At 41.9% G+C, this 72,089-nt stretch overlaps 1 long non-coding RNA gene across 1 annotated transcript; it reads right to left on the reverse strand.

The window, feature by feature from the left end:
• Nucleotides 1-35,924: 35,924 nt before the first annotated feature.
• On the reverse strand, nucleotides 35,925-58,196 carry LOC306918181. The gene is made up of 2 exons (XR_013789295.1): nucleotides 58,079-58,196; nucleotides 35,925-37,841 (listed from the first exon to the last, which is right to left on the reverse strand). It is a non-coding gene; the product is annotated as an uncharacterized lncRNA (long non-coding RNA).
• Between the last annotated feature and the right edge of the window lie 13,893 nt (nucleotides 58,197-72,089).

The following is a 72,089-nucleotide window of genomic DNA, read 5'->3' on the forward strand; positions in this document are numbered from 1 at the left end:
GTCTTTTTTGAAAAAAAGACGAAAATCACTCCGAGACCATGGGCTATAGCCCATCGTCTCAGAGTCATTTTCGTCTTTTTTTCAAATCCTCGTTTTTCATAATTTATGACCATGGCGATGGGCTATAGCCCATTGTCTCGAACGGCATACTATAGCATGCCGTTTTCCATCATTTTTGAGGATTTGAAAAAAAGACGAAAATGACTCCGAGACGATGGGCTATAGCCCATGGTCTCGGAGTGATTTTCGTCTTTTTTTCAAATCCTTGTTTTCCATCATTTATGACCATGGCAATGGGCTATAGTCCATGGTCTCGAACGGCATACTATAGCATGCCGTTTTGCATCATTTTTGAGGATTTGAAAAAAAGACGAAAATCACCCTGAGACCATGGGCTATAGCCCATCGTCTCGGAGTCATTTTCGTCTTTTTTTCAAATCCTCGTTTTTCATCATTTATGACCATGGCGATGGGCTATATAGCCCATGGTCTCGAACAGCATACTATAGCATGCCGTTTTCCATCATTTTTGAGGATTTGAAAAAAAGACGAAAATGACTCCGAGACGATGGGCTATGTCCCATGGTCTCGGAGTCATTTTCGTCTTTTTTTCAAATCCTCGTTTTTCATCATTTATGACCATGGCGATGGGCTATAGCCCATGGTCTCGAACGGCATACTATAGCATGCCGTTTTCCATCATTTTTGGTCTTTTTTGAAAAAAAGACGAAAATCACTCCGAGACCATGGGCTATAGCCCATCGTCTCGGAGTCATTTTCGTCTTTTTTTCAAATCCTCGTTTTTCATAATTTATGACCATGGCGATGGGCTATAGCCCATTGTCTCGAACGGCATACTATAGCATGCCGTTTTCCATAATTTTTGAGGATTTGAAAAAAAGACGAAAATGACTCCGAGACGATGGGCTATAGCCCATGGTCTCGGAGTGATTTTCGTCTTTTTTTCAAATCCTTGTTTTCCATCATTTATGACCATGGCAATGGGCTATAGTCCATGGTCTCGAACGGCATACTATAGCATGCCGTTTTCCATCATTTTTGGTCTTTTTTGAAAAAAAGACGAAAATCACTCCGAGACCATGGGCTATAGCCCATCGTCTCGGAGTCATTTTCGTCTTTTTTTCAAATCCTCGTTTTTCATCATTTATGACCATGGCGATGGGCTATAGCCCATGGTCTCGAACGGCATACTATACCATGCCGTTTTCCATAAATTTTGGTCTTTTTTGAAAAAAAGACGAAAATCACTCCGAAACCATGGGCTATAGCCCATCGTCTCGGAGTCATTTTCGTCTTTTTTTCAAATCCTCGTTTTTCATCATTTATGACCATGGCGATGGGCTATAGCCCATGGTCTCGAACGGCATACTATAGCATGCCGTTTTCCATCATTTTTGAGGATTTGAAAAAAAGACGAAAATCACCCCGAGACCATGGGCTATAGCCCATCGTCTCGGAGTCATTTTCGTCTTTTTTTCAAATCCTTGTTTTTCATAATTTATGACCATGGCGATGGGCTATAGCCCATGGTCTCGAACGGCATACTATACCATGCCGTTTTCCATAATTTTTGGTCTTTTTTGAAAAAAAGACGAAAATCACTCCGAGACCATGGGCTATAGCCCATCGTCTCGGAGTCATTTTCGTCTTTTTTTCAAATCCTCGTTTTTCATCATTTATGACCATGGCGATGGGCTATAGCCCATGGTCTCGAACGGCATACTATACCATGCCGTTTTCCATAAATTTTGGTCTTTTTTGAAAAAAAGACGAAAATCACTCCGAAACCATGGGCTATAGCCCATCGTCTCGGAGTCATTTTCGTCTTTTTTTCAAATCCTCGTTTTTCATCATTTATGACCATGGCGATGGGCTATAGCCCATGGTCTCGAACAGCATACTATAGCATGCCGTTTTCCATCATTTTTGAGGATTTGAAAAAAAGACGAAAATCACCCGAGACGATGGGCTATAGCCCATCGTCTCAGAGTCATTTTCGTCTTTTTTTCAAATCCTCGTTTTTCATCATTTATGACCATGGCGATGGGCTATAGCCCATGGTCTCGAACGGCATACTATACCATGCCGTTTTCCATAATTTTTGGTATTTTTTTGAAAGAAAGACGAAAATCACTCCGAGACCATGGGATATAGCCCATCGTCTCGGAGTCATTTTCGTCTTTTTTTCAAATCCTCGTTTTTCATCATTTATGACCATGGCGATGGGCTATAGCCCATGGTCTCGAACGGCATACTATACCATGCCGTTTTCCATCATTTTTGAGGATTTGAAAAAAAGACGAAAATCATTTTCGTCTTTTTTTCAAATCCGTGTTTTTCATAATTTATGACCATGGTGATGGGCTATAGCCCATGGTCTCGAACGGCATACTATACCATGCCGTTTTCCATCATTTTTGAGGATTTGAAAAAAAGACGAAAATCACTCCGAGACCATGGGCTATAGCCCATCGTCTCGGAGTCATTTTCGTCTTTTTTTCAAATCCTCGTTTTTCATCATTTATGACCATGGCGATGGGCTATAGCCCATGGTCTCGAACAGCATACTATAGCATCCCGTATTCCATCATTTTTGAGGATTTAAAAAAGAGACGAAAATCACCCCGAGACCATGGGCTATAGCCCATCGTCTCGGAGTCATTTTCGTCTTTTTTTCAAATCCTCGTTTTTCATCATTTATGACCATGGCGATGGGCTATAGCCCATGGTCTCGAACGGCATACTATACCATGCCGTTTTCCATAATTTTTGGTATTTTTTTGAAAGAAAGACGAAAATCACTCCGAGACCATGGGATATAGCCCATCGTCTCGGAGTCATTTTCGTCTTTTTTTCAAATCCTCGTTTTTCATCATTTATGACCATGGCGATGGGCTATAGCCCATGGTCTCGAACGGCATACTATACCATGCCGTTTTCCATCATTTTTGAGGATTTGAAAAAAAGACGAAAATCATTTTCGTCTTTTTTTCAAATCCGTGTTTTTCATAATTTATGACCATGGTGATGGGCTATAGCCCATGGTCTCGAACGGCATACTATACCATGCCGTTTTCCATCATTTTTGAGGATTTGAAAAAAAGACGAAAATCACTCCGAGACCATGGGCTATAGCCCATCGTCTCGGAGTCATTTTCGTCTTTTTTTCAAATCCTCGTTTTTCATCATTTATGACCATGGCGATGGGCTATAGCCCATGGTCTCGAACAGCATACTATAGCATCCCGTTTTCCATCATTTTTGAGGATTTAAAAAAGAGACGAAAATCACCCCGAGACCATGGGCTATAGCCCATCGTCTCGGAGTCATTTTCGTCTTTTTTTCAAATCCTCGTTTTTCATCATTTATGACCATGGCGATGGGCTATAGCCCATGGTCTCGAACGGCATACTATACCATGCCGTTTTCCATCATTTTTGAGGATTTGAAAAAAAGACGAAAATCACCCCGAGACCATGGGCTATAGCCCATCGTCTCGGAGTCATTTTCGTCTTTTTTTCAAATCCTTGTTTTTCATAATTTATGACCATGGCGATGGGCTATAGCCCATGGTCTCGAACGGCATACTATAGCATGCCGTTTTGCATAATTTTTGAGGATTTGAAAAAAAGACGAAAATCACTCCGAGACCATGGGCTATAGCCCATGGTCTCGGAGTCATTTTCGTCTTTTTTTCAAATCCTTGTTTTTCATCATTCATGACCATGGCGATGGGCTATAGCCCATGGTCTCGAACGGCATACTATAGCATGCCGTTTTGCATCATTTTTGAGGATTTGAAAAAAAGACGAAAATCACTCCGAGACCATGGGCTATAGCCCATGGTCTCGGAGTGATTTTCGTCGTTTTTTCAAATCCTCGTTTTTCATCATTTATGACCATGGCGATGGGCTATATAGCCCATGGTCTCGAACAGCATACTATAGCATGCCGTTTTCCATCATTTTTGAGGATTTGAAAAAAAGACGAAAATGACTCCGAGACGATGGGCTATGTCCCATGGTCTCGGAGTCATTTTCGTCTTTTTTTCAAATCCTCGTTTTTCATAATTTATGACCATGGCGATGGGCTATAGCCCATGGTCTCGAACGGCATACTATAGCATGCCGTTTTCCATCATTTTTGGTCTTTTTTGAAAAAAAGACGAAAATCACTCCGAGACCATGGGCTATAGCCCATCGTCTCGGAGTCATTTTCGTCTTTTTTTCAAATCCTCGTTTTTCATAATTTATGACCATGGCGATGGGCTATAGCCCATGGTCTCGAACGGCATACTATAGCATGCCGTTTTCCATCATTTTTGAGGATTTGAAAAAAAGACGAAAATGACTCCGAGACGATGGGCTATAGCCCATGGTCTCGGAGTGATTTTCGTCTTTTTTTCAAATCCTTGTTTTCCATCATTTATGACCATGGCAATGGGCTATAGTCCATGGTCTCGAACGGCATACTATAGCATGCCGTTTTCCATCATTTTTGGTCTTTTTTGAAAAAAAGACGAAAATCACTCCGAGACCATGGGCTATAGCCCATCGTCTCAGAGTCATTTTCGTCTTTTTTTCAAATCCTAGTTTTTCATCATTTATGACCATGGCGATGGGCTATAGCCCATGGTCTCGAACGGCATACTATACCATGCCGTTTTCCATAAATTTTGGTCTTTTTTGAAAAAAAGACGAAAATCACTCCGAAACCATGGGCTATAGCCCATCGTCTCGGAGTCATTTTCGTCTTTTTTTCAAATCCTCGTTTTTCATCATTTATGACCATGGCGATGGGCTATAGCCCATGGTCTCGAACGGCATACTATACCATGCCGTTTTCCATAATTTTTGGTATTTTTTTGAAAGAAAGACGAAAATCACTCCGAGACCATGGGATATAGCCCATCGTCTCGGAGTCATTTTCGTCTTTTTTTCAAATCCTCGTTTTTCATCATTTATGACCATGGCGATGGGCTATAGCCCATGGTCTCGAACGGCATACTATACCATGCCGTTTTCCATCATTTTTGAGGATTTGAAAAAAAGACGAAAATCATTTTCGTCTTTTTTTCAAATCCGTGTTTTTCATAATTTATGACCATGGTGATGGGCTATAGCCCATGGTCTCGAACGGCATACTATACCATGCCGTTTTCCATCATTTTTGAGGATTTGAAAAAAAGACGAAAATCACTCCGAGACCATGGGCTATAGCCCATCGTCTCGGAGTCATTTTCGTCTTTTTTTCAAATCCTCGTTTTTCATCATTTATGACCATGGCGATGGGCTATAGCCCATGGTCTCGAACAGCATACTATAGCATCCCGTTTTCCATCATTTTTGAGGATTTAAAAAAGAGACGAAAATCTCCCGAGACGATGGGCTATAGCCCATCGTCTCGGAGTCATTTTCGTCTTTTTTTCAAATCCTCGTTTTTCATCATTTATGACCATGGCGATGGGCTATAGCCCATGGTCTCGAACGGCATACTATACCATGCCGTTTTCCATCATTTTTGAGGATTTGAAAAAAAGACGAAAATCACCCCGAGACCATGGGCTATAGCCCATCGTCTCGGAGTCATTTTCGTCTTTTTTTCAAATCCTTGTTTTTCATAATTTATGACCATGGCGATGGGCTATAGCCCATGGTCTCGAACGGCATACTATAGCATGCCGTTTTGCATCATTTTTGAGGATTTGAAAAAAAGACGAAAATCACTCCGAGACCATGGGCTATAGCCCATGGTCTCGGAGTCATTTTCGTCTTTTTTTCAAATCCTTGTTTTTCATCATTCATGACCATGGCGATGGGCTATAGCCCATGGTCTCGAACGGCATACTATAGCATGCCGTTTTGCATCATTTTTGAGGATTTGAAAAAAAGACGAAAATCACTCCGAGACCATGGGCTATAGCCCATGGTCTCGGAGTGATTTTCGTCGTTTTTTCAAATCCTCGTTTTTCATCATTTATGACCATGGCGATGGGCTATATAGCCCATGGTCTCGAACAGCATACTATAGCATGCCGTTTTCCATCATTTTTGAGGATTTGAAAAAAAGACGAAAATGACTCCGAGACGATGGGCTATAGCCCATGGTCTCGGAGTGATTTTCGTCTTTTTTTCAAATCCTTGTTTTCCATCATTTATGACCATGGCAATGGGCTATAGTCCATGGTCTCGAACGGCATACTATAGCATGCCGTTTTCCATCATTTTTGGTCTTTTTTGAAAAAAAGACGAAAATCACTCCGAGACCATGGGCTATAGCCCATCGTCTCAGAGTCATTTTCGTCTTTTTTTCAAATCCTCGTTTTTCATCATTTATGACCATGGCGATGGGCTATAGCCCATGGTCTCGAAGGGCATACTATAGCATGCCGTTTTGCATCATTTTTGAGGATTTGAAAAAAAGACGAAAATTACTCCGAGACCATGGGCTATAGCCCATCGTCTCGGAGTCATTTTCGTCTTTTTTTCAAATCCTTGTTTTTCATCATTTATGACCATGGCAATGGGCTATAGCCCATGGTCTCGAACGGCATACTATAGCATGCCGTTTTGCATCATTTTTGAGGATTTGAAAAAAAGACGAAAATCACCCTGAGACCATGGGCTATAGCCCATCGTCTCGGAGTCATTTTCGTCTTTTTTTCAAATCCTCGTTTTTCATCATTTATGACCATGGCGATGGGCTATATAGCCCATGGTCTCGAACAGCATACTATAGCATGCCGTTTTCCATCATTTTTGAGGATTTGAAAAAAAGACGAAAATGACTCCGAGACGATGGGCTATGTCCCATGGTCTCGGAGTCATTTTCGTCTTTTTTTCAAATCCTCGTTTTTCATCATTTATGACCATGGCGATGGGCTATAGCCCATGGTCTCGAACGGCATACTATAGCATGCCGTTTTCCATCATTTTTGGTCTTTTTTGAAAAAAAGACGAAAATCACTCCGAGACCATGGGCTATAGCCCATCGTCTCGGAGTCATTTTCGTCCTTTTTTCAAATCCTCGTTTTTCATAATTTATGACCATGGCGATGGGCTATAGCCCATGGTCTCGAACGGCATACTATAGCATGCCGTTTTGCATCATTTTTGAGGATTTGAAAAAAAGACGAAAATAACTCCGAGACCATGGGCTATAGCCCATCGTCTCGGAGTCATTTTCGTCTTTTTTTCAAATCCTCGTTTTTCATCATTTATGACCATGGCGATGGGCTATAGCCCATGGTCTCGAACGGCATACTATAGCATGCCGTTTTGCATCATTTTTGGTCTTTTTTGAAAAAAAGACGAAAGTCACTCCGAGACCATGGGCTATAGCCCATCGTCTCGGAGTCATTTTCGTCTTTTTTTCAAATCCTTGTTTTTCATAATTTATGACCATGGCGATGGGCTATAGCCCATGGTCTCGAAGGGCATACTATAGCATGCCGTTTTGCATCATTTTTGAGGATTTGAAAAAAAGACGAAAATCACTCCGAGACCATGGGCTATAGCCCATCGTCTCGGAGTCATTTTCGTCTTTTTTTCAAATCCTTGTTTTTCATCATTTATGACCATGGCAATGGGCTATAGCCCATGGTCTCGAACGGCATACTATAGCATGCCGTTTTGCATCATTTTTGAGGATTTGAAAAAAAGACGGAAATCACCCCGAGACCATGGGCTATAGCCCATCGTCTCGGAGTCATTTTCGTCTTTTTTTCAAATCCTCGTTTTTCATCATTTATGACCATGGCGATGGGCTATAGCCCATGGTCTCGAACGGCATACTATACCATGCCGTTTTCCATCATTTTTGAGGATTTGAAAAAAAGACGAAAATGACTCCGAGACGATGGGCTATAGCCCATGGTCTCGGAGTGATTTTCGTCTTTTTTTCAAATCCTTGTTTTCCATCTTTTATGACCATGGCAATGGGCTATAGTCCATGGTCTCGAACGGCATACTATAGCATGCCGTTTTCCATCATTTTTGGTCTTTTTTTAAAAAAAAGACGAAAATCACTCCGAGACCATGGGCTATAGCCCATCGTCTCGGAGTCATTTCCGTCTTTTTTTCAAATCCTCGTTTTTCATCATTTATGACCATGGCGATGGGCTATAGCCCATGGTCTCGAAGGGCATACTATAGCATGCCGTTTTGCATCATTTTTGAGGATTTGAAAAAAAGACGAAAATTACTCCGAGACCATGGGCTATAGCCCATCGTCTCGGAGTCATTTTCGTCTTTTTTTCAAATCCTTGTTTTTCATAATTTATGACCATGGCAATGGGCTATAGCCCATGGTCTCGAACGGCATACTATAGCATGCCGTTTTGCATCATTTTTGAGGATTTGAAAAAAATACGAAAATCACTCCGAGACCATGGGCTATAGCCCATCGTCTCGGAGTCATTTTCGTCTTTTTTTCAAATCCTCGTTTTTCATCATTTATGACCATGGCGATGGGCTATAGCCCATGGTCTCGAACGGCATACTATAGCATGCCGTTTTGCCACATTTTTGGTCTTTTTTGAAAAAAAGACGAAAATCACTCCGAGACCATGGGCTATAGCCCATCGTCTGAGTCATTTTCGTCTTTTTTTCAAATCCTCGTTTTTCATCATTTATGACCATGGCGATGGGCTATAGCCCATGGTCTCGAACGGCATACTATAGCATGCCGTTTTCCATCATTTCGGAGTCATTTTCGTCTTTTTTTCAAATCCTCGTTTTTCATCATTTATGACCATGGCGATGGGCTATAGCCCATGGTCTCGAACGGCATACTATAGCATGCCGTTTTCCATCATTTTTGAGGATTTGAAAAAAAGACGAAAATCACCCCGAGACCATGGGCTATAGCCCATCGTCTCGGAGTCATTTTCGTCTTTTTTTCAAATCCTTGTTTTTCATAATTTATGACCATGGCGATGGGCTATAGCCCATGGTCTCGAACGGCATACTATAGCATGCCGTTTTCCATAATTTTTGGTCTTTTTTGAAAAAAAGACGAAAATCACTCCGAGACCATGGGCTATAGCCCATCGTCTCGGAGTCATTTTCGTCTTTTTTTCAAATCCTCGTTTTTCATCATTTATGACCATGGCGATGGGCTATAGCCCATGGTCTCGAACGGCATACTATACCATGCCGTTTTCCATCATTTTTGAGGATTTGAAAAAAAGACGAAAATCATTTTCGTCTTTTTTTCAAATCCTTGTTTTTCATAATTTATGACCATGGCGATGGGCTATAGCCCATGGTCTCGAACGGCATACTATAGCATGCCGTTTTGCATCATTTTTGAGGATTTGAAAAAAAGACGAAAATCACTCCGAGACCATGGGCTATAGCCCATCGTCTCGGAGTCATTTTTGTCTTTTTTTCAAATCCTCGTTTTTCATAATTTATGACTATGGCGATGGGCTATAGCCCATGGTCTCGAACGGCATACTATAGCATGCCGTTTTCCATCATTTTTGGTCTTTTTTGAAAAAAAGACGAAAATCACTCCGAGACCATGGGCTATAGCCCATCGTCTCGGAGTCATTTTCGTCCTTTTTTCAAATCCTCGTTTTTCATCATTTATGACCATGGCGATGGGCTATAGCCCATGGTCTCGAACGGCATACTATAGCATGCCGTTTTGCATCATTTTTGGTCTTTTTTGAAAAAAAGACGAAAGTCACTCCGAGACCATGGGCTATAGCCCATCGTCTCGGAGTCATTTTCGTCTTTTTTTCAAATCCTTGTTTTTCATAATTTATGACCATGGCGATGGGCTATAGCCCATGGTCTCGAAGGGCATACTATAGCATGCCGTTTTGCATCATTTTTGAGGATTTGAAAAAAAGACGAAAATCACTCCGAGACCATGGGCTATAGCCCATCGTCTCGGAGTCATTTTCGTCTTTTTTTCAAATCCTTGTTTTTCATCATTTATGACCATGGCAATGGGCTATAGCCCATGGTCTCGAACGGCATACTATACCATGCCGTTTTCCATCATTTTTGAGGATTTGAAAAAAAGACGAAAATGACTCCGAGACGATGGGCTATAGCCCATGGTCTCGGAGTGATTTTCGTCTTTTTTTCAAATCCTTGTTTTCCATCTTTTATGACCATGGCAATGGGCTATAGTCCATGGTCTCGAACGGCATACTATAGCATGCCGTTTTCCATCATTTTTGGTCTTTTTTAAAAAAAAAGACGAAAATCACTCCGAGACCATGGGCTATAGCCCATCGTCTCGGAGTCATTTTCGTCTTTTTTTCAAATCCTCGTTTTTCATCATTTATGACCATGGCGATGGGCTATAGCCCATGGTCTCGAAGGGCATACTATAGCATGCCGTTTTGCATCATTTTTGAGGATTTGAAAAAAAGACGAAAATTACTCCGAGACCATGGGCTATAGCCCATCGTCTCGGAGTCATTTTCGTCTTTTTTTCAAATCCTTGTTTTTCATAATTTATGACCATGGCAATGGGCTATAGCCCATGGTCTCGAACGGCATACTATAGCATGCCGTTTTGCATCATTTTTGAGGATTTGAAAAAAATACGAAAATCACTCCGAGACCATGGGCTATAGCCCATCGTCTCGGAGTCATTTTCGTCTTTTTTTCAAATCCTCGTTTTTCATCATTTATGACCATGTCGATGGGCTATAGCCCATGGTCTCGAACGGCATACTATAGCATGCCGTTTTGCCACATTTTTGGTCTTTTTTGAAAAAAAGACGAAAATCACTCCGAGACCATGGGCTATAGCCCATCGTCTGAGTCATTTTCGTCTTTTTTTCAAATCCTCGTTTTTCATCATTTATGACCATGGCGATGGGCTATAGCCCATGGTCTCGAACGGCATACTATAGCATGCCGTTTTCCATCATTTCGGAGTCATTTTCGTCTTTTTTTCAAATCCTCGTTTTTCATCATTTATGACCATGGCGATGGGCTATAGCCCATGGTCTCGAACGGCATACTATAGCATGCCGTTTTCCATCATTTTTGAGGATTTGAAAAAAAGACGAAAATCACCCCGAGACCATGGGCTATAGCCCATCGTCTCGGAGTCATTTTCGTCTTTTTTTCAAATCCTTGTTTTTCATAATTTATGACCATGGCGATGGGCTATAGCCCATGGTCTCGAACGGCATACTATACCATGCCGTTTTCCATAATTTTTGGTCTTTTTTGAAAAAAAGACGAAAATCACTCCGAGACCATGGGCTATAGCCCATCGTCTCGGAGTCATTTTCGTCTTTTTTTCAAATCCTCGTTTTTCATCATTTATGACCATGGCGATGGGCTATAGCCCATGGTCTCGAACGGCATACTATACCATGCCGTTTTCCATAAATTTTGGTCTTCTTTGAAAAAAAGACGAAAATCACTCCGAAACCATGGGCTATAGCCCATCGTCTCGGAGTCATTTTCGTCTTTTTTTCAAATCCTCGTTTTTCATCATTTATGACCATGGCGATGGGCTATAGCCCATGGTCTCGAACAGCATACTATAGCATGCCGTTTTCCATCATTTTTGAGGATTTGAAAAAAAGACGAAAATCACCCGAGACGATGGGCTATAGCCCATCGTCTCGGAGTCATTTTCGTCTTTTTTTCAAATCCTCGTTTTTCATCATTTATGACCATGGCGATGGGCTATAGCCCATGGTCTCGAACGGCATACTATACCATGCCGTTTTCCATAATTTTTGGTATTTTTTTGAAAGAAAGACGAAAATCACTCCGAGACCATGGGATATAGCCCATCGTCTCGGAGTCATTTTCGTCTTTTTTTCAAATCCTCGTTTTTCATCATTTATGACCATGGCGATGGGCTATAGCCCATGGTCTCGAACGGCATACTATACCATGCCGTTTTCCATCATTTTTGAGGATTTGAAAAAAAGACGAAAATAATTTTCGTCTTTTTTTCAAATCCGTGTTTTTCATAATTTATGACCATGGTGATGGGCTATAGCCCATGGTCTCGAACGGCATACTATACCATGCCGTTTTCCATCATTTTTGAGGATTTGAAAAAAAGACGAAAATCACTCCGAGACCATGGGCTATAGCCCATCGTCTCGGAGTCATTTTCGTCTTTTTTTTAAATCCTTGTTTTTCATAATTTATGACCATGGCGATGGGCTATAGCCCATGGTCTCGAACGGCATACTATAGCATGCCGTTTTCCATCATTTTTGGTCTTTTTTGAAAAAAAGACGAAAATCACTCCGAGACCATGGGCTATAGCCCATCGTCTCGGAGTCATTTTCGTCTTTTTTTCAAATCCTCGTTTTTCATCATTTATGACCATGGCGATGGGCTATAGCCCATGGTCTCGAACGGCATACTATACCATGCCGTTTTCCATCATTTTTGAGGATTTGAAAAAAAGACGAAAATCACCCCGAGACCATGGGCTATAGCCCATCGTCTCGGAGTCATTTTCGTCTTTTTTTCAAATCCTTGTTTTTCATAATTTATGACCATGGCGATGGGCTATAGCCCATGGTCTCGAACGGCATACTATAGCATGCCGTTTTGCATCATTTTTGAGGATTTGAAAAAAAGACGAAAATCACTCCGAGACCATGGGCTATAGCCCATCGTCTCGGAGTCATTTTCGTCTTTTTTTCAAATCCTTGTTTTCCATAATTTATGACCATGGCAATGGGCTATAGCCCATGGTCTCGAACGGCATAATATAGCATGCCGTTTTCCATCATTTTTGGTCTTTTTTGAAAAAAAGACGAAAATCACTCCGAGACCATGGGCTATAGCCCATGGTCTCGGAGTCATTTTCGTCTTTTTTTCAAATCCTCGTTTTTCATCATTTATGACCATGGCGATGGGCTATAGCCCATGGTCTCGAACGGCATACTATACCATGCCGTTTTCCATCATTTTTGAGGATTTGAAAAAAAGACGAAAATCATTTTCGTCTTTTTTTCAAATCCTTGTTTTTCATAATTTATGACCATGGCGATGGGCTATAGCCCATGGTCTCGAACGGCATACTATAGCATGCCGTTTTGCATCATTTTTGAGGATTTGAAAAAAAGACGAAAATCACTCCGAGACCATGGGCTATAGCCCATCGTCTCGGAGTCATTTTCGTCTTTTTTTCAAATCCTCGTTTTTCATAATTTATGACTATGGCGATGGGCTATAGCCCATGGTCTCGAACGGCATACTATAGCATGCCGTTTTCCATCATTTTTGGTCTTTTTTGAAAAAAAGACGAAAATCACTCCGAGACCATGGGCTATAGCCCATCGTCTCGGAGTCATTTTCGTCTTTTTTTCAAATCCTCGTTTTTCATCATTTATGACCATGGCGATGGGCTATAGCCCATGGTCTCGAACAGCATACTATAGCATGCCGTTTTGCATCATTTTTGAGGATTTGAAAAAAAGACGAAAATCACTCCGAGACCATGGGCTATAGCCCATCGTCTCGGAGTCATTTTCGTCTTTTTTTCAAATCCTCGTTTTTCATCATTTATGACCATGGTGATGGGCTATAGCCCATGGTCTCGAACAGCATACTATAGCATCCCGTTTTCCATCATTTTTGAGGATTTAAAAAAGAGACGAAAATCTCCCGAGACGATGGGCTATAGCCCATCGTCTCGGAGTCATTTTCGTCTTTTTTTCAAATCCTCGTTTTTCATCATTTATGACCATGGCGATGGGCTATAGCCCATGGTCTCGAACGGCATACTATACCATGCCGTTTTCCATCATTTTTGAGGATTTGAAAAAAAGACGAAAATCACCCCGAGACCATGGGCTATAGCCCATCGTCTCGGAGTCATTTTCGTATTTTTTTCAAATCCTTGTTTTTCATAATTTATGACCATGGCGATGGGCTATAGCCCATGGTCTCGAACGGCATACTATAGCATGCCGTTTTGCATCATTTTTGAGGATTTGAAAAAAATACGAAAATCACTCCGAGACCATGGGCTATAGCCCATCGTCTCGGAGTCATTTTCGTCTTTTTTTCAAATCCTCGTTTTTCATCATTTATGACCATGGCGATGGGCTATAGCCCATGGTCTCGAACGGCATACTATACCATGCCGTTTTCCATCATTTTTGAGGATTTGAAAAAAAGACGAAAATCATTTTCGTCTTTTTTTCAAATCCTTGTTTTTCATAATTTATGACCATGGCGATGGGCTATAGCCCATGGTCTCGAACGGCATACTATAGCATGCCGTTTTGCATCATTTTTGAGGATTTGAAAAAAAGACGAAAATCACTCCGAGACCATGGGCTATAGCCCATCGTCTCGGAGTCATTTTCGTCTTTTTTTCAAATCCTCGTTTTTCATAATTTATGACCATGGCGATGGGCTATAGCCCATGGTCTCGAACGGCATACTATACCATGCCGTTTTCCATCATTTTTGAGGATTTGAAAAAAAGACGAAAATCACCCCGAGACCATGGGCTATAGCCCATCGTCTCGGAGTCATTTTCGTATTTTTTTCAAATCCTTGTTTTTCATAATTTATGACCATGGCGATGGGCTATAGCCCATGGTCTCGAACGGCATACTATAGCATGCCGTTTTGCATCATTTTTGAGGATTTGAAAAAAATACGAAAATCACTCCGAGACCATGGGCTATAGCCCATCGTCTCGGAGTCATTTTCGTCTTTTTTTCAAATCCTTGTTTTTCATCATTCATGACCATGGCGATGGGCTATAGCCCATGGTCTCGAACGGCATACTATAGCATGCCGTTTTGCATCATTTTTGAGGATTTGAAAAAAAGACGAAAATCACTCCGAGACCATGGGCTATAGCCCATCGTCTCGGAGTCATTTTCGTCTTTTTTTCAAATCCTCGTTTTTCATCATTTATGACCATGGCGATGGGCTATAGCCCATGGTCTCGAACGGCATACTATACCATGCCGTTTTCCATCATTTTTGAGGATTTGAAAAAAAGACGAAAATCATTTTCGTCTTTTTTTCAAATCCTTGTTTTTCATAATTTATGACCATGGCGATGGGCTATAGCCCATGGTCTCGAACGGCATACTATAGCATGCCGTTTTGCATCATTTTTGAGGATTTGAAAAAAAGACGAAAATCACCCCGAGACCATGGGCTATAGCCCATCGTCTCGGAGTCATTTTCGTCTTTTTTTCAAATCCTCGTTTTTCATAATTTATGACTATGGCGATGGGCTATAGCCCATGGTCTCGAACGGCATACTATACCATGCCGTTTTCCATCATTTTTGAGGATTTGAAAAAAAGACGAAAATCACCCCGAGACCATGGGCTATAGCCCATCGTCTCGGAGTCATTTTCGTCTTTTTTTCAAATCCTTGTTTTTCATAATTTATGACCATGGCGATGGGCTATAGCCCATGGTCTCGAACGGCATACTATAGCATGCCGTTTTGCATCATTTTTGAGGATTTGAAAAAAAGACGAAAATCACTCCGAGACCATGGGCTATAGCCCATGGTCTCGGAGTCATTTTCGTCTTTTTTTCAAATCCTTGTTTTTCATCATTCATGACCATGGCGATGGGCTATAGCCTATGGTCTCGAACGGCATACTATAGCATGCCGTTTTGCATCATTTTTGAGGATTTGAAAAAAAGACGAAAATCACTCCGAGACCATGGGCTATAGCCCATCGTCTCGGAGTCATTTTCGTCTTTTTTTCAAATCCTTGTTTTCCATCATTTATGACCATGGCAATGGGCTATAGCCCATGGTCTCGAACGGCATACTATAGCATGCCGTTTTCCATCATTTTTGGTCTTTTTGAAAAAAAGACGAAAATCACTCCGAGACCATGGGCTATAGCCCATGGTCTCGGAGTCATTTTCGTCTTTTTTTCAAATCCTCGTTTTTCATCATTTATGACCATGGCGATGGGCTATAGCCCATGGTCTCGAACGGCAAACTATACCATGCCGTTTTCCATCATTTTTGAGGATTTGAAAAAAAGACGAAAATCATTTTCGTCTTTTTTTCAAATCCTTGTTTTTCATAATTTATGACCATGGCGATGGGCTATAGCCCATGGTCTCGAACGGCATACTATAGCATGCCGTTTTGCATCATTTTTGAGGATTTGAAAAAAAGACGAAAATCACTCCGAGACCATGGGCTATAGCCCATCGTCTCGGAGTCATTTTCGTCTTTTTTTCAAATCCTCGTTTTTCATAATTTATGACTATGGCGATGGGCTATAGCCCATGGTCTCGAACGGCATACTATAGCATGCCGTTTTCCATCATTTTTGGTCTTTTTTGAAAAAAAGACGAAAATCACTCCGAGACCATGGGCTATAGCCCATCGTCTCGGAGTCATTTTCGTCTCTTTTTTCAAATCCTCGTTTTTCATCATTTATGACCATGGCGATGGGCTATAGCCCATGGTCTCGAACAGCATACTATAGCATGCCGTTTTGCATCATTTTTGAGGATTTGAAAAAAAGACGAAAATCACTCCGAGACCATGGGCTATAGCCCATCGTCTCGGAGTCATTTTCGTCTTTTTTTCAAATCCTCGTTTTTCATCATTTATGACCATGGTGATGGGCTATAGCCCATGGTCTCAAACAGCATACTATAGCATCCCGTTTTCCATCATTTTTGAGGATTTAAAAAAGAGACGAAAATCTCCCGAGACGATGGGCTATAGCCCATCGTCTCAGAGTCATTTTCGTCTTTTTTTCAAATCCTTGTTTTTCATCATTCATGACCATGGCGATGGGCTATAGCCCATGGTCTCGAACGGCATACTATAGCATGCCGTTTTGCATCATTTTTGAGGATTTGAAAAAAAGACGAAAATCACTCCGAGACCATGGGCTATAGCCCATCGTCTCGGAGTCATTTTCGTCTTTTTTTCAAATCCTTGTTTTCCATCATTTATGACCATGGCAATGGGCTATAGCCCATGGTCTCGAACGGCATACTATAGCATGCCGTTTTCCATCATTTTTGGTCTTTTTTGAAAAAAAGACGAAAATCACTCCGAGACCATGGGCTATAGCCCATGGTCTCGGAGTCATTTTCGTCTTTTTTTCAAATCCTCGTTTTTCATCATTTATGACCATGGCGATGGGCTATAGCCCATGGTCTCGAACGGCATACTATACCATGCCGTTTTCCATCATTTTTGAGGATTTGAAAAAAAGACGAAAATCATTTTCGTCTTTTTTTCAAATCCTTGTTTTTCATAATTTATGACCATGGCGATGGGCTATAGCCCATGGTCTCGAACGGCATACTATAGCATGCCGTTTTGCATCATTTTTGAGGATTTGAAAAAAAGACGAAAATCACCCCGAGACCATGGGCTATAGCCCATCGTCTCGGAGTCATTTTCGTCTTTTTTTCAAATCCTCGTTTTTCATAATTTATGACTATGGCGATGGGCTATAGCCCATGGTCTCGAACGGCATACTATAGCATGCCGTTTTCCATCATTTTTGGTCTTTTTTGAAAAAAAGACGAAAATCACTCCGAGACCATGGGCTATAGCCCATCGTCTCGGAGTCATTTTCGTCTTTTTTTCAAATCCTCGTTTTTCATCATTTATGACCATGGCGATGGGCTATAGCCCATGGTCTCGAACAGCATACTATACCATGCCGTTTTCCATCATTTTTGAGGATTTAAAAAAAAGACGAAAATCACTCCGAGACCATGGGCTATAGCCCATGGTCTCGGAGTCATTTTCGTCTTTTTTTCAAATCCTCGTTTTTCATCATTTATGACCATGGCGATGGGCTATAGCCCATGGTCTCGAACGGCATACTATACCATGCCGTTTTCCATCATTTTTGAGGATTTGAAAAAAAGACGAAAATCATTTTCGTCTTTTTTTCAAATCCTTGTTTTTCATAATTTATGACCATGGCGATGGGCTATAGCCCATGGTCTCGAACGGCATACTATAGCATGCCGTTTTGCATCATTTTTGAGGATTTGAAAAAAAGACGAAAATCACCCCGAGACCATGGGCTATAGCCCATCGTCTCGGAGTCATTTTCGTCTTTTTTTCAAATCCTCGTTTTTCATAATTTATGACTATGGCGATGGGCTATAGCCCATGGTCTCGAACGGCATACTATAGCATGCCGTTTTCCATCATTTTTGGTCTTTTTTGAAAAAAAGACGAAAATCACTCCGAGACCATGGGCTATAGCCCATCGTCTCGGAGTCATTTTCGTCTTTTTTTCAAATCCTCGTTTTTCATCATTTATGACCATGGCGATGGGCTATAGCCCATGGTCTCGAACAGCATACTATACCATGCCGTTTTCCATCATTTTTGAGGATTTAAAAAAAAGACGAAAATCACTCCGAGACCATGGGCTATAGCCCATCGTCTCGGAGTCATTTTCGTCTTTTTTTCAAATCCTCGTTTTTCATCATTTATGACCATGGCGATGGGCTATAGCCCATGGTCTCGAACGGCATACTATACCATGCCGTTTTCCATCATTTTTGCCGTTTTTCAAAATTTTGAGGATTTGAAAAAAAGACGAAAATCACTCCGAGACCATGGGCTATAGTCCATTGTCTCGAGTGATTTTCGTCTTTTTCTCAAATTCTCAAAAATGATGAAAAACGGCATGCTATAGTATGCAGTCTGAGATGGGCTACATCCCATGGTCAAAAATGATGTAAATGAGGATTTGAGAAAAAGACGAAAATCACTCCGAGACCATGGGCTTATAGTCCATTGTCGCGAGTGATTTTCGTCTTTTTTTCAATTCCTCAAAAATGATGAAAAACGGCATGCTATAGTATGCCGTCTGAGATGGGCTACAGCCCATGGTCAAAAATGAAAAACGAGGATTTGAAAAAAAAAGACGAAAATCACTCCGAGACCATGGGCTATAGTCCATTGTCTCGAGTGATTTTCGTCTTTTTTTCAAATTCTCAAAAATGATGAAAAACGGCATGCTATAGTATGCCGTCTGAGATGGGCTACAGCCCATGGTCAAAAATGATGAAAAACAACGATTTGAGAAAAGACGAAAATCACTCCGAGACCATGGGCTATAGTCCATTGTCTCGAGTGATTTTCGTCTTTTTTTCAAATTCTCAAAAATGATGAAAAACGGCATGCTATAGTATGCCGTCTGAGATGGGCTACATCCCATGGTCAAAAATGATGTAAATGAGGATTTGAGAAAAAGACGAAAATCACTCCGCGACCATGGGCTTATAGTCCATTGTCGCGAGTGATTTTCGTCTTTTTTTCAAATCCTCAAAAATGATGAAAAACGGCATGCTATAGTATGCCGTCTGAGATGGGCTACAGCCCATGGTCAAAAATGAAAAACGAGGATTTGAAAAAAAGACGAAAATCACTCCGAGACCATGGGCTATAGTCCATTGTCTCGAGTGATTTTCGTCTTTTTTTTCAAATCCTCAAAAATGATGAAAAACGGCATGCTATAGTATGCCGTCTGAGATGGGCTACAGCCCATGGTCAAAAATGATGTAAATGAGGATTTGAGAAAAAGACGAAAATCACTCCGAGACCATGGGCTATAGTCCATTGTCTCGAGTGATTTCCGTATTTTTTTCAAATCCTCAAAAATGATGAAAAACGGCATGCTATAGTATGCCGTCTGAGATGGGCTACAGCCCATGGTCAAAAATGATGAAAAACAACGATTTGAGAAAAAGACGAAAATCACTCCGAGACCATGGGCTATAGTCCATTGTCTCGAGTGATTTTCGTCTTTTTTTTCAAATCCTCAAAAATGATGAAAAACGGCATGCTATAGTATGCCGTCTGAGATGGGCTACAGCCCATGGTCAAAAATGATGAAAAACAACGATTTGAGAAAAGACGAAAATCACTCCGAGACCATGGGCTATAGTCCATTGTCTCGAGTGATTTTCGTCTTTTTTTTCAAATCCTCAAAAATGATGAAAAACGGCATGCTATAGTATGCCGTCTGAGATGGGCTACAGCCCATGGTCAAAAATGATGTAAATGAGGATTTGAGAAAAAGACGAAAATCACTCCGAGACCATGGGCTATAGTCCATTGTCTCGAGTGATTTCCGTATTTTTTTCAAATCCTCAAAAATGATGAAAAACGGCATGCTATAGTATGCCGTCTGAGATGGGCTACAGCCCATGGTCAAAAATGATGAAAAACAACGATTTGAGAAAAAGACGAAAATCACTCCGAGACCATGGGCTATAGTCCATTGTCTCGAGTGATTTTCGTCTTTTTTTCAAATCCTCAAAAATGATGAAAAACGGCATGCTATAGTATGCCGTCTGAGATGGGCTACAGCCCATGGTCAAAAATGATGAAAAACAACGATTTGAGAAAAGACGAAAATCACTCCGAGACCATGGGCGAGATGGGCTACATCCCATGGTCAAAAATGATGTAAATGAGGATTTGAGAAAAAGACGAAAATCACTCCGAGACCATGGGCTATAGTCCATTGTCTCGAGTGATTTCCGTCTTTTTTTCAAATCCTCAAAAATGATGAAAAACGGCATGCTATAGTATGCCGTCTGAGATGGGCTACAGCCCATGGTCAAAAATGATGAAAAACAACGATTTGAGAAAAGACGAAAATCACTCCGTGACCATGGGCTATAGTCCATTGTCTCGAGTGATTTTCGTCTTTTTTTCAAATTCTCAAAAATGATGAAAAACGACATGCTATAGTATGCCGTCTGAGATGGGCTACATCCCATGGTCAAAAATGATGAAAAACAAGGATTTGAGAAAAAGACGAAAATCACTCCGAGACCATGGGCTATAGTCCATTGTCTCGAGTGATTTTCGTCTTTTTTTCAAATCCTCAAAAATGAGGAAAAACGGCATGCTATAGTATGCCGTCTGAGATGGGCTACTGCCCATGGTCAAAAATTATGTAAATGAGGATTTGAGAAAAAGACGAAAATCACTCCGAGACCATGGGCTATAGTCCATTGTCTCGAGTGATTTTCAAACCCCTTTCAAGACCGATTTCAGAAGAAGAAAACCAACAAAAAAGCAGTGTGAATTGTCTGGAACCAGTGGCTCAGTGTGTTAGGACACTGCCACATGATCGGGAGATGGTGAGTTCAAACCCCACTTAAGTCTTTACTTTCAAGACCGATTTCAGAAGAAGAAAACCAACAAAAAAGCAGTGTGAATTGTCTGGACCCAGTGGCTCAGTGTAATAGGACGCTGCCACATGATCGGGAGATGGTGAGTTCAAACCCCACTCAAGTTCAAACCAAAAAATAAAGGTCCAGGGTGCAATCCCACCCCAGTCTTGATGATGAAAAACGGCACGGTATAGTATGCCGTCTGAGATGGGCTACAGCCCATGGTCAAAAATGATGAAAAACCAGGATTTGAGAAAAAGACGAAAATCACTCCGAGACCATGGGCTATAGTCCATTGTCTCGAGTGATTTCCGTATTTTTTTTCAAATCCTCAAAAATGATGAAAAACGGCATGCTATAGTATGCCGTCTGAGATGGGCTACAGCCCATGGTCAAAAATGATGAAAAACAACGATTTGAGAAAAAGACGAGACCATGGGCTATAGTCCATTGTCTCGAGTGATTTTCGTCTTTTTTTCAAATCCTCAAATTTAAAAGCACTATATTTCTAAAACTATGAAACATTTCAAAGATTCCTTTTCAGGCAAACATGTCCACCGTAAGATGAACCTAAATAGGTTTGAATGGGGTTTCTAGGTGTAAGTATGTAGGACTAGTAGCATGCCAACGTTTGTGCTATTGCCATTGAGAATGCATTGGGCGTTTAAGTTAAATAACTCAGAAACTACAAAACATTTCAAAGTAAAAAGTTCCAGCATGTGTCTCCACAGTAAGCTGAATTATAAAACGTGTGAATGGGGAGTCACGTGGGGTTGCTGAGGAACATGGCCGCTTGAAACGAAGCTCCTAACAGAACAACCCAAATACCTCAAAATGTGACAGATTAAGTTTACTCTACAACGTTAAAAAGTGTTTTACGAACTTCTCAATGGTACAGTGTAACAAATATTGGTGTTTAGATGGCAACTGGGCAGGAACAGACTAAGCAGAGCCACCGACGGACAACGCGGAGCAAAGCCAACATGGCGGACATGCAGGTGGAGGACGACATATTTACTTCCAAGCCTACTACAGGTGCCGGTGAAACACAAAGTGTGGAGACAGATGTCCTATCTGCTATGCATAAATCACTTGGAAAGGCTATGAAAGAGCTTGGACATGTTAGTAAGTTATTGTTGGCCCTGCAAGCTGATATTGACAAAGTGAAGAAGGACAATGCGGGGCTCCGCGTGGATGTAAATGGCGTCATACAGCGTCTAGAAGCAGCCGAAAGCAGGATATCTGACCTCGAAGATGAAAACACTAGCCTCCGGCCTATAGTGGAGGGGAATGCTAAGAAATGCGCAATGCTTGAGGCTGCTGTGCAAGAGGCAAATTGGCGTGACAGGCGTCAGAACCTGGTTTTGGTCGGTTTGAAAGAAAAGATGGAGGATGGGAAACCCGAGATATGTGTAAGGAAAATCATTGATGAAGCGCTGGGCATACAACTGGACCAAGCGCAGTTGCAGAGGGTGCACCGAGTCCCTGGCGGTCTAGTATGGGATGAAAAACGTCCACCGAGACCTATTGTTATGCGCTTCTTGTGCTTTCTGGAGAAGGAGAAAGTGGTTAATGCCGCAAAACGCAAATACAGGGAGGGGCAGGGAGTCGAGTGGAAAGGATGCAAGTTGTCTTTCTTCCAGGACCTGCCACGGGAATGGACGGAGAAGAGGAAAAAGTTTTCCGAAGTGAGGGAAAAGTTGCACTCTCTGGATGTAAGGTTTACGGTGGCGCCGCCTGCACAAATGCGCTTCACATGGAACGGGAAGAGGATGAGGTTTGACGATCACCGCAGCGCAATGACGTTCCTGAATAGAGAATCTACCAGGGGCTCCGGCGAGGCTGGTGGTGGTGGTGCTACCGACATGACCGAGGAAGACGCCGTTACGACGGGGGACGCTGCTGACGCGAATGGGGACACTGCCGTCGTTCGTGCTGAAGAAGGACCAGATCACCAGAATGAATAAGCGTAAAATGGCTGATGGACTGCTGAGAGAATAACCCAGAAACGGTACCGGTCTTTGTTTTGTTTTATTTTATGAACGAAGAGAATGGTCTTATTTGAAATTATGACGGAATAAGTATTTTAGAAAGAATGGTTTTGTTTTACGTTTTATTGGTCAGATGATTTATTGGAGATGATGACTCTTTTGTTTGATACTACAAGGGGTAAGTAGAACTCACGTAGTGGGCTTCAGTTAAAAGTGACGCTCTTTTTTCTTTTACGTTATTTTATTGGAAATGGGAGAGGAGAGTCCCATGTTTAAGATTGTTTACAGTATAAGAATACGCTTGAAATGGTAAAACGAAGGGTATACGTTTTATTGGGGGAGTTTTAGTTTAAGTATGTGCATTATTATTTAAAGGAAGTCGTCAATGACTGGGGGATTTCTCTGGTGGTTCCATGCTGCCACCGTGTGGGAAGCATTGATATTAGCATAGGAGGTTTGAGTGAGACGTTATGAGGGGGTTGTTTGGGGACGGGGTTTTGTGGGCTGGGTATCTCTGAACGCATCTCACGGAATAGTTGGGGTAGTTTTGTATCATTTAGGACAACAAAAAGGTTTTGGTGCATATATGGTTTGTGGGTGGGGTTTTTCCCCCCATTTATGGATGTCTTTTTTGTGTTTGTGTTTGTATATGTGTCAGTATTCAAAACGGGGGTCACAATGCATATCTTTGTTGTTGTTTTTTTGTTTGGTAGGTTTAGCAGTCGGACAACACCCTAAATGGTTATTATTAAGTGATGTGGTTGATTGTAATGTATATACTTTGATCAACAATTCAATATCCGGGAATAGAAATGGGGTTAAGATATGGCTAATTTAAATTTGGTAAGGTTTATCAGTTGGAACATAAATGGATCACATAACCCTGCTAAAAGGAAAAAATGTTTATCCTATCTTAGGTCTCAACAAGCAGATGTAGCCCTGTTACAGGAGACACATCTGGTGGACACAGAAGTAGTAAAATTTAAAACAGGATGGGTTGGACAGTTATTTCATAGTTCTTATTCTAGCAATAAACGTGGGGTTGCAATACTTGTGCATAAAAATTTAAACTTTGTCATGTTGAAGCAACACAAAGATAATGAAGGAAGGATAATATGTGTCGAGGCTAAGATAAATGAAGTTAAAGTTAATATATGCAATATTTATGCCCCAAATAAGGAAGAACCTGATTTTTTTCATAGGATTAATAAAATGATGGGGGAGATAGTAGATGGTCAGACAATAATATGTGGTGATTATAATCAAGTACAGGATGGGATTTTGGACAAAACATCTTCCACGATTAGTACACCAAGAGACAGAAGGGCTATACATTTAATGATGAGAGATCTAGGTCTGGTGGATATTTGGAGATTAGTACACCCCAGAGATAGAGAATATACCTTTTACTCTAATATGCACAAATGTCATAGCCGTTTAGATTACTTTCTGATATCTAAAGACCTTGTAGAGGGGACAGTGGACTGTACAATTGGACCCATTGCCTTGACGGATCATGCTACTGTACAAATGGGGTTAAAATTAGGGGCAGGTGTTATTAAGTCCAACAGATGGAGGATGAATGTGTCGTTACTTCAGGATGAAACCTTTTCAAATGCATTAGGGGAGGATCTTAAAATGTTTCTTGATACGAACATAGGATCAGTAGAGAGAATAGGTACGGTTTGGGAGGCCTCCAAGGCATATATTAGAGGTAAATTAATAGCCCGTGCAAGTAAGAAAAAAAGAGACAGTAAGGCAGAATTACTAAGATTAGAAACCCAGCTCAAGGATGCAGAAAAAGACTTGGTGAATAATCACAATGAGGCTCACTTAAGAAAAGTATGTGAATTGAAATTACAATTAAATGACTTATATAATAAAAAGGTAGAATATGCTATGTTTAGATTGAAAAGTAACTTCTATGAAAGTGGCGAGAAGGCTAGTAAACTATTGGCTAGGCAATTAAAAAAGCAAGATGCTAGTTTTTTAATACCAGCAGTCAAAAACACAAATGGGGATCTAGTGACGAGCACCAAAGACATTAATGAAGTATTTAAAGACTTCTATATGAAACTCTATAGATCTGAAGTAGATCCGTCAGAAGGACAATATGAGGCCTTTTTCGCAAACCTAAATATCCCAAAATTGTCAGAGGGACAAGTAGCACAGATGGAAGGAGTTGTTACTGAAGGGGAAGTTAGAAAAGCAATTTTATCACTGAAAATGGGTAAATCACCAGGGTTAGACGGATTGCCTGTTGAATATTATAGAAAATATATTGACATAGTGGCGCCTATACTGACACAAGTTTACAAAGAATCTTTCGATCTGGGGCAATTACCAGATACGTTTAATGAGGCAATTATAACTCTAATCCTGAAGAAAGACAGAGACTCTACGGATCCGGGGAGCTATAGACCTATAAGTCTGATAGATGTTGACAGCAAGATTCTCACGAAAGTACTGGCGACAAGAATAGAGCATTCGCTGCCATCTGTGGTGCATTCGGATCAGGTTGGTTTTGTGCAAGGACGCACATCATCAGACAATGTCAGGCGGTTATTACACCTTATGTGGGCTAGTCGTGGCGTGGACACGCCCACTGCGGCGTTCTCATTGGACGCAGAGAAGGCCTATGACCGATGTGAATTGGCCTATCTTCTCTATACGTTGAGGGTGTTTGGATTTGGAGAGGGTTTCATAAAGTGGATAAAGATTATATACTTGTCCCCTAAGGCATCTGTCTTGACGAATGGTATGAAATCCCCTCTCTTTGGGCTCACGAGAGGCCAGAAACAGGGGGATCCATTGAGTCCGCTACTCTTCACCATATTTCTCGAACCGTTGGCTGTGGCTTTAAGAGCAGATGCAGGTATTAAAGGTGTGTGGGGTGGGGGTGCGGAACATAAGCTATTTTTATATGCGGATGACATCTTGGTACTGGTGTCGGATCCTGCTACCTCTATTCCCATAATTCTTAATAAGATTGAAATGTTCTCTCAAATATCTGGGTATAAAATCAATTGGCAGAAGTCAGAGGTGATGCCTGTGTCTAGGTCGTGTGCCCGGTCAGAGGTTTCCAGTTTTCCATTTAGATGGATACCAGTGGGAATGAAGTATTTGGGTCTAAAGCTAAGTGCTGAGTTGACAGATATAATAGAAATGAATCTTGCACCACTACTTCAAGAGATGAAAAACAATTTGGAAAGGTGGAAAATAATTAATCTTACTTTATGGGGCAAAGTTAATACTATTAAGATGGTTATAGCGCCACAATTTAATTATGTATCAATGATGCTACCACTGACTATTCCTAGTGGGATATACAAACAATATAATCAGATGGTGAGAGATTATTTGTGGAATGGGAAAAAGCCAAGGATTAATATTAAAAAAATGTGTTCCCCTAGGGAGTGTGGCGGCTTGGCTCTTCCGAATGTAGAAATGTATAATCTATCTTTTGAATTGTCTAAACTAGCGAGGCATTGGGCTGAAGGGGATAACCAACTGGACTGGGTAAAGATAGAAACGTCTATGGTGGCTCCTTTCAAGCCCATACAGGTTCTCTCTCAGATTAGAATGGTAGAAGGGGGGAAGTGTCCCATTTTGAAACATTCCCATTGGGTATGGTCTGAGGTCCATAGGCTGATGGGGAAATCCCAATATAAACAGGGATATTCTTCTATATGGGATAATCCACGCATCTCGATAGGTAAACATTCATTCTGCTGGGAGCCTTGGCAAAGAAATGGCATAGGTGTAATTGATGATTTATATTTGGATGCAACTTTTAAGTCATATCAGGAGTTGGGGAATCAATTTAACCTGATGGGTAGGGGTGAATTTTGGAAATATCTTCAACTAAGAAGTAGTGTTGGAAGTGTGTTCAACCTTAACAGGGGTATAGAGGAATCTAATATGTTGAAAACTATTTTTGACTGGCCACCAACAATGCATAGGGCCTCAATAATCTACAAAAATATAATGGAATTACAAAGTGCAAAGACTGAAAATCTTAGATTAATATGGCAAAGGGATTTAGGATGTGAAATAAGTGAAGAGAAATGGTCAAATATAATTTCCAAAGTTGGGTGGGCCACTAGGGATATTAAAAGCAAATTTACACATTACAAAATTATACATAGATTCTACTATACCCCTGTGAAACTGTTTAGGATGGGCTTGGTGGAAGACAAACGGTGTTGGAAATGTAAAGGGGAAAATGGTACATTTTTACATGCTTTTTGGGAATGTCCTGTGGTTATACCATTCTGGAAAGAGGTACTGGGGAAACTTGGAGACTGGATGGGGCTAATACTACCAGAATGCCCGAGGTTATGTCTCTTGGGTGATCGCACAGTGCTGCCACAGGGGGTCACCAAGGCACAACATGCATTAGTGACTGCAGGTCTTATCACGGCAGCCAGGTTGATTTTGAGAAACTGGAAGAGCTCTGTTACGCCAGAGATCACAGGCTGGACTCAACTTATGACGGAAACTGCATCCTTCGAATACTCAATTGCCAGGAGGAACAATGTCAAAGGGAAGTTCCATGAAATATGGGACTACTTTTATTTGTATATTAAAGGATTGTTGCATTAACAATTTGTAATTGGTAATACATTACGGATATAATCACTATTGTCAACAACAGAATGTGGAGGGGTGTTGTCCATTGGGGTTTTTCTTTTTTGACTGCTAGTTTTGTTTTTTGTTTTTTGTGTGTTTTTCTTGTCTCTTTCTTTTGTGTAAGTCATGTGTATTTTGTATGCTTTATTGTAAAATCATTAAAAAACTTTGATGACAAAAAACGTGTGAATGGAGTTTCTAGGTGAAAGTGATTTTTTGACGTGCCACTATCTGCCATTATACATTTCTCAAATTTAAAGCACTTTATTTCTAAAACTATGAAACATTTCAAAGATTCCTTTTCAGGCAAACATGTCCACTGTAAGATGAACCTAAATATGTTTGAATGGGGATTCTAGGTGTAAGTATGTAGGACTAGTAGCATGCCAAAGTTATAATTTTTTTTCGGACGGAATACTATAGCATGTCGTTTTTCGTGATTTTGGAGGATTTGAAAAAAAGATGAAAATCATGAAAAAACGACATACTATAGTCCATGGTTTGGGAGGGCATAATATATTATGTCATATTTTCATGATTTTGGGACATGTTTTTGAAAGCACTATATTTCTAAAACAATGAAACATTTCAAAGATTCCTTTTCAGGCAAACATGAGACCTGCAGCCTCCTGATTCCCAGGCAGGCTCTGTACCCAGTGAGCCACTGTGCATGCTGTTCTTAAAAGGCTGAATTGATAATGACAGAAGATCCAGAGACTTGTCTCCATTGTGGTTCATAAACATATGAACGTCTAGAGATAAACAACAGCAAAAGAAACAATAGACAAATCTCCTGTTATTTTATTTTTTGTATTTTATTTTTGTATCAATGTTGTACTCAAAGGGAACAGCAGACTACATTGTGGCAGGTAGCAAGTAGATCAGTGACTTAGCACACTGGCTGCATGATCTGGAGATGGTGGGTTCAAACCCCACTCAAATCTTTACTTGCCAAAATCTGCCATTGACCCCCCATTCTGATCTCCACAGAAAGCTGAATTATAAAAAGTGTGAATGGAGTTTCTAGGTGAAAGTGCTTTTTTGACGTGCCAATATCTGCCATTGAGCCCCATTGTAAATGTCTTAAATTTGAAAGCACTATATTTCTAAAACGATGAAACGTTTCAAAGATTCCTTTTCAGGCAAACATGTCCACCGTAAGATAAACCTAAATAGGTTTGAATGGGGTTTCTAGGTGTAAGTATGTAGGACTAGTAGTAGTAGCATGCCAAAGTTTGTGCTATTGCCATTGGGAATGCATTGGGCGTTTAACTTAAATAACTCAGAAACTACAAAACATTTCAAAGTAAAAAGTTCCAGCATGTGTCTCCACAGTAAGCTGAATTATAAAAAGTGTGAATGGAGTTTCTAGGTGAAAGTGCTTTTTTGACGTGCCAATATCTGCCATTGAGCCCCATTGTAAATGTCTCAAATTTGAAAGCACTATATTTCTAAAACGATGAAACATTTCAAAGATTCCTTTTCAGGCAAACATGTCCACCGTAAGATGAACCTAAATAGGTTTGAATGGGGTTTCTAGGTGTAAGTATGTAGGACTAGTAGCATGCCAAAGTTTGTGCTATTGCCATTGGGAATGCATTGGGCGTTTAACTTAAATAACTCAGAAACTACAAAACATTTCAAAGTAAAAAGTTCCAGCATGTGTCTCCACAGTAAGCTGAATTATAAAAAGTGTGAATGGAGTTTCTAGGTGAAAGTGATTTTCTATGAAAGGTGAAAGTGAAAGTGTGAAAGTGATTTTTTGACGTGCCAATATCTGCCATTGAGCCCCATTATACATTTCTCATATTTGGTTTCGGACAGTATACTATAGCATGTCATTTTTCGTGATTTTGGAGGATTTGAAAAAAAGATGAAAAAACGACATACTATAGTCCATGGTTTCGGACAGCATACTATAGTATGTCATTTTTTGTGATTTTTGAGGATTTGAAAAAAAAGATGAAAATCACGAAAAGAAAAAAAACCGACATATTATAGTCCATGGTTTCTGACTGTCATTTTTTCATGATTTTGGGGCACTATGTCAGAGCCAGGACTTGAACCTGTGGCCTCCTGATTCCAAGGCAGGCTCTGTACCCAGTGAGCCACTGTGCTTGCTATGTACAAAAAGAAAAAAAGATAATGGTAGAAGAGCCAGAGACTTGTTTCCATTGTGGTTCATAAGCATTCAAACCTCTAGAGATAAACAACAGCACAAGAGACAATAGACAAATCTCCTGTTATTTTATTTCCAGTCAAATGCAGAGGGATTTATTCGCCCAAAACTCAGGATAACATAGAATACATACAGGACAGGAAACACTACTACAAAACACCATAACAACATCTATACTCTAGCAGGGAACAAAAGGAGCTGAGGGTTTAAGTTTTATATAGCACCTTTATCCAAGGCACTTTACATAGATTGTGCATTAGATTCACCCATTCACCAATGGCGGCAGAAACCATGCAAGGCACCAACCAGCACATCAGGAGCAATTCAGGGTTCAGTGTCTTGCTCAAGGACATTTTGACGCTAGCTCTGGGGGAGCCCGGGTTCGAACCGGCAGCCTTGTGGTTACCATCCGGCCACCAGGCCCTGACCCACCACCACCAGGGAAGGGATAACCAAACACAGATGATAATCAACATAGGGATTGGCTGCGAAACTAACAGGACACAGGTGGATAAAACTAGTAATCACAGGTAGGGTGAGACAACAGAGGTAACAAGGGTACAAGGACAACAGGAAACACTTCAAAATAAAGGTACACAATAACACATCACCACAGTTCATGACACTACCAGTATACTCATAGTATACTACCGGTATTCTACTAGTATACTATAACCTGAATCCCCCACCACCCCTTTTTCCTCTCACTGTATATGTTTGTTTTTGATTTCCTGTTTTTGGCTATATAGAAGAGTATATTTGTACGTCTCTAATTGTTATGATGAATTGAACATGGTGGACACTATTGTAAACAAGTGTAATATGTTATGGTGTCGTCCACAGTTAACAGTTTTGTATTGAGATGCTTGAAATGTACTGTAATTCTCCAATCTGTTAATAAATTCACCAATCAAAAAAGAGACCAAGACAAGACCACCATTATAGAGCCATGGTATAAAGATGTAATGCTGTGTCGTTATTATATTTTATTATTTTCATTGTTAAAGTATAATACATTTCTGGCCTGGGCCGTGGCTCAGCGGTCCAGGCACCTTGGCTGGTAGTCCAGTCTGGCAGTGTGCCACGGGTTCGACTCCCGATCCCGACGGCCCTTACTGCATGTCATCCCCCCATCTCTCTCCCCATTTCCTGTCAGCCTACTGAGTCAGAGAGACAAAACAACATCTTGAATAAGGGCATCAAGGGTTAAAACAAGTACCAATCAAATATTTAAAACATAATCCCAGCATTGTGTAATGGGTGTCCAACTGATAATGTAAGCTTGGTCTCAAACCTCGAGTCACACAAAACGGAGAGAATCGTGGAAACAATGCATTTCTCCGAGGCTAATGCCTTCCCCCTCCACTTCTAAAATAAGCTTTTAATGTCAAACAAATGCAATTCACAGGCCCTGAAAATGAAACCCCCCTGCGGCTTCCAAAACACAACTATAAAAGACAGCTAGCTATCAAGTGTTGCTTCTCGTAAATGTGTGGGGAATTGGATTTTTGATAGCAAGCGGCATTTCACAGTTGAAATTGAGCTTATTAGGAGGTATTAAAATCCCATTCTGTTGCTCGACTGTGATGAAAATAATTCATCCAATAAGAGGCACAGGGGGAGTTGAGGATTACTTACCTGGCCTTTGTGTGACATCATGTAAAAAACATTCATTTCCTGCTCAGTGTAAATACACTTTACTGAGCGGGAACACCACAATGACCCTTACCCAGGCTGGCCCTATAAGGGCCCTCAGAATTTAATTAACACCGTTTTAAGTGTTATTGAGGCCCCTTACATGGCCACACAACTGGGTTAAGCGCACACACACACACACACGCACGCACGCACGCACGCACGCACGCACGCACGCACGCACGCACGCACGTGTCAGTTTTCGTCTGCATGGTCGCACACGCTGTGGTTTCATCTCCCCACGCCTGCAACTGGTCAATAATAAAATATCTATTAAATAATAATGAAGCCGGTTCTGATAATGGCTCGTAAAGCACAGCGCAAACACGCTGACTCTTGTGACATGGGCATGAATTAACATCTATTAACGTGTCACCCGGGAATCATTGGACACCACAGTACAGCCCTGCGTGGCCCATTCACGTCACATTGAGAAATGGTTTATGAATACCAATAATGTTTTTTTTATAATGATCCTAGTGTTTTACAAGTGTAATTGTGTAGGTGGTTTACAGCTGAAACACACAGAGAATTATAGGAACTTTGGGTATGTGAGGATACAGGATAGGTAACAGAAATGGCAAATGTCACAAACAGGTAATACAGCTACAGTAATGAATCATCAAATGGGCAACACTTCAAGAGTGTGACCATGTGAACCTTACCTTGGTGCCCCTATCATGGAGCGAACACTCGTTATAAGTATAGCCGACATAGGGGCGCCTGCTGGCCTATAGTGGTCCAGGTGCATGCCACATAGGCTCTAGCCTGACAGCATGTCGCGTGTTCGAGTCCCTTTCATGACGACCTTTGCTGCATGTCTCTCGCCTTCTCTCTCTCCCTCTTTCCTGTCAGTCTTCACTTGTAGAATAGGGCCATGAGGAACTTCGGTCAACATACAGTATGAGGTTTACTTTAAGGTTTTGTTTTGACAGAGAAAGACGATGACGATTATGAACGATATAGCGTGCTCACTTCAAGCTCAAACTTTACTCAGATACAACAAAATGAGAAGAAGTGTATCTTCCCACTGATGCCAATAAGCACTCTGTGGTTAGGTGTCCAGTGGAAATGCGTCACTGCCATTGTACCATTCCACTGGCGAGCTATTATGACACCCGTGGAAGTGTGTCATTGCCATTGTCCTGCGTTCATATGTTTGTGCTGCTGGGTGGGATGTGTGGAGAAAGGCTCGCTTTGTATTTTGCAGGGGAGGGCTATACTGATGTCTGAGCAACGCAGTCTGGGATTGGTCAGAGGACAGGGTTGACAGAGGGGACATCATTTTCAATAGCATGGGGGTTGGTCCAGTCAGCTGAAAGAGTGCATGCATGTTCATTTGCGTGCATGTGTGTGTGGAGCTGAGCACAGGGTTACAGCAGTGTGCTTTGTGTGATTCTCAGACTGACGTTGTTTGGCTCGGTCACTTGTCCTTAGACAGCAGCTAAATTACCCACCGCAATTGGTTCATAATGACATAAAGATTGAGGTCTGGATGGAGCATCAATCACCACAATGTAGCTCAGCTGACCCTGAGTCTTTAACTAGAGAGAGAGAGAGAGAGAGAGAGTGAGAGAGAGAGAGAGAGAGATGGTGTTTAGGGGCAGAAAGGGTAAGGTTATAGAGAGATTGAATGTGTACTTGAGTCCTTCATGTACTGCATAAGAAGAGAACACAGATGGATTGTAGTATTCAAATTAGGCCAACATATTCTGACAGTGGATGTCCGGGGGTGCTCTTCTGCCTGGATTCAAACCTGTGACATTTTGTTGCCCAGGCTTCCCTTCTACCCAACCCAAGAATAATGTTTTTCATCAGTGACAGTAACTTTTGTATGAATGTTGTTCATGTTTGTGTAATTATTTTTTCAGTATAATCCTGAATATCCAGTGTTATTTTAAAATGAGATATTCCTCTAAATCTGGGTAGTATTTATTATTAAAAAAGAGGAGAAGAAGAAGAAGACGACGAATAAGAATAAGAATAAGAATAAGAATAAGAATAAGAATAAGAATAAGAATAAGAATAAGAATAAGAATAAGACGATGAAGAAGAAGAAAGTAACACCGTATTAATGAGAACTCTACGGAAAGTTCCATGGAGTTCCATGTGAGATGAGAAGGCACAAAAACTACAGGGAAGAAGTCAAGTTAGTAACATATGCACTGATGGGACATGAAGGCGTACAGATCATGGAGGATGTTTTGTTAAAGTTCAGAAAGTGAAAGTGTGCATCTACAGCTCAATGTCATTGCAATAGTTTAACAATACAAATGTTACTCAAAGGTTTTAAGAACAGCAGAAAAGCTGTTTTCGTGGGTGCAAGGTATTATATTTTGTGAGACAAGCATAGCTCATAGAGTAATAGATCATAGCTCTATGAAAAGGCCAGAGCTGGGAGCCATGGCTTGTCTTGCACTATGAATTAAGTTTTACTATTGTCCCAGGGTCTTTGACATGGAAGGTCACAATTCAAACCCTAAATGTAAAAAGAAAACACCCACCCACTGATTAAATAACATCTTAAACCTGGGTAAAAAAAGGGAACAATTACAGAGCTTTCTGCTGCATTGAGTATAATGGACAGAGTGCATGAAGTAATTGCTGTGGGATGAAAACATCAACGTAAGAACATTGATTGTGTGGGTCGGATCGATACAGTGGAAAGTAACCAACCACATATATAGGTAAATTATTTTGTTTGGGGCACAAAAAGGTAAAGTGCAGTGCACCCATTTTCCACAATCACTGATGCACAAGTATTGAGCTCAGCCCAGTACTGCCAACAGGCCACTTAATGCTAATAATTATGTCTTTCATCTTGAGACGTGACTGGAGCACTTATCCCTGTCTGCTCACTAATGGCAGCGACAGCGCCAGTATTGACTTCATCTTGTCCTTTCATCTGAGACTTTAGGTTTGTACATGTGTTTAGTACGTTTGTGTTTGAGTGATATGTATGGCTGAAGCTAAACTACCTCATGCTGTGGCTCACAATTTCTCCAACTGTTCTCCAGTATGTATGGAGAACAGAAATGAACTGATAGCGCACTAAGCGCAGTACAACATGCTGTATAGCTTTCATAACATCCTGTAGCCTACATTTTCCAGACATTTTATTTTTAAAATTCAAAATGATCCGTCACTGTCATTGAAGGTCAATTGGTCTTAATTCGTCTAATCATTATTCGTAGTTTACACCAAAATTATTAGTAGCCATAAAACTGTCAGGGATGTGATGTTTTACTGTCGCCAACATTTTGAAGAGCTATAGGCCTATGCAAATGATTATGCTATTGTTAGCAGCTAGACAATTGTTCTGTCAGTATATTCATTTGTTCTGAAACTGAAGCCTTAGATGCTTTGCTAAGCAAAGCATCTATATATGGAGGTCTTGGAGGATTATGTAGTTTGTGAGATGACATGCTTGCCAGATTCTGTTTGGAAATGTGTAAACCATGGAATTCACAGTTAGGAAATAAAATACACACCTTTAAAAACTCAAGCATAATATGCTTGAGTTTTTAAAGGTGTGTATTTTATTACACCAGGGCAAAATAGTGTCTAAAACTCAAGCATATTATGCTTGAGTTTTAGACACTATTTTGCCCTGGTGTGTTTCCTGTTGTTTAATGCTATATGCTCTCTGATGGTACATACATTTTGCTGAGCCAGGGTTTCTTGTAACTCTATCAAGGGTGTTGGGTGGCAAGGTCTATACTGTTGGCTCAGATGGACATTTGACCCCATTAACATCCTGTATACACTGATCAATGTACTCCCATAACACGAGAGCGAAGGATATACAGTATACATACACACACAAGATCCACTTACAGAGGCATCAAAATGTTTTAATTGGAAATGTACATTATTTTCCTTTTATGCTTGTATGCGCAAAAATGCTGCGGTGAGCTGCCCTTGGTTCAAATACATTTCAACCACAAGTCGATGCAAAATGACATGTTTAGATCATATCAGGTTGAGTGTATAGAACAGATAAGTGCATAAAAACAATGCCATAATGTGTGCACAACTGATTAAAACAAATATGCCGTTAGGATTAATGCCATGACTTCACATAAAACCTGCCATGATATGCATACAAAGAAATGATCCGTGAATAAAACACTGAACATTTCAAAGTGAAAAGACAAATAGGTCTCGAACAGGGCATAAACATGAGGTTCTCCGAGTGATGACATACTCACAATAATGCATTACTTAATGAAGGATTTAGTGGTCCTGTGGTTAAACAAAACATTAGTGCACTTTTAAAACCTTGAAAATCATAGTTTCATAGCATTTATTTGCATAATCACAGGTATTAAATACAGAACATAAGTCATAAGAAGACGCGTTCATCTTTTGTTAGATCACAAAACAACTTGACAGTCATGATACTGAATGAAGAATACACTGAGGAGAGACCTACACACAGTTCGGATGAAGGAATGGCTGAATAAACAATGTCTCCCATCATTAGTCGTGTGAAACTGTCTGGCAACAAAATCTATACTGTAACGTCACATACCATGATAAACATTACATTTGGACCATAATGTTGCAAAATATTGTCTCACGTAGGGTATAATCTTAGTGGTAAAGCATTTGTCTTAGTGCATACATGTGTATAAGGCCCCATAGCTCCTACGGGCACGGAACCCTTAGCTACATATGATAGAACCTTTCTGATGCAAAACACCTGAGCAGATAGATCAAGACCTACAACATTGAACATTGGTGCAAGGAACAAAAAGAAACCAGACACGCACATTAAATAAATGTCACAAAGCAGAACATTTTGGATAGCGATTATGACATCCAAGAATCTTAAAAACAAGATGCAGTATTTTAAATCTCACAACAGCAGTAATCTTAAGTCTTTGAGACTTTCTCTGTGAGGCATCATACACATGTATCAAACACATGTTCCGTGTCTTGTCTGTGTTTAAGGGCCTTTCCCACCCCCTCCTGGTGCTGCGGCCATCTTGGATCCTAAACACAATATAAACAAATGGGAGAGGGGTGGGGCCGAGAAAGGCCCTTATTCTTTTCCAATGGGAGTCACATGGTTTGACCAAACATTTGTGTTTGATGCCTGTGTTCTGCCCATTAAACAAAAATGTTTGGTCAAACCATGTGACTCCCATTGGAAAAGGATTGAGGCGGCCACCAAACACATACATAACACAGAACATGCGTTCTGCATGTGTGTATGAGGCCTCAGCGGTCATCAACTGACAACAAAGCAGTGTACCACAGTGTGGGACAATGCAGTGTTGCATTGGTGCAAGAACAATCCATTTAACATTGTCTTCAGTCTTCACCATAGCCCTAAAAAAATATGCCCGGTGTGAAGTAAGGCGATGCATTTCAGTCCAGCTCCACCACGCTCGCTTCAGTTCAGCTACAGTACGTTTAGCTTAGTTCCACTCAGCTGAGCTCAGAAGAATTTAGTTTGGTTTATCTTGAAAAGAAAGTATTCCCATGTCTCTGTGCTGTGGGGGACCACATACAGTAGATAGACAGACGAGAACAGTCCCTGGACCCCTGAGCAGAGCCCCAGGGCAGCCAAGGGGCAGTTTGTGGTGACAGGGATGGGATATTAGTGGAGAGGTACAGTAAACATTCCTGTTGTCTCCCACCTGGGACATTAAGCTCCCCGTTTTATTTTCACCAGTGTTGGCTTTGCAGCTCAGCTGTAGAGGCCAACACACACACACACACACACACACACACACACACACACACACACACACACACACACACACACACACACACACACACCCCCCCCCCCCCCCCCGATAGGGAAGAAGTGTTCAAAAGGAAAGGTTGAAATGTGGAATGTGAACTCGGTTTTTACGCAGTGCAGGAACCCGACGATGGGATTAGTGGTTACGACCCTTCTGTCTCTCGCCGGCCACAAAGGTCTGGGGTCAGTTTACGTCCACGAGGCCCTTTATGCTTGGTGTCTGAGCTTCCTTCAGCCTGAATAAAGTTAATTAAAGTTCACCCACCCAAACCAAACTGGCCCCAGGAGTTTGGAGATGCTGTCCGCGACAGTTCAAACGCAGGTCCCTTGGTGGTAGACGGTGTAGTGTTTGTGGTGCTTGTGACCTCTGTCTTTGAATTCCATAGTCCTCTGCTGGGATGTGTCCACCAAGGCACTGGCGATGGCGATGCCTAGAGGGGGAGATACGGAAAGTTAAGAGAGTCAATAGCATGCACAACATGTACATTCTGAAACCTACAAACGTGTCCATTCCCTTTCGGGGGTTCAGAGAGTGAGCTGAGGAGATGGATGAAGAAAAAGGAAGGAGGAGGAGTTGTGTGTGAGAGGTACAGACACATGTCTGAACGCCTCCATCCCCATTCTTCTTCCACCCTCTTTAACATCTTTGTGCCATTCTCTCACACCCTCTCTCTCTCTCTCTCTCTCTCTCTCTCTCTCTGCTGGTTCGTATCCCACTTTCTCCCACAGCTTGTGTATCTGACGATGATGGATTTCACCACTTTCAACCTGGCATCCCTGTTTTGGGTGCATATCATTATAGGCAAACAGAAATGTTCAGGCATGTTCAAACATTTGCAGAAATGTTGTGCAAAATTCTTTGAATAGGGCTTAAAGGGTTAAGACTAAGAGTGTAACAGGCAGGATGCAGCGAAGACATCAGACACGGCAGTGCTGCTGCTACTGATGATGGTTTAAAGCAGGGGTTTTCAACTGATTTTGAACGAGGGACCACCACCCTGACTTAGAATCAACCTGGGGACCACTATTGTGTTGGGTCCCCACCCAACACAATAGTGGTCCCCAGGTTGAGCTATATGGGCTATAAGATTAGTGCTTTTATAAGTTAACACTTGCTATGCATCCCATGTGTATACATCCCACTGTTTCTCAACCGTTGACTACTACTGGTAAAATGTCCTAATAATAATAATGACTCAACCAGACAATTCGGTGCACTTGCCCCTTCTTGAGATGCTAACTCCCCTTTTCTGTTGAATTTCTTGAACTCCAACTTGTCAGTAAATGACTACATAGATGGACTCATCATAGGTCACCAGGTCTTTCAGTTCACGGTTTCTCATTTAGTGGAAAGAACATTTAAAACAAATCAACAAATCCTATACATTACTAAATGCATGGTCAGGGACCACATGCAATACCTCCGCGGACCACCAGTGGTCCACGGACCACCTGTTGAAAACCAATGGTTTAAAGAGTTAAGGCAGGTCTGGAGTCAGTCTATACAGGCTGTCTCCGATGTACATCCATAGTTAAGGCAGGTCTGGAGTCAGTCTATACAGGCTGTCTCCGATGTACAGCCATAGAGTTAAGGCAGGTCTGGAGTCAGTCTATACAGGCTGTCTCCGATGTACATCCATAGTTAAGGCAGGTCTGGAGTCAGTCTATACAGGCTGCCTCCGATGTACAGCCATAGAGTTAAGGCAGGTCTGGAGTCAGTCTATACAGGCTGTCTCCGATGTACAGCCATAGAGTTAAGGCAGGTCTGGAGTCAGTCTATACAGGCTTTCTCCGATGTACAGCCATAGAGTTAAGGCAGGTCTGGAGTCAGTCTATACAGGCTGTCTCCGATGTACAGCCATAGAGTTAAGGCAGGTCTGGAGTCAGTCTACACAGGGCGGCTGTCTCCGACATACAGCCATAGGGCTGACAATCCACGGTTGTTAGGAAAGGACAGCGCAATCTGCCTCCATGCAGCAGCCAAATAAACACAACAGTCAAACAGCTCTGCACTCTTGATATGATTTGGAAGCAGTTTGTTTTTCAGCATTTCACACTCAAGTGATTCCTGTATTTTTTTTCCTTCCCTTTTTGTCGGTGGATGGAAAGGGGAAAGCTGATTACTAAGCTACTTGGTGTGCGCGTGTGCGTGTGTGTGTGTGTGTGTGTGTGTGCGTGCGCGTGCATTACACACAGCTGTGAGCACATGCTAGGAAACATGCCTAAATAATAACACTGTCTCATGCAATGTCAAACATTAGTGTCTGTCTGTCTGTCTGTCTGTCTGCCTGTCTAGGACAATTATAAAACATCATCAAATACGTGTGGTCTGTCGGATATATCGTATGTTCTACAAGAAGATCCCACCGGGATTTACTTGTACTTTAATACATTATACATTATGTGACTGCAATTGGCTAGTTCCGCGCCATAGCCTGGAGGAATGATTGTTCTGTTATTATTAACAGGGCCACACACAACAGGTGCGCCAGTGCGCATGCGTCGTCAAAATGTTTGACACGCGGCAGATCAAACAGCTGCAGACACGAATTTAGAGAATCCATTCCTGACACAGCATTCCGACACAGCAAGGAACTCAAAAGAGATATTAACGTCCTGTAAGTATAGAACTTAGAAATAAAACTAGTGTTGACTAATCATCACAAGTGGCTCTTATTTTGAAGAGGACGTCAGATAGAGGAAGTCCATTTCGTGTTATAAACAAGCTGCCATGACAGTTTTTGAAACTGAAAGGGAAAGTGATTCCGTTCAGAGTCAGCACTAGTCGCTGTCACTTAAACAATGTACACACTTTGGAAATACTTAAACATGGAACCCATGCAGCATTAGGTGAGTAATTCATTGTATCTGTGTTGGAATGTTACAGTGATTGAGCTGCTAACAATGTCCTCCTGCTGCTTAACATCTACAAATACACTGTCTGTGTAGCTTTGTATCTTTTGCATCTGCCCATGTGAACGCAGCATAACATTGTGCTAGAGTTCCCTATACCTCCCCCAGCCAAATTAGCAATGGACAGACACACAGACGCACGCACACAGACAGACAGACATGGCCAAATGCAATAATCTCCAAGGAGAGGAAACAACAAAGCCCAATGCTTTGATTAGCATTATTTAATGTCAAGTCTGCTGGGTGCAGACATTTCAATTACAAAACCTTGTCAGCTGTGAATGTAACTTTGCTGTCTTTATTTGATTGTATATGCCTTTTAGGAATGCAATGCCGTTTTAAAGTGTTTTCTTTGAAATATGGATTTATAGTCTGAGAAAATATGTGGAAGATACATTTCTCATAGTGAAACAGAAATTAAAAGTCCCGGTATGTCAACAGAGGACCTTTAATAAGCTTATAACACTATTAGACTTCAAAAGTAATACATTCCAGTGTAGACTCTGTCCTGTTGGGGAAGGGTTTATCCCTCTCAGTGATAAGACTGCACACTTTCAGTTTGTTCAGGTATTATAGAAAGCAGCGCTATAGTCTACACACTGGCTGTGTGACTGGAACATTTTGCCGTTAAATGCATTCGTTTGTACACTCGTCAAGAGTTAAATGAACCCTGGAATTCTCCACATAATCTGGTAAAATGCTGCTGGTAAAATCTGTAACAGATCCGTTGTTGTACTGACATCTCCATGCAGTCGCCACAGTAGAAGACTGAAATAGGATGTTGTTGTGAGTGTGAATCACACTCACAACAACATCCTATTTCACTGTGATAGAGTGTTGGCTAGAAACATTGAAATTGAATAAATATAGGTGGTAAAGTCCTGGCCCGCCACGACGGAGGTTGTGGGTTCGAATTCAACCGTGGTGCAACCAGCTTTGTCACGCATCTACACGGACACAACTGGCCCGTGTTCGGGGGAGGGAATGATAATGGTCATTGCATGTACTCCTATAGGCCAGGGGTTCTCAACGTTTTTGGCCGGGGACCCCCGGAAATGCTTTGGCAATGTCTCGGGACCCCCGCCCCCTCCCGACCCCCAATATAAATTGACTGCTACAATAACCTTAACCATTTTGGGCGGGAACCCCTTTTGGTGTTTTAAGCAGTTATAATTTAGCTATTGAAAAATAGCAGATCTACAAGCTCATAGCGCGCCACCGAGTGGCGCGCTACGAGCTTGTAGGTCTGCTATTTTTGAAAAATCGTGAAAATACAATTTTTAAAAAAATCTCTTTTTTTTCCTTTTTTTTTTGAAAATAATTTGGGGACCCCCTAAAATAATTTGGCGACCCCCCGAGGGGTCGCGACCCATGGGTTGAGAACCCCTGCTATAGGCTACCTGTCAGCAAGGAGTGTTGGGCGGGAGGAGTATAATGAAGGCTCTATGTCCTCCTGGTTTGGGCTCCTCTGGCAGGTGAGTCAGTAGGATGCAACAGCAGTGACAACACAGAAATGTGTGTGGGAAGGATTCAATTAATTGGCGTAACGACTAAATTGTGGAGAGAAAAAAGGCTTAAAAAATAATTGGCTACTCTAAATTTAAGCAAAAGAAAAGGGGGGGGAATAAATTGAATAAATAAGACCAGTGACAAGTAGAAGTCAGTGCACGGTGCACACATTACTGTGTGGATGCATCATCATTCCACCATCTCTCTTGACAATTTCTGAACATTCTTTGCTTGTTGTTTTAAAAAGCAACCATTCCTCTCCTTTTTCCATCCATTAGCTTATGTATAATAATAAGCATTAGTCAAACCTTTGTCAAACATACTGCTCACTTTGTGATTTCTCCAGGTACAGATTACATCAGCAGATGCCGATTTAGAACAGCTTTAGCAGCATAAAAGTGAGTCTAATAGTCAGTCATACCTGGAATGAAGTGGAGAGTGACTGACAGATGACAAACGTGAGCGAGAAGAGAACATATGAGAGAGAGAGAGAGAGAGAGAGAGAGAGAGAGAGAGAGAGAGAGAGAGAGAGAGCACACAGAAGCCTTTACCTGACTTAACCTTGTGTGATGTGCTCGTTACCCACTCACTCATAGATATGTGGGGCCTGGACACAACAGCTGTTCACAGCAGAAACATCACCTGCACCACAAGACCTGCTCATACTAATCACATATCTGTCTGAAGTATGGCCACACTGTCCCTCACTAACGCACGCACGTTATGCACGCACGCACGTCATGCACGCACGCACGTCATGCACGCACGCACGTCATGCGCGCGCACGCACGTCATGCGCGCGCACGCACATCACACAAAATGACAGATCTAGAGTAAGAAAGTGTAAATTAACATTGGATACAGCAGTTCAATGGAGCAAAAAAAAATTGAAGAACATTATGCAAAGGATTTAACCATCATTGGGACGAAATGAATGAGAAAGCTGAATATAGGGCACAGAGAAGATGAATGTTGAGTGAGACGACAGTAGGAATGTATCTTTATTACGTTAAGTTTACACAGCAATTTATCATCGATACTAATGACCTTTTACAACTGTGATGATGAGGAAATTATAATAAGAAAATGTTAACTTTTTGTCAAAATGTACCTTTTCTGTTCTGCTTGTAAGGTAACTCCCATGAGACAGAACTGATACATTGTAGCTAAAGAAGATCACGTAGCTCTCCGGGCTTGGAATAGGAGCCAAAGAGATGATAAAAACTGAGATTAAGCTCAGGAGGAAGGCGAGGGAGCGAGAGAGAGAGAGAGAGAGAGAGAGAGGATCAGAGAGATGGAGGGATGAAGCAGAACAGAGGAAGGGGTCCACTAATCATCCTTGCAGGAAAGGGGGAAAAATTCGAAGAAGGGGGATTTACCAAAGCGTAACCGCGGCAACTTATCTTCTCAGTGCTGCCGCGGCGATATGCAAATCCTGTTTTTGGTGGGTGAGGGGGCGTCGCCACGTGCTCTTACCTCCCACTGCACACGTTCAACAACTTCCTCATTCGTCTGTCTGTCTGTCTGTCTGTCTGTCTGTCTGCCTGTCTGTCTGTCTGCCTGCCTGCCTGCCTGTCTGCCTGCCTGCCTGCCTGCTTCACCAGTCATTCTATCTAGGCTCCAACAAATACATCCAAGAACTTGCCACACGTGTCGTTCATCTCAGTTTCTCTCTGTCAGTCTGTGATTCCCCTCCTCTATCTGTGCTGCTGAGAAGGCAGATTAGTTCTGTAAGAACCATGCATCACTTTCATTATACTGAGCCACTATTTAAGCTCAGAAGAGAGGCTAGAGCACTGAATCTAGCCCACAGTGTAACTCACTCTCAGTCTCTGTCTGTCTGTCTCTCTGTGTGTGTCTCTCTCTAGCCACACAGCAGCAGCACACATTGATATGCAGCCTGCTAATTTGTTAACAGGACTGATTAAGCTCCACTGTGAGTGAATCGATAAAACAACTGTGGTTGCAAAAGGCTCAGGCCTAAAGACGGGCGAGAAAAGGAAGAGAAAGAAAGAAAGAAAAAAAGAAGGAAAGAAAGAGTGAAGGTGTGTGTGTGCGTGCGTGCGTTCGTGCGTGCGTGCGTGCGCGCGCACGGATGCATGCACACAAGTCCATCCTCTGAGTCAGTCAGTCAGGTTGGCCTTTATCCATGTGTACACACATGTCCGTGCGTGCGTGCATCTGTCTGTCTTCCAGATCAGAGGGAAGCTATACAAGAGCTTAGAGACTTCCCATGCTTGTACAGAGTGTAATCCTTTCTCACACTGGCCTGAGCAGAGACAGAGAAAGAAAGAGAGTGAAAGAGACAGACAGAAAAGACAAGACTGATTGAAAACTAGTTGGATAAATGGATGCCCTTACTGCAATAAGTAATCTACTGTATAACGTACGTGGACTAACAATAGAAATCCCTACAACGTACTTGAGAAATAATGTGAGCTTTAACATTAAAATGAGAAGCGAAAACAGACCTCAATATATTACAAAATACATCATCATCAAGGCCCAATTTATACATGGTGTCAAGATTGAATCCAGATATTTAATAGGATTACATGGAAATGTAATGAAATGTAATGAAATGAAGTCTGGATGGAAATGTGTCCCTAGCAGGTACATTAATATTATTTATATGCCCACACAAAAAATGTGTGTGGGCACAACATTATTAGTAGTCATTATTTAATAATGATTGATGAGCACGTCGTTGTCTCCGTTTAAACACTTGAACATCCGTAATCATATTACTTTAGGAGTAGCCTACTTCTGACAGTAGTTGCATCTGTGCACACATCTATCCTCCACACATGTCTTTTTGAATGTGGATTGCTTTTACACTTTATTGGCAATGTATTCAAATGTGTCTCCAATGCATCTCAGCTACACCTGGACCGCGCTGCAAGTTTGTACATCTGCTATTTTTGAACATTTTTGAAAGTGTGAGACTGGGAACTACCGACTTACAAGGCCTCTCGGGTCTTAATGGGTTATGCAAATAAGCGCGGTTGGATTTCCATCTAATCACCATATTTTAATGCTATAGGTATAAATGTAAATGAGGTTTGTGTACTGTAGTTGTGCCTGCCAACCTCCAGACATAGACATATTGTCAGTGTCTGCTTGTCCATATGCCCAAACCTCATGAGTCCAAGCAAACTACCTTGGAATTAAACCACTTCTCTTCACTTCTCATACAGTACCTACCTACAGTACACTTTGGGGGGATTTCAGGGCACAAGAATGTATTCGATAGCATGCAGCAAGAGCGCTCAATGGTTTGTCACTGGCACCAGAACTAGTGATGTCCCGATCACGTATTTTTGTTCCCGATCCGATTCTGATCATTTGATTTTGAGACATGCAGATACCGATGTTTCTTGCTTTGAGTTTGACCATGAAATTAGCCGTGTCTGAATATCTCATCATACTTTTGGGTGTAAAGTAACTGTATACCCAAGTACTGTACTTAAGCACACTTTTGAGGTATTTCCAAATTATCAATACACTGCAAAAAGCGATGCGTTGTGGGCTTGTAGATTTACACAACATTTCGAATTTTTTAAGATTTTAATGCCTTCATAAATATTGATAGGATAGTAGCGGCTGACAGGAACTAGGGAGTGAGATGGGGAGTGGCATGCAACAAAACGTGGGGATCTGGAGCCTAGGTGCCGGGATGAAGTAGTCTCACGTAGGATGAAGTAGTCTCACGTAGGATGAAGTAGTCTCACGTAGGATGAAGTAGTCTCACGTAGCCAGACAACTATTCCACAATCGCCGAATGCTATATAAAGTCTGAAACTACACCTCCGAGTAAGGAAGCTGCCTTTTCTGTTCACGAAAATATATTTTAAAATATCTTTACATTTTATTTTTGTATTTCCTTTTCTGCTAAGCAACAAGCTATATATATGCTTATGTGATGTCTAGTTACATTAGGATACATTTGCGAGCTTCCGTTGCTCCAGACTGTATGCCGGTAAAGTAGCCTTCTTTTACACAAGTAAATTCAGAACAGCAAACTTTTACTTGTAACAGAGTATGTTTACATTGTGGTATTGATACTTTTACTTAGTAAATGCAGAGTACATCTTGACTTCCACCACTGCTATGAGAAACACTGAGAGATGACAGGAAAGATGGGGAGGAACAGTGTCAGTGAGAGATATATGGCATGAAACAGAGGTCATGTCATTGGATTTCCATGAAACCATTGTATTACAACAATATAAACACCCTGCCTCGCTGAAACAAGACTGTAACATGTTTTAACAGTAAGGCGACATGAGATTGTAGAATACATGTAGTTTTACGTTGCAGTGATATATGACATGAGATATAATGCATGATCCTCCTTTTTAACACAACTCGTATTCAATTCAGATGACTCTTGAAACACAATCAATTATTCAAATTGTTGCTATATAGAGGACATGTGTTTTGTTGAATTTTTGCCGTGTTGTTACTGTCTGGGGCAGGTCAGCCTTCTGTTGCTACTGTGGTTTGACACACAAACAAACAGATGAATAACACTCGACACTTGCTTTTGTTATTATGTGGAGAACATCTTTTTTTGGAGCAGTGAGAGCAGACAACACAAGCGTATTTAATGAACAATTGATCAGATTATTATTATTTTTTGCCTGCTTGCCTGCCTATCTGTTTGACTGACTCGTCTGCTTTATTGATCACTGAGATAGCATTGACATGGAACTAAATGGCAGGGATCGGGAGACCCCGTTCAATTGGAAAAAAAAAATTCTGTGTGTATTATTGGACTTCAAAGCATGAGCATACACAGCCAAGTAGAAAAATACACAAAAGCAGCTTGACTAAACAATTTCTTACTTTGTCTTGAAATTACTGTAAGGTATAACTGGAAGGCAGCATGATGCAATCGCAACTCTCAGCGCTGCTAGTGCAGTGAGTGCACACACTGGGAAGTGGGAACAATTACAACCAAACAACACAGGGTGACAGGTCGAGTACCTGCAGTGATTATTAGCTGCTGCCAACTAGGTAAGTGGATGTACAGGATGAGGCTGAATCATTGACAAGGCTGATTGGAAGGCTGCGATGCAATGCAATATTACTTCTACTACTACTTTTTTTTTTGGGAGACCCTGGAAGCTCGAGGCCCGTTTCAATTGAAACAATTGAAACATATATAAGGCCGCCACTGCTAAATGGGTTCATTGTAAAAGGGAAAAACTACTGTATGATGTATTTAAGTACTTTTTCCATGTTACTGTAGCTGAGCTTGCTACATTTCTCTTGGCAGTAGCTTTGTCATTGTAGTGAAACTTCAATTATTAATTTAATTTAATTTGGAGTAACAGGTAGATCAGCTCACAGCACTTTACAAGATGCGTACCCGACATTGCTAGAGACGTACAGCTAATGCCATTCAGTCTTAGGGCACAGTGGTGCCTAAACGCAGGATGCAGTTGCTTCGGTCTTGAGTTCTCCTCCAATTTTGCTAGTTAAACAGCACGTTATTTGCATGCTTTAGGGAAAAAGCTTTAGGGAAAACTGGCATTTTGACACATTCCTGAGCCAATAATTTGATGACCAGCGGAGTCTCCGGTAGGAGACTTGCAGAGTCTCCTACTGAGTCTTGTTAGGAATGACACAAAAATTAAAACATTTCCATGAATTCAAGGCATTCATAGGATGTGTACGGATTTGTTTTTACGTGCGGATAGCGCAAACCCACAACCTTCCACATGAAAGGAATGCTCTAACCACTACACTAGGGCAGGGGTTCTCAACCTTTTTGGCCGGGGACCCCCGGAAATGCTTTGGACACGTCTCGCGACCCCCCGCCTTACCCCCCCCCCCCCCTCCCCCCCTCCCACCGCCAATACAAACTGACTGCATAAATAACCTTAAAGGGCCACTTCACCCCTTTTGCAACCAGAGCTTATTGTCTCCACCAGGCCGAAGGCATGGGGAGAGAGTATGTTTTGCACTCCGTCCGTGTGTGTGTGTGTGTGTCTGTCCGTGTGTGTGTGTGTCCGTCCGTCCTTCCGTCCGTCTGTTACCAGCTAATCTCCGGCACCGTTAACCCGGTCGATGCCAAACTTTGCACACACACTCCCTGGATGCCAACGATGAACCTCTGCCCCGCATTTTCCAGAACGGCCTGTTATAGCGCCACCATGAGGCAGCTTTTCACATTTTTTACCTAAAACTGCACCGATCTGCGTGAAACTTTGCATGCACACTCCCTAGAGGCCAAGGACAAACCTTTGACCTGCATTTTCCGCATCTGCCTTTTATAGCGCCACCAGGAGGCCGACTTTTGTAAAACACATTTTTTGATATTACTCCTCCAGATTCTGTCCAAAAATCTCACAAATCGTTACACAGTATCTCTATGGTCATGTGCTCAAGTCGGATCTGTCCGATATTTCATATTCCATCCTAATTGGCTATAATTGGCTTTCACAGTTTGCCCCGTTTTGAACAAAAGCCTCAAATCATGAACGCAGCATGCAATTTACGTGAAATCTTTCACACATTTTCTTACTAGGCTGAGGAATATATCCCACCCTTTTCACATTGGCCTGTTATAGCGCCACCAACAGGTTGATTTTTGCAAAACACATTTTTGTCATCCAATTGCCATCAAAGGCAAACATGTTTATATTACTCCTAAACATTTTGCCAAACATCTCACACAGTCCTATCCTCCTGGTGGAGACCTGTGCCCAGAAGGGCACTTTTTCTAGTTTTAATAATGTTTAGGACACAAGGAACACTTTCTTGGGGTTTGTATGTGTGTCATATGGTTTTTTAGATATTTTAGTTATGAAGCCATGTTCAAGAGGTCATGAACATGGTCTAACTTCCTTCCTGGACTATAAAGTCACACCTCCATGCAGCCTCCTCCCTCTCCACAAGGAGGGGAAGTGCACTGAAGCATTATGGGCATTGTAGGAATTCAGCAATCCAGTCAAACAAACAGACTTCTGGCCATAGGATGCAAATATCAAATTGTGCTACTGTTATCTACTACAAATACTATTAACATTGAGTGACTGCAGTTTCTTCCAGTGGTGAAATGTCCCTTTAATAATAGAGAAAATATATCATAAATTAATACTGAAACGAGATATAATCATTAAGGAAAGTGTATGCATTTTTTGAAAATAATTTGGGGACCCCCCAAAATAATTTGGCAACCCCCCAAGGGGTCGCGACCCATGGGTTGAGAACCCCTGCACTAGGGTAGCCCTTTCATAGGATGTGTAATTGATGTGTAATTGTTTCCCTGCCCACATCCCTGATTTTTCCTACAGGCAGGTGTTCGGGTGAATTTCACCCGTGTTTAGTGATAGTGTGATAGAGAAAAATCCAGAAAAATCCAATACACCCACAATTTTCTTTTGGAATGGGTGGACCAAAGGAGAAGTTCCCAACTTCATTTCTCTTTTTTTAGGAATATTTAAAAAATAATATGCACGTTTTTCACCGATTTTGTCCCACCATGATAGGGCCCCCCCCATGAAATCTATTTTTAGTTTTTTTGTGAAATGTCATGATGAAATATTAGGTGTATGTAAGGATGTGGGGTTTTTAAACCTCTACTGCAATATAAGAACATTATTTGTTCTGTATTACTGTCCTGACTTGTACATTTATGCAAAAGATTAAATAAATAAAAAAGTACTATTATCATGTCCTTCAGACCATTCCTTATATAATTCATTCTGAGGGAGAGATTTTACTAAGCCTTTTGTGATTCATTTCAGAGGCATTGTGCAGTCGGAGCGTGTGGTGCACTGCCCTGGAAGCTCATTTTAAAAAGCACCTTGTGTGCAAAGTGCTCTTCTCTCCTTTATGCCCGGGGGTGGCCGTAGTTTATGTGGCTAGAGAGGCCGCCTGCTAATCAGAAGGGCACCGGTCTATGTTTTGAAACCCTAACAGCTCTCGCCTAGAGCTCACATCAATCATGACCGTCTCAGCAGCCATCAGCTGGGTGAAGTTGAAACAGAATAATAAAGGTCTACATTTACGTACAGTATATCCGTTTAACCCATTTAGGCCTGACGTCGAAATAAAAAAAAATGTCTTTTTGAAATTTCTCATGGTTCTATATCAGTGGTTCTCAATATTTCATGTCAAGGACCCCAAAAAGTATATGTAATATGCCGCCGACCCCCATCTGAAAATATGTGGTTCCAGGGACTTGAGATTTGAGTTATAAACTGAAACTCTGAAAGAATATATATTCAAAGATTTCAGGCACATTTTCACGATTTAAAAAAAATAGCAGACCTACCTAAGTTCATAGCGCGGCACTCGGTGCCGCGCTATGAACTTGTAGATCTGCTATTTTTCAATAGCTAAAGTATAACATAATGCTTAAAACACCAAAAGGGGTTCCCGCCCAGAATGGGTTAAGGGACGATCGTGCAAGTACTGTAACAGGATGAGCTATACGTGTGGTTTTCCGGTTGATTACACATTCGTGCAATTTGTGAGGGTCAGTTTGAGTGGAAAGTTTGCCGTCTCAAAAGGAGCAGGTGCAATTCAGCACAGGCATGCTGCATTAGAGGAAGCTTGGGGTGGAGATGACAGAGTTCAGCAAGGATACTTGTTGCTGCATTTACTTGCATTTTTACCAATAGGTCTCCAAATGTGAGAATCAAAAGAAGTAGTATCAAAACTTAATTAGCCTATATTAAACTCTGTGCCATGGATTTCACCAGCATGCCCCTCAGCAAATCTAACCCTAAACAATAGCACCACACCTGGAATATCACAACCCCCTTTCCTGTCCCAGGTGAATGTGCTGTTACAACATATCCAAATGCATTCAACACGCTAAACAGCAAGACATTATCCAGAAACAGACCTGTAATCTGTAATATGGCACCAAATCCCAGGAGTTTTATTTTTAATTATTGTATTTTATGAGCAATAATTGTCCAAATTCTTAATTGCATTGTGTAAAAAAAAATCAAAAAACAAATCAGTACACTTAATTAATTGATACCAATTTAATCTCAAGATGGTTGAAGGCTCCAAACTCCACCAGTCCACTGCACCTTTCAAGTTAGGCTTCAAACGCTTTTGCGCTGATTGCGTAATTAGCTGCTGCATTAGTAAATTGGCCATTAATTCCACAAACCTTAACAGAACAAATTGCACTTAAGGCACTGGGCAATTTGCACTACACATTTGATGTACATAAATCTGTCCCTGAGAGTTTAAAGATTCACCTACAGTATGAGGTCCACACATGCACGCCTTCTCAGACAGCATAAATGCACATTTACATTTTACATGCAGACATGTTGCAAAGACACTGTGTGTGTATGTGCGTGCGTGCGTGCGTGCGTGCGTGCGTGCGTGCGTGCGTGCGTGCGTGCGTGCGTGCGTGGTGTTACAGAAAATGCAGTTTCGAAAGAGTATTATGCACTCATGGAGGGTTGATTTTTCGACTTTACAAACTCAGCAAGGGCAGATTCTCCCTCTCTCTCGGGGTCTGTCTGTCTGTCTCTCTCTCTTTATCTATCTTTCTTAAGCAGGTCAGTTAATGGTATAAGGCCTCAAGGGAGAGGATCAATGCGCGGAGCAATGCACGAGGACAGGGGCGGAGGAAAACAAAACCGAGGGACGGAGAGACAGAGACAGAGAGAGGAGGCAAGGCAAGGCTTGAAGTGCGCTTCAACGCACACACCCACGTCAACACAGGATGGACTGGCTGTCTGACCCCGGCCGAGGAGGCTCTCTACCTAGCGGGGGGGACTGGCTGTATGACCCCGGCCGAGGAGGCTCTCTACCTAGCGGGGGGGACTAGAGGACCGGTCATGAGAGGATCGACTGGCTGTCTGACCCCGGCCGAGGAGGCTCTCTACCTAGCGGGGGGGACTAGAGGACCGGTCATGAGAGGATCAAACCAATGACAAATGTCATCTATCTCCTTCCCTGCCATGTTGTGCGTGCGTGCATGTGTTGGGGAGGGGTTTAATTGTTCAAATCATTCTAATTCAAATGAAAGCAGTTCATCTGATTATAAAATGAAATGTGTTGTTCGAAAGAATAAATAAAAATACAATTTGTATCCCAAAGAAACGTGAGTATTTTGTCATCGCCTCCCTCAGAAAGTCCAATTCAACCCACTGAGGAATTAAGATCCAATTCAAGTTACAGTATGTTAGAAGGGGTGGGTGCGGGTCATCTTGAGTTTATCGCGTTAACGTTTTCCAATATTGAGTTACTGTGGTTGATTTGCCCAACTATACCGTTTAACTGGGGTCAATGGTCGCACGGTTCATTCACTACGTGTAGGCGTGATCAATGTTCCCAGAGAGATGGTGCTGTTAATAAACTACCCACTCATGTGTGCCTGGTCTGAACCTTGCTAACCCTAAGCTGATGGAAAATCACTAGATACTAAGATGAATCAGTGTGCATATATTATTCAAAATCACTCAACCCTGTAAGGTTGAGTGATTTTGTTGTTTTTATTCTTTACATATGGATTTTTTTTTGTGCACGTTAAGTAAGTTAGGTAATACAAAACTTCATATTCAAGGATTGAATACATATATTGTAGACATATAATACCTAAATTACACACTGACCCTATCTTTCCACACTGGGCCCGGGCAAAAGGTTTCTACATTATTTGGGCTAAATGCCTTTACAGTATTTTGCCATTTACCTCTCAAAGGATGTTCTGCTATTCTCCCAAGGAAAGCTACTGTGCCAATTACCCCAAAGCTCTCTCCAACCCTTTCTTTTTCTTCCCCTGTTGCAGATTGAGCCATGTGCAATTCTCTCCGTCCCGCGTCTATTAGCCTGAGGTAGCCGTTTGGAGCTTCTAAAAGGCTCCTGATGTATAGTGCTCCTCCTGAAGCATAGGCTCCTTTTTTTCTCGCTTTCTACACAGCATTTGAAAGACATCACCTTGCAAAGTGCTCAATTTTCCCCTCTCTGCTGTCATCTGCTTCACCTCCCAGAAGGCTCTATACTTCCTGCCTGGAGGAACAAAGGCCTCCGCACTCATGCTCCCGTTACATATCAGTCCGTTTCATGAGGTCAAGACTTAAACCACCAGCCAGCTGACAGATTGATGGACAGCACTCACACGTAGAGTGAGAAAGTTGAAGGAGGCAGAGAACAAGCAAGCGAGCAACTAAAGTGAGCGAAATAGAGAAAGAGAGAGAGAGAGAGAGAGAGAGAGAGAGAGAGAGAGAGAGAGAGAGAGAGAGAGAGAGAGAGATGTAGAAAGCTTGTAGTTTGTTTTACTCTTATGCGTTATGACATGTAAAAACAAAATCAAGGATAGCACAAAAAGTCAAAGACTTATTTCAATTGTGGTCCTCGATCTAAACTGAGACCGATAAAGCTCTGACAGAATTGAAGGTGCGTGTGTGTGTGTGCGTGCGTGCGTGCGTGCGTGCGTGCGTGCGTGCTTGCGTGCGTGCGTGCGTGTGTGTCAGAGACAGATAAAGGGCATGCGAAAGAAGATGAGGAGAAGAGAGAGGAAATTGGCCGCATGCTGACGATGCGCAAAGCTTCAAGCTGTAAAACCATTTGTTTTTGGTGAGGAAGTGTTTTTAAAAATGTCCGTGTGCTCCGGGCTGTTTGTGCAGCCGCGCGCCGTGGCCTCTGGCTACAGGGAGATATCGCGTGTCGTCCGTCTATAGCGGCAACATGAGCGCGCCCTTCCACACAGTGGAAACTCTGGAAGACTCATTGGAGGGAACAATCGATCCCGCAGCAGACTGCAGAGCTGACACAGACACAGACACAGCGGCCTTCTTCCACTACGTGGAAGGTTTCCTCACAGACGTGCTGTGAATAGAGCCTGGGGCAGGGCATCGGTATTGGCAATTAAGCAGGCGCTGTGTTATGATTTGTAATCCACAAAACCGAAGGGAACTTTGTCAAGCAGTGCAGATGTTTACTTTTAGCAAGTATTTCTCCAAAGCACTGTACAATATAATTTACATTCACTCACCGATGGTGGAATAAACCATGCAAGGTGCTATCCTGCTCATCAGGAGCAGTTATGGGGTTAGGTGTCTTGCTGGTATCCAGAGAACTCGCCAGTTTACCAACTCGCCGCGATTTAGTGCATTTTAGTTTTACTTCACCTTCATTTAAATTACATTGAATTGAGAGAGAGAGAGAGAATAGTTGTTAACACTAGAGAAAGGAGGAATGCTAAAAGTTTAAACACCAAAGTACCGAAACAATTAGTAAACAATTCCTGAAATGGTAGGCCTACTTATCATTGGTATTCACATGCTCACCTATTTATCATCATCTAGCTGACCATTTAATTGCATAAAATAATTTGATCACTTTGGAAATGAACTATAACATCTGGGAGATTGACATACTACACTGATGAAGACAGCATGTTAGCACAACGATGAAGACAGCATGTTAGCACAACGATGAAGACAGCATGTTAGCACAACGACGAAGACATTGATGAAGAATTTTCGCCGTGGCGACTTGGTAAAATGGCGAGTTCTCTGGTATCCGTCTTGCTCAAGGACATTTTGAAACTAACTCAGGAGGTGCCGGAGATTGAAAAACCACCTCTTCAGACTCCATCTTAGCCCACGTGGCACTTTCCGTAGCACTTGCCGTAGCCTCAACGACCTTACAGGCGTATGCATAGAAGTTATGTAACTTAGATAGCATTTTTTGTAGACATAGCAATTTATAGTGTATACGCATAGTTTCATTATATAGATATTCCACTGTTAGGTTCTTAGCTTGCGTATGATTCATGATGTATTTTGATGTATTTGATGTATTACCAATTTTTTTGTTCTTGCTTGTAAATCGCTCTGGATTAAGAGCATCTGAATGCCTAAATTGTAAATTGTAATTGAACCGAGAACGTCCTATTTTAGAATTTAGTAATTCTGCAGTGTTAGGAAATGGAACTATTTTATAATGTCTTTGTAGTGCCACATTTAAGTGCACGGTGAAGATGTCACTCAAATTGTCAAATAACATACCACCACATGCACAAACGCACAGCCGGTAAACCATTACATTGCGATGACCAATACCCTTCAGCAAGAGTGAAATGTTAATAACTGGGGATTTACATACAGTATAGCAATTGCTGGAAAAAATGAGAAAGAATAAATCTACAGCGATATAAACAGCAGCTGCAGAGGTATTACAGGTACTCTCGCTAGTTGGCAAGAACTGCGACCAGTTTTCCTTTTATGTCTGGCTGCATTATAGAGTTAGCAGGCTCATGGAGCACTGACAGGCAAATATAGTTGAGTTGACACAGCTAACATCGAAACAGGCAAACAAAAATCCAATACGAAGCAGATGTGTAGATTTCGCTCAGAGATTAAACTTGAAATGAAATGTTCCAATAGGAATATAACTACCCCAACACGCACACACACACACACACGTGTGTATCTGTATGTGTATCAAATTGGGGCCTCTAGGTTTCTCTGGGTACCTCTAGGTAACTCTTCTCAGCTACACCCCTAGTCCAACCCCCAGATTCATAGCCACACCCCTACATTTATTTAATGTGCAGTGTGGCCATTAAGCCACAGGGTGGTGTTTTCAAACTAGTGAGCACTGAGAGCAGGGGATTTTCTTTGTGCATGCTCATTTTCCCTGAAGTCAGTCTAATTCAATTAGATTTTATTTCAGAAGGTCCTGTTATTATTAAAAGTTATTTAATAATCAAAATATACAAAGTAACTAAAGTTTTTAAATAAATGTAGTGGAGTAAAAGTACAATATTTGCCTCTGAGATGTAGTGGAGTAGTGTACTGTACTGTACTGTACTGTACTGTACTGTACTGTACTGTACTGTACTGTACTGTACTGTACTGTACTGTCACTGTACTGTACTGGCACACCCGAAATCATCATATATACAGTTAATATGTGCGTGTGTGTTTTTGTGTATGTTAGGTTGCGCACAGGTGGTGAAATACAGCCATGCTATTTTCGTGCTCATACCCACCCAGGCACCCAGGCAGGCACCCAGCCAGGCAGGCAGCCACACACATAGCTCCGTAAGGGAGTGGTTGCACCACTCAAAAATGGTTTGACTGGTTTTAAAAACTACCGCTAAGCTGGTGGGGGGGAGGGGGGTTAGTTTAACGTAACCAAAGAGTTAATTTGACCTCGTATTCTTCGTATTATTCGTGTATTCGCGTATTATTCGCGTATTCTTCGCATATTATTCGCGTATTATGCGCGTATTCGCGTATTATTCGCATATTCGCTTATTATTCGTGTATTATTCGTGTATTATGCACGTATTATACGCGTATTCGTGTATTATTTGCGTATTATACACGTATTCGCATATTATACGCATATTATTCACGTATTATTCGCGTATTATTCGCATATTATTCGTGTATTATTCGCATATTATTCGCGTATTATACGCGTATTTGCGTATTATTCGTGTATTATACAGTACGCGTATTCGCGTATTATGTGTATTTTCGCGTATTACGTGTATTATTCGTGTATTATACACAAATTTGCGTATTATTCGCGTATTACACGCATATTCGCGAATTATTTGCATATTATACGCGTATTCACGTATTATTCGCGTATTATACGCATATTATACGCGTATTATAAGCATATTCGCGTATTATTCCCTGAGGGTCATAATGTCTATATTGCTGTGTTGCTCTGTCTTTTTCCCTCACTGTTTGTGTGAATGAGTGAGGAGTGCCTGAGTGAGTGGTTGCCAGCTTGTGTGAGTAGACAGACGCCTCTTTTAGACGGCGACCATCTCCAGATAAAACGGCAAAGTCCCGTTGCGTTCTCAGTTTTTATTGACCCTTTACACGAGAACGCACACTTTATGAAAACGCTGTAATATCGCTAGGTGGCGGTAACGGGCCAAATAGACCAGTCACCCACGTTATGCACAAGAAGAAGAGCCAGCTCCCCCTTCACGCAACAGTTTCATTGTTCCCCGTGTCAATCACACTACAAGTACACATTTCAACCCCCACTTTTCAATGACTTACATAGCTTGCTGTGTTAGGTGTTAGACTACGAGACCATTGTCTGCATTGGCCGTGAGTTCAAGCCTCGGAGCGGACAGTTTTTTGCGGTCACTTTATTTTCTCACATATTAAAAACGCTACCAGCTTAAAGTTAGGAATAAATAATACTGAGGTAAATGTAATGTTAATTAATAGGTTAATAGGGGAGGGTGATTCCTTTTTGTTTAATCACCTGGGGAGGGGACTGAATTTGTATTTTCATTCACAGGGAGGGTGATGGTGGTGACAGACAGCCCAGAGCATGCAGGCAGAGCGCGCCACGGGATGGTTATATATCTTATAATACATTAGGCTACATAAACGCTGCTGCCGCGGCTGCCACCTATCACAATTAAGGCATTTTATTTACATCATGGTTTTACATTCACCATCGCTGATGAGCAGCGCTTTGTAGGCGAGGAGGGAGGCTTGTTCAGGAACTCCATTATATCATAATTATATGGCTCTGCATCAATGTAATAATATATGCGATGCGAGCCAACGTGAGCCATGATGTCATAAGTTTTGCGGATTCACCGTTTTGCCTGTTTACACGGAGAAGGGATAAAACGGCGTTCTCAAAGATTTCCACTCTGGGAGGTGGTTTCACTTTGATGCGTTTTCACCTCCTGAGAACACCCTTCTCGTCTAAAAGGACCCCAGCAAACGATACTTTATTTTGCCGTTTCTTATGAACACCATCCTCGTCTAAAAGCCACCTGAGTGGTGTATGAATGTGAGTGGCTAACTACCAGGTGGACCTTGCTGGTGATTGGCTCCTGTGACCAGGCTCACCTATAAAGCTGCCTGGTGTCAGTCCTTTTGATGTCTTCCTTCTCATCTTGTATTTCTGGTTGGCAGTATTGTATTTTTTATGTAGTAACTTTGATTTGGAACTTTTCAGTATGAAAGTAGCATTGAGTGGTAAAGTTATTGGTAAAGTTATTTGTGTATTATTCGCGTATACGCGAATAATACGCAAATAATATGTATTTATACATATTAATACGTAATAATAATACGCGAAGAATATGCGAATAATACGCAAATACGCGTATAATACGCGAATACCCGTATAATGCGTAAATGGTATTCGCGTATTATTCGCGTATTATACGCGTATTATTCGCGTATTATACGTGTAGTACTGTATAAGAGTCTCTCTGTGTGTGTGCGTGTGCGTGTGCGTGTGTGTGTGTGTGTTTTACCAGACTGTCCAGGCGGAGGTATGCCAGAGGGGACTCTGGGTAGACACAGCAGCACCGTCAGAACTCCTGCCTTGCTGCTCCAACATGGCTCCATGGCTATGGGCTTAGGTACTGCCTGCACACACACACACACACACACACACACACACACACACACACACACACACACACACACACACACACACACACACACACACACACACACACACACACACACAGTTAAGATAAATAATTAATAACTTATAGTTGTCTGGAAGATAAAACTATAGGAGTTGAGGAGATTAGAAGGGAGAGTGAGGGAGGAGAGGAGATTCAGAATTGCACAGGATATGAATTTAATCCGAGTGGAATCACTACTGTATGTCTGCCTCAACTGTCAATATAAAGTAGGACATTGGTGCTATATCTTCATATACCTTCTCCGACAGTAGGATACAAAATGTGTGTGTGTGTGTGTGTGTGTGTGTGTGTGTGTGTGTGTGTGTGTGTGTGTGTGTGTGTGTGTGTGTGTGTGTGTGTGTGTGTGTGTGTGTGTGTGTGTGTGTGTGTGTGTGTGTGCGCGTGTGTGCGCGTGCCGACCCTCATCCCTGTCACTGAAGACTAATGGAGCAACCATTGCTTCAGTCACTCTGTCTGTCTGGAGGTTGGCACAGCGGACCCCCAGGCACCCAGAGCTCCTGCTTGCACCCCCCAAGGATTGAGGCCTCCAGCTGGGTGGAGACCGGCTGAGTGGCAGCTTCTCCAGCTCCAGGTGAAGTCTCTCTGATGGAGATGGATGGGCGTGGGAGAGATTGCTGTATGTTGCCAGGAATGTGGCTGTGTGTATGTGCGTGCGTGCGTGCGTGCGTGCGTGCGTGCGTGCGTGCGTGCGTGCGTGCGTGCGTGCGTGCGTGCGTGCGTGCGTGCGTGTGTGTGTGTGTGTGTTTGCGCAAGGCGTGTGTATACACAGTAGCTGCCACATTCATTCTGCTTAGGTCTGTTTGGAGACAGTCCCAGATCACATAGTCACAAGCCCGCTCATTTATATCCATCCAACGCACGCACGCACGCACGCACGCACGCACGCACGCACGCACGCACGCACGCACGCACGCACGCACGCACGCACGCACGCACGCACGCACGCACACACGCACGCACGCACGCACGCACGCACACATTGGCCCTATAGCCTAGGACAGAAATTACAAAAATATTCTTTGGCCTGCTGGTAGTATGCACACATTGCACAGGAGTAGTAGTTTGCACGGCGCTAGTTTGCAGTGTCACACAGATAAATCTATTCAATAAAATAATATATACACTATCCAGTTAGTGTATTTGTTTCAAGGTACTGTCTGAACTGTCCCATTTTGGCTGAATAACGTTGTTCTGAAAAGTGCCTGAAATGCAGTGATTACACAAGCGGGTACATATGTCCCTGGACACCAAAGCACGGCTGTCATTGCAGACAAATTACCCCCACTGCACCCGTTTGTTTGCTTTGGTGACCAGGAAAAGGCTCTGTCAAACAACTCCTGTCCCACCAGACACAGAAGAACATGTTGCTTTGAGCCTGTGGGGTTCCAACTAATCAGTCCTAGTAAGAATGGACTTACTACCGTTGCTGCTGAAATGTTAATGCCGATTACATGGTGAGGGAATGTACCATACCTACAGCAATATAGTATCATATTATATAGTATCATATCTTTGCTGTCAGGTCCAAAATGTAGGGAATGGAAGAAATACAGCCGGAGAATCGGAGCAACAGGGGTGGTGTTGCAGTCGCTGTACTGCACTGGTGTGACGAAAAGAGAGCTGATCAAAGAGGCAAAGCTATCTGTCTACCGAACAATCTTAGTTCCTACTCTGACCTACAGTTGGGTGCCACCGATATTGTCCCTTATCATTTGACCCATTTAGGCCTGACCTCAAAATTTAAAAAAAATCCTTCTAAATCCTCAAGTTTTCTAAAATAAATATTTTCACGATTTTTCAAAAATAGCAGACCTACAAGCTCGTAGCGCGCCACTCGGTGGCGCGCTATGAGCTTGTAGATCTTCTATTTTTCAATAGCTAAATTATAACAATGTTTAAAACACCAAAAGGGGTTCCCGCCCAAAATGGGTTAACTGTCCTTTTGCGCAGATCACGCAAACCTCAGCAAAAAGAAAAGGACAATATCGATGGCCTCCAACTGTATGGTCATGACGTGTGTGTGGGTCATGACCGAAAGAATAAGGTTGCGAATACATGCGGCCAAAATTTGTTTTCTTGTGTGGCTGGCATCTCCCTTAGAGATATGGTGAGAAGTTCAATCACGCGAGAGAGACTCGGAGTAGAGTCGTTGCTTCTTTGCATGGAAAGGAGCCAGCTTAGGTGCATGGTTCAGGCATCTGGTTAGGATGCCTGAACCATGCTCTCGAGCGTCTTCCGGGGCAGACCAAGGCGTAGATGAAGGGATCACATCGACTCACTGGCCAGTGGCCTTTGAAAGCCTCGGAATGTTTCTGCACAACAGGATATACTGAATTTTCTTTATTACACTATACATTCTAATTTAATGCATTGCATTTACATTGCATTAACATTAAGGCCAAATTGATCTCTGATCACCATCAAGTCCGGTGGCTTGTGTGATCAGATCTTGAATTGACACAGAGTGCATTTACAACAGACCTGTGTCTGTGTGATTTTGCAAGATGTAAACGGAGGCCCTATCACATGCTAGGTATTTAACCATTTTAGTCCTGAGGCCGATTCTGAAAAAATGTCTTCTAAATCCTAAAGGTTTTCTGAAAAACCTATGTTTCTATGTTAGTGGAGCTCAACCTTTTTCATGTCAAGGACCCTCAGAATGATCTGTATTTGGCTGCGGACGCCATTTGAAAATATGTTGTTCCAAGGACCCCCCCAGAAGCAAAGATTTGAGTTAAAAACGTTCGCTCTGAAAGAATATATATTCAAAGATTTGCGCCACATTTTCACGATTATTCAGAAATAGCAGATCTACAGCAGATCTACAAGTATGAGCTTGTAGATCTGCTATTTTTCAAACGCTAAAGTATAACATAATGCTTAAAACACACTGACAGGTCCTTTATCCCCCCTTTTGTTTTTAATCGCAATAGAGCCTTTTGCTGTAGCGGTGAGGGGAAGTACAAGAATTACAGGTATAAATATTGGCGGGTTTGATCATCAAATTGCTTTATATGCTGATGACGTGATTCTTTTTCTTAAAAATCTGGAACAGTCAATACCAGTGCTTATGGAGCTTATTAAGCAATTTGGCAGTATATCCGGATATAAAGTTAACAATTCAAAATCTTCTATAATGCTCCTTAACCCAAAAGAGAGGGCTAATCCGCCGAATTACACAAGTCACTTTAGAACGGTAGACAAATTTACCTATTTAGGTATCCAGATTGTCCCTAAACTAGAAGATGTGGTAGATCAGAATTATAACCCAATTATAGAGTCTATTAAGCGTTGGACAGATGGTCAAACCTTCCAATTTCTCTTATAGGTAGAATAAATATCCTCAAAATGAACACACTCCCTAAACTGTTGTATTTGTTTCAGAATATCCCCTTGCCGCCTCCTGACGTTTTTTTTACTAAAATGGAAAAATTGTTTCGTAATTTTATTTGGAATAATCGACGCCCCAGGCTCCGTTTATCTCTGTTATATTTACCTTATGATAGAGGAGGGCTAAAGTGCCCTAATATGTTATGGTACTATTGGGCAGCTCAGTTGAGAACTATAATGTTCTATTATACAGAGAGGGGATCCCCTACGTGGAGGAACATTGAATCATACTCTTTGAAGCTCCCGCTGCCTGAATATCTCTACTCTAATTCGAGTAAAAAACTGAAAAGATATACCGCTAATCCTATTGTTAAAAACATGATCAAAGTTTGGCAGGATGTCAGACTGTATCTTTTGGATATCCAACCCAGTTTTCGATTCAGCCCAATTTGGGGAAATGAATATTTCACCCCAGGTAGGGCGGATGGGGGCTTCAAGATAGGGGCTGAGAAAGGGATTAAACAATGGAAGGATGTTTTTGACAAAAGGGGGAATCTACTCTCTTTTGATGAACTAGCTGCTAAATACAATTTACCTCGTACACACTTCTTTAAGTATTTACAACTCAGAAGCTTTATAGGGGTTAAACAGGTGAACTCTTTGACACTCCCTCCCCTGTCAATAATAGAGAAAGAGCTTATCAGAAACCCCTTTAATAGGGGCATCATTTCTGATTTATACTCGATGTTAGTAGAATTCTCTCCCGAATCCTCTGAATCCAAATATAATGCATGGAAGGCTGATCTACAAGAGGAATTGACACTGGAAGAGTGGAGCACAGCCTGTACGGAGGCTCAATCCCAGACGGGTAACACTCGGTTAAAACTATTGCAATATAATTGGCTGATGAGGGTGTATATCACTCCAGAGAAATTAAATAAATTTAGTGCAGATATTCCAGATACTTGTATCAGATGTGGTAAAGACAAAGGTACACTTTTCCATTGTCTGTGGGCATGCCCAAGAGTGAAAGAATTCTGGGAAGAAGTAAGGAGGGAGATTCAGAAGATATTGTTGATAAATATTGAGCTTGACCCGAAACTGTTTCTATTAGGTCTTTACCCACCTGGCCATAAGATTCAGAGTAGCGAACAAAGATTTCTAGATTTATGTTTACTACAAGCCAAAAGGGCTATAGCTTTATCGTGGAAAAAGATAGGCAAATCCAGTATTGCTCAGTGGTTTAGGGAGCTGTCATTGTGTCTTCCTCTGGAAAGAATCACTTATACTTTGAAAAATAAACAAGAGATGTTTGATAAGATATGGGGACGGTTTATCCAGTATATTACGGTTAATGATTTATCTTATTTAATGGTGGAAACTGAAAATGTTTAATTGTATTCTCTGCAGCTATTTGGTCTTGTGGCCATAAGGACTCTGTTGTTGTTACCAGTCTAAGTGCCCTTATTTTATTTTAATATACTGTATTTATATGTATGTACTTTATGTTTGTTTTGTTTTGTTTTTTTTGTTTTTTTTAAGTAATTGTATTGTCTGATGTATTATGTATTGTTCTGTTGTATTGTCTGTTTGTACAAAAAAAAGAAAAATGCAATAAATATATTGTTTAAAAAAAAACACACACACTGACAGCAGGTTGAATATGCGTGTTGCGGTCCTAATCCAGTGTCAGTCAAGTAGCTGTGTATGTCGGTGTATATGTATGTGTATATGTATAGTATGGTGTCGGTGTTAGGTAGAAGAGCTTTTCTTTGTTCCAGATGGTGTCTCCTTACATCACGTCCTCACGGTCGACTTGGAGGGACAACACTGCATTGACTTATTGATCCAGTTTGACCCTTCCGCCGCTCCGTACCACAGGGGTCAGCGCAATGTAGCCTGTTCATTACTGATGGTCCCATGTGTGCGCACGTACGCACGTATGCATGCACACGCACACGCACACAAGCGCACGCTCACACACACACACACACACACACACACACACACACACACACACACACACACACACACACACACACACACACACACACACACACACACACACACACACACACACACACACACACACACACACACGTGGAAGTATGCATATCATACACAGACATGCAGACGCATAGACCAGTCTCTAATAGTACACGCTGTGTATAGAAATCCATTTTTTTCTCTCCTTCTCCTTCATCCCTAGGCTGTTACTGGTAACACCGGTGCACTTATTGGCCCATACACTAAAAAGCCAGCACAGTGTTTTCTATATACGTAGGTGCTACCACAATCTCCCTTCAGCACAGAGACTTGATAGATCAATATTCCACAAATCTGAGAATCCCATCGTCAAATATTCGGGAAAACAGCGGCCCCAGTCTGCCTTGAGAGACTAATATTCCACTGACATGTTTGTCTAATGACAGCCATCTAAATGGGCAAAGTAATGTTACATCACTGGAAGACTGGACAGGGATGAATGATCACTAATCAGTGATGGAAGTATACTTTTACTTGAGTAAACGTATCAATACTCACTTAAAGGTAAGTCCGGTATTCTAGATATACTTGAGTAAATGTACAAAAGTATTGGCATCCAAATATACTTAAAGTACAAAAAGTAAAAGTATTCTACTCATTGTGCAGAAGGTTCAATTTCACAAGATTTAAAATGTACAAAAGTTATTTGAAAACAGCCAATCTGCAAGCTCACAACGTGTCCAGTAAAATGTAAAAAAATACTTGAGTGAATGTACTGAGTTACTTCCCACCACTGTAAATAATATAACAAGATAAGCCAGTTGTTCTTGTGGTGGGCTGTCCCATTTCATTAGTCATTTAGCGCAAGCTACTGTTAACGCTGTTGATCGTCAAACTCGCAAATCCATCAATTGTGCAGGCCTGCCAATAATAATATTATTTAGTGCCCTCAAACTAGAGGCCAGATACCCTGTATGCTCTTAACATAAGCCTCAGATATCATTCCCACTGTGAGGATTTCCCCTTGACACAAGAGATTACAGTAAAGCAGCTGGACGTAAGCCCCTTTCCGACAGCGAATCCATAACACTGCTGGATAAAAAGTAGCAGGCAATGGCAGTGCACAAATTGACCTCCTTGATGGAGAAGTTCCATACATGACTGTTATGGGTCACGTGAGGTGCATTGTTTTTGAGGGGCGCTAGCCCCTCCTGCACAGCTTTGTGTGTTTGAGCACGTGTTTGTGTTTGTAGCACGGAATGTGAGGATTTGATTAGCTAATGTATTATGATGATGTATATGATCATAAGAGCGCTCCTCACTTCACAGGAGTGTGATTTATTTTGTTTTCAACCAGCTTGTAGATCGGCTATTTCCGGTTCTTCAATATCATCATTCTTCACACAATTAATCGGCTATACGATTAGTTATACGTTCAATAGAAATGCCTTTGTATACTAAAAATACTCAAACCTTGAGGATTCACCCGATCTTAACATTGAACGACATTATTTTGTATTTATGATGATAAATGATAAATGATAGATGATAAATATATGATAGCCTAGATACATCTTAACATTGAATCACCCAAAGAAAAGGCTGATTTCCCCCAACCCACCCAACTGGTTGGGGCGATTGGATCCAACTATCACCATTCGTATGGAATGGATGCTTGCTGATTGGAGCCCATACTATGGCTTGATTTCTTGGGGATCGGGTGGAGGATTGTTCAAAATACAGTATGCTAGTGGTCCAGAGCTCAAAAAAGGTTAACATGAAAATGTCAACTGAGCTGGCTGTCATCTTGGCTGTATTCTTGACAACAAACTGACAGGTGAAAGCATGGCAACAAGGGTAATCAAAAAAGTAGACCAAAGAACAAGATTTATGGCCAGAATTTCCTCGTTTGTCAACAAAAGTGCTCTCAAGACTCTAGCGGGAGCCCCAATTCAGCCCTACTTTGACTATGCTTGCACCTCTTGGTTCTCAAACATCTCTATGTCACTAAAGACCAAGCTACAAACCTCCCAAAACAAACTAATTCGACTACTCCTCGGTCTGGTCTTGATAGTCTAGGGTGGCTCCGGGTAGAAAACAGAGTTAAGCATTGAAATTGGGACTGACATTTAAAATTGTAAATGCAGCTTTGCCCTCTATGCCCTCTGTATACCCGCATACCTGTCAAACAAAAAAGTGAGCGACTCCCACAGCCACAATACAAGAGGAAGCGAGAACAACGATCCCACCCACTTTCAAAACAAACATGGGCAAATTCTCCTTCTACAGCACTGCCACCCAAGTGTGGAATTCCCACCCCCTCCCTCAAAAAATGCAAATCCCTGGCATCCTTTAAAAGAGGCCTGAAAATCCACCTTTCAGCATGCCAAAGGGAGAGGAAATGATTTAGTTGTTATTTTTCATGTCATGATTATGAATTGAATACCCAAGACCTGAATGGAAACAAGACCGCAAGGACTTTTTTCGGTGATCGCATTGGACGTGTGTTTGACTGTACCCTGTACTGATTACATTTCTGTTTGACTGTACCCTGTACTGATTACATTTCTGTTTGACTGTACCCTCTACTGATTACATTTCTGTTTGACTGTACCCTGTACTGATTACATTTCTGCCAATAAAGTATTCAATCAATCAATAAATCAGTTGATAATCCATCTGCATGTAAAATATGGAGTTTTCAACAAATCTCTCCACGACAGTTAAGTTCCTCAATCATCATCAGGACTGTGGTTGCCATGGACAGGTCCCCATCTGTGACCTGTTATACAGGTTCATAAACGTAGATGGCACAGAAAAAGTTAAAAGATGAGACTATTCAAAAAACTGCACATAATCTAAAAGTTTTCGAGCGACCTCACTAAGCATTCACAGCCCAAACACAGCAACATAAATGCATGGCAGACCTCACACAGAGAAACTTAATGACAATGCAAATCAAACCGTATTTCTTAACTTCTTAACACACACACACACCACAGCAGTGCTGAGAAAACCTCAGAACCTACTACTGAGACAGACACACACACACGTACGTGCGCACACGCACGCATGCACGTGCACGCACACGCACACACACACACACACACACACACACACACACACACACACATCTCCTCTGGCGCTAATAGGTTTAAGTGCTGAAGCGTTCAGTATAATTAGAGGCTAGAGGCTGCTCTGTTTGTTTAGCATTTCAGACTGTCTGCAAATGATGAATTTCCTACTAAGTAGCCTCGCCAGTGAGGACGGTGTGCATGCACATATGCCTGCGCACGCACGCACGCACGCACGCGAGAAAAAACAGAAAACAGAGCTGACAGACAGACACATTTGTGAGTGCGTGCATGTGTGCTTGCATGTGTCTGTGTGTGCAATCCGTGCATGCATGCGTATGTAAGTGTGCATGGTAATTAACACAAATAAATGCAGACACACACAGTACATCAAATGACCTGACACTCAATTACCTCTAGGAAACAACTATAGCTAGTTAATGGACCTTTGCACCCCTCATTTCCTTCATCACCAGATCTCTATTTCTCTGTCACACGCATGCACGCACACACATGCACGGCTGCACGCACGCACTCGCGCAGGCACGTATACGTTATGCAACCTGTTGACTAACAGTTAAACAACCTAACCCTGCAACCCAACGCACGCACGCACACACACACACACTTACTGTAGTTATCCAACTTGTTGACTCCTAGCAATACACAAAACACACACACACACACACACACACACACACACACACACACACACACACACACACACACACACACACACACACACACACACACACACACACACACACACACACACACACACACACACACACACACACACACGATTATATGGCTTGTTCTTCTATTGTTTTTCCATCCTCTTCTTCATCCCATCTTGTTGAAAACCCACTTACTTTCCCCTGTAAAGTGTAAACCTGTGATGTGACAATAAAGCTGACTCTGACAAGGACGCACACACACACTATAATGTTAATTTGTGCGTGCTAGTGTCATCTGGCTAAGCAGTCTATCAATGATTGCAGAGAGGGGAGAGGTGAGAGCATGAATGTGTGTGCATGACGTGTATGAATGATGGAGCTGTGCCAGAGTGTTAAGACATTATAAGAGCTCTCTTTGGATCTAATCCCATACTAATCACACTGAGTGTGCATGTGTGTGTTTGCAGTACATGTGTGTGTGTGTGTGTGTGTGTGTGTGTGTGTGTGTGTGTGTGTGTGTGTGTGTGTGTGTGTGTGTGTGTGTGTGTGTGTGCGTGCGTGTGTGTGTGTGTGTGTGTGTGCGTGTGTGCGTGCGTGCGTGTGTGACTGTGTGTGTGCATGTTATTGCCTGGCATGGCTGATTGTAGGCTGTGTGTGTGTGTGTGTGTGTGTGTGTGTGTGTGTGTGTGTGTGTGTGCACACGTGCGTGCGACATGCGTGCGTGTGTGTGCGAGCGTGTAATCACTTGACCCCAGCATCCATATTCTGTATAGAACGTCAGTCAAAAATACCCGATCTACAAGCTCACATGATCTACAAGCTCACATGATCTACAAGCTCACATGATCTACAAGCTCACATGCGTCTCTAGGAGTGACGTGAGTCACAGCGACCTTGAATTATACAACCCAAATTTTCACTGCATCATTCTTATCCTATTAGACATTTGTGTGATGTTTTTCCTTTGAGTTATGACCAAAAATGTGTTTTGTGAGGTCAGGGCTGGACGGGCAGGACGACCTGAAAACATAAGGCCCCGGGCCATGGCATACAAACCATAAAGAGCCAGGTGAGTAGATTACCAAACATGTCTGTCTGTCTGTCTGTCCTGATACACCCCGTGTGATTGTGTGCCCCCACCAAAGCATTTCATCCCTCTCTCCCTCTCTCTCTCTCTCCCTCCTTCCCCCTCTCTCTCTCGCTCTCTCTCGTAGTACACAGTAAACTCCTCAGTGTAAAAATGGGGTGCTCCCTCACCCCATCTCTTCCTGTTCCCTCTCTATGCATTCTGTCTCTCCTCTGGTGTGCCCCTCCCCCCCCCCCCCAAACTCTCTCTCTCTCTCTCTCTCTCTCTCTCTCTCTCTCTCCATATTTCTAGGGTCACTGCAGCAGAGGAGGCAGTGATGCCATTTTTTGCTGACAGAGTACAAAAATACAAGTACTTGCCAAAAACCTAAGCTGCCTACCATAGCACCAATATCGTGATTATATTTAATATTTGTAGTTCATTCTTTAACAAAACTGTGGAGAGAAAAATATAGCCCACTATATTTCAAGCTTAAAGGGTAAATCCACACAGAATCAAATCGGGCAGAAAGCATGTGCTGCTCTAGTCAAAAGGCCCTATGATGCTGAAAGTTGATGTGACCATTCAATCAAGTGAAAAACAAACATTCACCACAATATACGACTTTGCAATAAAAAGAGATAAACTCTCTCCATCGCTCAAACTCAGCTCTGAAAGAGGTGTCAACAGGTTTCGATGCACAAACCTTGGACTACAGTGTGTGCGTGTGTTTGCGCATGTGTGCAAGTGTGTTTGCTTGTAAAATAAAGAGGTTAGTGCCTTGCATTTACATAGCACCTTTATTCAAAGTGCTTTACAATATGGATACATGGATTCATGGAGGAAAACATGCAAGGCACTAACCTGCTCATCGGAAGAAGTTCAGTGTCTTGCTTCGACACTAACTAACATGCACAGCTTTGTGTGTTTGTGTGTATGAGAACTGAATGTGCTCGGCTGATTGGCTGAGCACAGACTGTCGTGTATGATGACGTATGATGATTAGAGCGCCCCTCACTTCACACAAGTTTTTTATATTCTTTTGCGAGAGTGAATGGATGACACGTACCACAAACTGAAGGTATAAGAAATGTGCTGTGTCAGTAGTCCAGTGAGGTAATAAATCACTCTCTATCACCCTCGCTGGTTTGTGACCCCAGCGGTTTTCTGAATATCCCCTAGTGTTCTTAAAACTAAAATATGACAACTTGGGACGTCCAGGTGGCCCAGTTAATGTCCTGATCACGTAATCACAGTGTCCTAGGTTTGAATCCAGCACAGGACCCATTTTTCATGGCTTACAATGCAGGCATTTAGCAGATTGTTATAGGAGAGCAGGAGTGGCGAGTGGAGGCAGAGCAGTACAAGACAAGTTCTCTTAATAAACAGTCCAAAAAGGGCCAGGCAAAATCCAAAGTTCAAAAGACATGCAGATGATCAAAAACATAAAGGTCAGGTTCTGGAGACTGAATACCAAAAGGGAACAGAACTTGGGCAAATAGCACTATAGAATTCTGGGCGACACCTTACTTGAGGGGGGCAAAGTCATACACATAAATGCTTAATTAATGATTCACCGTGAACTCAGTCATCAATAATACCTGGACCATTAACTAATGGTGAAGTCACTATAACTTAGTGTTATATTAGTTAAGGACATAATTCCACAGTTCCACTTCTATGCTCACGATGAGTGCTCATATGCAGGGGGGAAGTAACTATACTAGTAAATGTATTCAAGTACTGCACTTAAGTAACATTTTGAGGCACTTTATTGGATTATTTCCCATTTCCATAACGACCACAGAGACCGCAAAACGTTGGAAGCCAATAGCCAATTGGAATGGAATATAGAAAATTGGACTGATACATCTTGATGACATGACTGCAGAGAAAATGAGTACCACATTGCAAAAAAGAACAAGAACAAAAAACACAATATCTTGTCTGTGGCCTATTATGAGGAGTTGCATCATGGTCAAGTGTCGAATGACTATAGGCTTAATATTACAAAAAGTGAAAGGAAACAATATGTTCGTAGAACATTAATGATATGGCACGTTTTGCTGTCTTGACCAATACATTTTGTCTTTTTTCTCCTCCACTATTCCTTCTATCCGTTCCTTCCTCTACCTATATATCCCTCCCTTGTTCATTCTCTTTCCTCTTGTCTCCTCCTCGCGGGTAGTGAATTGTGTCTGTGAATGGAGCAGTACCGGCACTTACGGAGCGCCCTCACAGTTGAATTGTCTGAGGCCAGAGGAAATTGAGACAAAGGTTTATCTTCCTCTGAAAATAGCTTGTGTACTTTGTGCTGTGTAGCCATTGCCCCCATTGGCTTTCATTGAGTTTTCCACTCTAGATGGAATGGGAGAGAACCGCGGCTGTGGCAGTTCTGTGAAATCCAAATCAACTGAACAAATGCCTATTACCAGTGAGACAGATGTCAGACTTGCTGTGTCTATACGCACGGAAAAAATGTTTATGGACAAAAATGGCAGACTTTACTGCTAACTGTATACCTGGGTGGGAAGTAACAGAACACATGTATCGTGAAGATTTATTCTAGCCGTAAGATCTTGTACATTGACAAAAGATGACACATTTTGCCAAACTATTCGATAATTACATTTTGAGCAGGTAAGGAATAATGGGTAGATCAAATTACACAAGTAACACATTCAGCTCCGTTTGAAGCTCTCCTCCATCTCTCCCTCTCTCGTCTCTCCTCTGCGTCTCATTTGCCCCATTCGTTTTCCCACAATACATGTTTTGCTTATAGGGTCACTGTTGTCTTTGTCAGGCCCTTGTCTCTTAACCCATTTTGGGTTAAGAAACAAGGCATATTTAGCTATTGAAAAATAGCAGATCTACAAGCTCATAGCGAGCCACCGAGTGGCGCGCTACGAGCTTGTAGGTCTGCTATTTTTGAAAAATCGTGAAAATGTGGCACACATTTTTTAATATATATATATATATATATATATATATATATATATATATATTATATACTTTTTATTTATTTCAGGCCTAAGGTTAAAGGCAACAGCTAGGCTAGCTGCCTTCTGGTGCGCGCGCACACACACACACACACACACACACACACACACACACACACACACACACACACACACACACACACACACACACACACACACACACACACACACACACACACACACACACACACACACACACACACACACACACACACACACACACACATGTTACTGGAGTGCTGGTGACTGCTCATGTGGACACAGAGACACCAGGCAACCTAACGAGGAGTACTTCACTCTCAATGGCTGTGTTCACTGTCACAACTCATCTCACTTACTTTGAAACGACTTTATCACTCGTGTCAGGGGAATTGATGTCACTGAGAAGACACTGTTCAGACACGACGGGGGTGTTCTTGTGAGTCAACTGTGCTTTGAATGAATGCCAAGTTCTTACTGGCAGCCGAAATGAAGATGTTATAATATGATGAATGAAATGAGTAGAAGAGGGCTGTTTTAGGATACATTTTGATTCAACACGAGTCGTTGTGAAAGTAGGCCTTGGGATGTTTTGACAGGTCAACAGGGGACTCATATTTAATTTAAACACAAAAAAAACCCCAGCTAAGAACCACTTGCCTAAAGGCAACTTTGACATTTTATATTTCAGTCTGTGATCTCTCTTGTTGTCACAGGGGG

Source organism: Electrona antarctica, assembly GCF_951216825.1.
Source record: "Electrona antarctica genome assembly, contig: scaffold_174, whole genome shotgun sequence".
NCBI lineage: Eukaryota > Metazoa > Chordata > Actinopteri > Myctophiformes > Myctophidae > Electrona > Electrona antarctica.